This window comes from Argiope bruennichi, chromosome X1 (genome assembly GCF_947563725.1).
Source record: "Argiope bruennichi chromosome X1, qqArgBrue1.1, whole genome shotgun sequence".
Lineage (NCBI taxonomy): Eukaryota > Metazoa > Arthropoda > Arachnida > Araneae > Araneidae > Argiope > Argiope bruennichi.
Window position 1 is genome coordinate 56,818,151 of NC_079162.1, and position 72,089 is coordinate 56,890,239.

The 72,089-nt window shown below is 28.0% G+C and overlaps 3 protein-coding genes and 1 long non-coding RNA gene across 4 annotated transcripts in view; 2 read left to right on the top strand and 2 right to left on the bottom strand.

Moving 5' to 3' along the window:
* The window catches only part of LOC129959233 (uncharacterized), a 15,841-nt gene extending 14,466 nt beyond the window's left edge, over positions 1-1,375 (top strand). The window contains exon 2 of the mRNA XM_056072057.1: positions 424-1,375. Within this exon, the coding sequence (XP_055928032.1) occupies positions 428-1,375 (948 nt within the window). The 5' untranslated portion in view covers positions 424-427. The remainder of the gene's footprint in view (positions 1-423) is intronic.
* A 5,853-nt stretch (positions 1,376-7,228) lies between these two features.
* On the bottom strand, positions 7,229-14,303 carry LOC129959034 (jupiter microtubule associated homolog 1-like). The gene is made up of 5 exons (XM_056071808.1): positions 14,153-14,303; positions 13,852-13,931; positions 11,561-11,790; positions 9,697-9,816; positions 7,229-8,378 (listed from the first exon to the last, which is right to left on the bottom strand). The coding sequence occupies exons 2-5, from the start codon at positions 13,902-13,904 to the stop codon at positions 8,272-8,274; spliced, it is 510 nt and encodes a 169-aa protein (XP_055927783.1). The 5' UTR covers positions 13,905-13,931; positions 14,153-14,303; the 3' UTR covers positions 7,229-8,271.
* A 6,821-nt stretch (positions 14,304-21,124) lies between these two features.
* LOC129958870 (uncharacterized) lies at positions 21,125-36,051 on the top strand. Its single transcript, XM_056071592.1, has 2 exons — positions 21,125-21,378; positions 34,230-36,051. Exons 1-2 carry the CDS (start codon positions 21,334-21,336, stop codon positions 35,721-35,723), a joined length of 1,539 nt encoding a protein of 512 aa, XP_055927567.1. The 5' UTR covers positions 21,125-21,333; the 3' UTR covers positions 35,724-36,051.
* A 5,623-nt stretch (positions 36,052-41,674) lies between these two features.
* LOC129958978 (uncharacterized) lies at positions 41,675-59,070 on the bottom strand. The gene is made up of 2 exons (XR_008783362.1): positions 58,905-59,070; positions 41,675-41,934 (listed from the first exon to the last, which is right to left on the bottom strand). It is a non-coding gene; the product is annotated as an uncharacterized LOC129958978 (long non-coding RNA).
* Between the last annotated feature and the right edge of the window lie 13,019 nt (positions 59,071-72,089).

Here is a 72,089-nt window from a genome sequence, read left to right on the forward strand (position 1 = left end):
TCAATCATGCGAAAATTTTAATAATAATAACTGTAATTCTAAAGATACTTTGTTTTATATATTTTATAATTCATTTAAAAAGCTACGTCTGCAGTAATACATTCTACAATGTTATTTAAGTTTATATCTTAAATAGAATCGTAAAAAAATTATATATATATTCTTATTACTTTTCGCCATTTTCTGTTTTATGGAATTAAGCAACTTGACAAGTGAGTGACACATGAGATAATATATTTTTCTATGTATGATAATTCTAAAACTGTTTCTCTTTAATAATAATATAATATAATAAGTAACATATTAAGAGACATTAACATTAACTTTAGATAACAAGTAACATTCGACCTAGTTTTTATTAAGCAATTCCTTATGTATTCATAAAGCAAAGTTGTTTGATTTCTTTTTTTATACTTTTTGCAGTTGAATGCCGGAAGAAAAGATGGTAACTTTGAAGTTCCTGATGTTTTGTTTGGTCATAACCACTCTAAGCATTACCGTCTGTTGTGGTAATAATGCTTCTTTTCCACCTCGTCACATATCGGAATTTTCGGATCCAGTTTCGGGTTTCAATCCTTTTATAGATCTGATGGAAGGATTTATGAATGATTCACGACCTTCACAAATCTCTGAAGCTGACAGAATCGATCCGAGTTTCTCTGAAGCTGATAGAATCGATAGGAAAGCAATCGGAAATCGATGGATCAACGTACTATCTGCAATGTCTGTGACAGAATCAGAAAGAAAGTCAAATTCTTCCAATGAGCAATCTAAGATCACAAATACCAGAGTTTATGATTCAATCAACAAAACAGAGACTCTCATAAAGAAATTGATTTCAATAGATTCACAGCCAGCGATGATTCCAAGTGACAAGCATTTAAAAGTTAATGATTCAATCAACGAAACAGAGAGCATCAGAAAGAAGCTGATTGCTAAAGAATCACAGCAACAATTGATACCAAGTGAAACGCATTTAAATATTAATGATGCGGTTAACAACGAAGAGTCAGTCATCAATGAACTGATTCCTGAAAAATCACAAAATTTAAATCTCACTACTGTGAGCATTGAATCAGAAACTACAGAAAGTGTTTTCACAACTAAGAAGGTTTTAAACAAGAACGGAAATGATGATTTAGAAGGAATGAATTTTAGGCGTAAATGGAAGAAGATTAGAAACCCTAATAATAAAATTTTGGAAAACGAAAAATTAAATAAACAGTACAAAAGCTTTGAGGAAATTCATTTTCCAGCAGTAGTTAATCCGTACGCATATGCGATCTATGCCATAGCATGCTCGCTTGTAATTTTTGTAATTATCCTCTACATCGCAATAAGTATTAAAAGAAAATCATTGCTTTTAATAAAATGAACGATGCAATCTATAATACATGGATTGAATAAATTATCATTTATTTTAGCAAAGTAGCTTTTATTTCTCTTTTTATTCAAATTTTGTAATTTTTTTAATTTTATATTTGCATATATTTTTGTAAGTTCCCTTTTGCTCATTCCTTTTAGAGGGGTAAAAAAATCCCTGAATGTGTGATTTTATAAGTTTGTTTATTATATTCTTTTATTTTTTAATCTCTTTTATTTCACTTGGCTTGTATCATGTTCATAAAGAATTTTGTAACTGACTTTGTATTTACTTTTTGACTTGATTTTTCACTTTTCTTGAGTTAGAATTTTGAAATTTTTTACTCGAGTACATTTTTAATGACAATATTTTAATATTTTTAGTATTAACAATCAATCGATTGATTTAATTAAATCCGGATTGATAGGAGTTGCATCCCTTGGTAAGGATTTTTAAAAAATAGATTTTAAGAATCCAAATATTCATTATAACAAATTATAAATTAGAAACTAAAAAGTAAAAAATATTTAAGCTAAATTTCCACACTTTAAAGCACTGATAAAAGTATATTTTAAATTATTTTTATTAAATTCGTTATTACATATTGTACATAACATAGCTATATTTTATCAAGAGATTTTTTTAATTATTTTTTTTATGAAAAATAAAGTTAATATTGGACAACATTTTATATTAAAAAATATCATGATCATTTTACAAATTATCTAAAAAAAGTTTCGGTAAAATATTAGTATTTTAATAAGAGATTTTGCATACATACATAAATAGTTTAGACCAATTACGATTGCTTTCCACAGGTATTTATTTAAACAGAAAACTCCTTCTTTTGTGTTGTTTCTTGTAGAAAACAATTTATAAGTGCTTAAATTGATTTTCTTATGCTTATATTCTTTGTAATTTTTTTCATAATTCAACATATTTTTTCAAATCTTTCAAAAGAAAGCCAATATTTAAATTTCTTTTCAAAAATTCAAATCATTTTTTGATTGACATTGAACCTATCTTTTATGGCTAGAAGATGTGTCTAGATGGGATGTTATCCGTTTAAAAATATTTCAGATCTGATTGCCACATATTGACAAAAGTTATTGTGCAAAGTTAGAAGATGTGCTGTCTAGATGGGATGTTAATTTGTTACTGATATTTCAGATCTGATTGCCACAGATTGACAAAAGTTGTAGTAGAAATTTGACTTTTTTTTTTTTTTTTTTTTGGTACTGGAAGATGTGCTCGTCTAGATGGAATGTTAATAATATTTCAGATCTGATTGCCACAGATTGATAAAAGTTGTATTAGAAATTCTCAGGCAAATTGGCAGAGTGCCTAAGAAATAAATATATTTATTATTTGCAGTACACTTTAGATATAAATATATAATAACATTAGAAGTTTTGTTCTTGCAATGGGATCTTCACTATTCATAATGTTCGCAAACATTCAAATCAAAACTCACACAAATCACTAAAATCGGACTGAAACAAATAGCGATCCACAAACACGCAAAAAATACAATGCGATGTACAAGGGCAGGATCTAGGTCTTAGGACTGGAGTGTTTCAGATTAAAACCCGGTTAAGCACCGAAGATCAGTCATTATATCGGCTTGGTGCACATTAAACCTGATGTCGATGCTTAATAATTCTTCCACTGACAAGGTGCAGAACCGAGTTATAGATCTCGTTGTCTGATTACTATTCAAAATTGCAAGATTTGTCTTAAAACTGTCCTCGTATTTTTTTTTTTAATACGACTTAATGTTATTAAATTTAAATTGTGTTGACTCCATTTGAGAATGCGTAAATGGTCATAACCTTCTTCTTTTTTCAGTATTTCTCAGTAAAAATTAAAAAATATCTTCTTGATATGAAAAGTTTCATGAAATTAGACAGTGCATTTAATTATAAAATTATGTTTCTTCATTTAGTTGTCTTTTTCTTCCAGCTGGAATCAAAATGTTATATTTAACGTTCTTTAACCAAGAAAAACAGATGCTCTTACATAAGTCTTCAATAGCTTTTTGGATGTTTAAAAAAAGAAAAAAAACAACAGAATCCAGGTATTTTAGAGATCGGCACCCATCTAATAAAATTTAAAGCAATCTTTAGAAAAGAAAATTATTTTTCCAGAAATTAATTTCGGGTTTATTTAAACAATTTAATGTAAGAGTTTGATTTTCTCAATATTTACAACTCGGTCATTTCTTTAAAGTTTAAGAATACTAGTAAAGACTCTAAACATTTTAATGATTAAAAATCTTTAGACAGCGATGCATTAATGCAAGTATATTTGAAAGATATTTTTTTTTTTTATCATTTCAAGTAATAAACAACAGAAATTGAACGCAAATTATTAGTAGGAACGAAACAACTGAAAAGAAAATGTTAACTACCTGACAACCCTATGTTACGTTCGTTTTAAAATGGAAATGACATACGAAATTCTGATTTATTTTTAAATTTCAGTAAGAGTTTCCTTTTAATGCATGCAGGTCCCTTTCTTCGAAGTTTTAGGGCTTTTCTAGAGAAAGAAAATATATTAACACATTCGCTGCTGCTGGCGCGTCGCAGATAATATATAATTGTCCCAAGCCATCTATATTATTAGATGACACCTTCTCTGCTGCAGTTAAAAGATAGCAAAGAAGGGATCATCTAATTACACAGAAGGCCCGGATATCAGGCTTGAACCGTGGCAGTGAACGTGTTAACTCTTTGTAAACTGTGGTAAGGAAGCAACTCACAATTCAAATATCACCAATTGCAATCAAGAAATGATTCCCAAAAATTGACAATACTGATTTTTCAGAACTTTAAACTTGATATTTTCTTTGTTCAAATCATTGATTATTTTTAACAAAGAAAGAAAGAAAAGGACATGATTAAAGAAAGATCAAAAACTTCCACAATTTTTAGTACCTTAGAAACAAATACAGTTATCAGATTCATATACCAGCTACCCACTATAATGTCAAAATTTCACCTAAGTATGATAGCAGAAATTTTTTTTTTACATTGACTACTCACATTTTTATTACCGAGTTGAAAGAAATAATTTCTCTTTTGTAAAATAAAAATAACTGTTTAAAAAAACTGACGAAAAGGTAATAATTTAAATGTTCCTTAACAAAAAGGTAATAATTTAAATGTTACTTAACAGAAAGGTAATAATTTAAATGTTCCTTAACAAAAAGGTAAAAATTTAAATGATTTTAGTTTGAGAGTTGAACTGAGTCATCGATGTTAAAAATGAGAGCAAAATGCAAACAGAAGCCGCAAATAATAATTCAGGCGGAATATTAATAAATGTCCTTTAAAACTGGAATAATCAAGAACATGCAAAAATTCCTTTATCTACAGTATGGATACTTGTGGCGTATATTTCATAGGAAATGATATGAAATTGACGAGTATAGACATACAGATCACGAAAATAGTTTTGTTATTTATTATCCAGTTACTTAATTCTAATGAATATGCATTTTTTGATGTACAAATTATTCTTCCCCTCCCCCCCCCTTTTTTGTCTACATGAGGAATATTGAACAAAAAATCTGAATATACAGTATGTCCGAGAATGTTGGGGCATTTCAAAATTAAGTAAAACAAACAATTAGAAAGTAGAGAATTAAAATGTTTTTAATTACTTGCATTAGAACTACTAATAAAGTACATAAAGCTTGCAATATCCTTTGCCAAGCGAAACTCAATTTCATGCGATTCATTTGTAATTGTCGGAGGGGTTATGGATTGAATACCAGCTGTGACAAGCTAATCTAAATCATATGAATTAGGGCAAGGCATCAAAATAACAGTCTTTCTCATAACGCCACATGAACATATCGAAGAAAATTTGGAAATCGCATAGTATGACTACCAACTGAAATTTTCTGATATCATGAGTTCACATCTAGCGCCATCTATCGGATTCTGGAAAATTTGTGTTTCAAGGCAAAACTTTAGGAGCCTTACTAGTAAAAAATAACCTAAAACACGCACATCTCATTCTTAGTTGTTTTTTTACATAGTTTTGTAATATATCCAAGTTTCTCAAATACTCTGTTCTTTTCAAGTACTTTTTGAAAAACAGACCCAATCAAAGAGGGGCCTGATGCAAATTTGACTTGAAACAAACTTCATATTTAAAAAAAAAAAAGAATTTATAATATTTTGACATTTATGACATTGCACATATTACTCTAGTAAGGATTTAAGGAATACATGATAATAATAAAGAATTAAATTGTTATAAAATTAATATTTAGACACAAATAATTGTTAGTCAATCAAATAAAAATAATTGCATAATAAACTTATTAAATACAATTTGATGTGTCAATTTTTCAAAAGATGATTTCTGTTTCACGTTCTATAGCAAATCCGTTGATAGTGATTTAATTTTTGGGTTTATTCGAATCCGATAGATTTATTACTAGGATAGATCTTTATGCTGGTATGACGACAGTTGGCAAGACCAATGTAATTTTGAAATGGGAACAAAAACTTTACAGTTGCTTTAGTGTCACAAAAATAAAAATACTATTATCGACATTCAAAGAATATATAACCCTTGCATATCTATATACGGAAACAATCTCTCAATAGAAAATGCCAAATATCTCCTAATGTAATCATGGCACACCAACCTAAGTTTGTACTCTGAGTAATTTTCCCCATATAGAATCCATTCATAACTTCCAAAGAGGGTTTTGCTATAGAAAATTTCGAAGTATGAACAATTTTAAATGGGTACATTTCCTTGTGAATGCTTTAAGCATATCTTTTAGTATAAGTCACAAGCTTTAGAATGGCACTTTTAGTTTTCATATTAGATGATCAGCTGAGGATGGCCTTTTCTTCAGCCACTGTACAACTAGAATAATCTGTTACATACCCGCGCGCGCACACACGAATCCTCTAACGAATTAGGCAATATTTTTATACCCTATTCACATAACGAAATATTTAACAAAATCAATGATATGGCGAAAATTTGAGTCATTACTCCTCCTCAGGCAGACCATGACCTCTGTGGGGAGGATGGATTTTATCTTCATTCCCGTTTATAACCCATAACGGATTATACGTACTCGCCAAGCATAGTTAAAATTCTTAATTTTTAACGCTTATAGGAAGAACGAATATTTTTCGAGTCGCAGTAGTGGTACAGTCCATATTTCCACTTCAGAATAACCATTTCAGTATTTCAATGAATATATGGGGAAGCTAATTGTTTAAGAAACAGGCAGTGGAAAAAAAAAATTTAACATTATTTTAACATGTTGAAACCCATAGATCACAACTTCACGCTGGATTCCTTTCTCAAATCGTTCCCTTCTGTTGCCCTCCCCCAGATATAACCATAAAACAAAGCTTTATAACTATGCTTTTGATTTATCGAATTCAGTGTCTGGGGAAAACAAAACAATGATTTCTTTGCACTTCGGGAAGATAAAAAAATTTATAAGGCTTATATACTTTATAAGCCCCCCCCCCTACAAAATTAAACATTTTTATAAGGTGCTTAAATATGGTTTTTAAATTTAAACATCTTTAAAAATGCTAGACATTTCATTTGCCAAACAGAAAATCTCCCGGAATAGGGAAGAAAATTCCTGAGCACTTAAAAAGATTAACTCATAATCACAAAGAACTTACAAGACACTTCCAAATAGGCAATTTTCCAAATTCACATGAAAAACTACAGTCACTATCGTCTTACGAGAAAAGAATCATGATTAACCAATTGGTGATTTTTTTAAAGCATTTCTTACATAAAAATAAGTGTTTAACAATATAGAATAAAAGTAAATGCATAAATAGAAGCAAATGAGCTCAACAAAACAAGTCAATATCACAAGACATTTTATTCCATGAAAATAAAACAAAAAGCTATAAAAATAGATATCAAAATCACATAAATCAAAGACATGACAAGCTAATTACTTAGAATTTCATAAATAGGAAACATTTAAAGAATACTACAAGATAAATGCTTAATACCGACAAAATAATTTATGTTCTTATTGCATATTTGGCAAACAGGTACATGTTTGAGCAGTTCTTCAAAAATAAATTTTTAATAAAGTTGTTTCAAATTGTCCGCACATGAAATGGCGGTGCTGTTGAAAATAAGTTTTCAAGAACACCTAGCTTTAAATCAGATCCAAAAAGCATAAACAAAATGAAACAAATTCAGACTTTAATTTCACCAAATACACAGATTTAATAGTGTGTGCAAGACAAACAGATTAATAACCTATAGTAAATGAATAAACTGTACACATAAAATCACAGATATTTAATACACACTTTACGGGAAAATATTTAAAAAATGCTAAATGTTCAAACTACTGCATGACTTAACTGTCATAAATACTGATTGTACTGAATATCCAGATTTTTTTTTTGGTCGCATGTTTGAAAATACACAGACGACTAGTCTAAAGTTGGATTAAATTTAGTGCTGATGATTTTACATTCTTAAATCGTTAGTTTTGACAATTTTGTAAAAACATGAAAAATGATTAACATTGTCCAAACTTCTTAACAGTTGCAGGCATGCAATTTGTCAGTTGAGCAAGAAGCATTTTGCAGGTTTATTAAGTTTTCAAAAGTTAAATAAAGAAAATGCCATGAGAAATATTAAGCCAACATTAATCCTACTTCTGTACATGGAAAATTTTATAAAAGTTAAAAATTAGTTAGCTTGAAGGTTCTCAGCATATTTAGATTGAAAAATAACTTCAAATCTACAAGGTAGTTAAAGAAGCCTTTTGTTTGCTATATTAAATTTATAAATACAATTAAGTGCACATAAAATAGTCTAAACCCAAAAATACAAAATGACAACATCCATAAATACACAGAGAGTAGCATTTGCACAGCAAACTAAAATATTCCAGATGATTTCCCACCAGGTGGATTTCTCACACGAATACTTGTTGTAATGGGCTTAGCTGGTGGAGCTTCAGTTTTCTTTTCCTCCTCAGTTGTACCTATAGATGAAAATAAGCAGATTAAAATTTAATGCTAGTAATAAAAATTTCATTCAGACCTAAAAGAAAAATATGTTCAATAATTTTTCGAATTCCCCCCTGGATATGCACAGAATACTTCATTTATAGATAATAAAAAGTGTACCATTTCCAAATAAAGTCCAAGAAAACATACATAAATAAAAAAAATGAAGATAATACTTGTAAAGGCAATGTATATGAAATAGGATGAAAGACTTAATAAATGGTAGCATTCATCTTTATATATTGATCAAATACAATATCCTATACACTTGAATATTTAATTTGAAAGCAATAAATACAAAAATAAGAGCCAAACTAGGCCAAATAAATATAATTAACAGTTCTGCATTTTCCCAAGGGAAAGGGACTCAGTTCAAAATTAAAATCATATGAATTGCTTTTCACAAAAATAAATTTTTTTAAACCTCAATATTCCAACTTTAACTGGATATGTATCTATTTTAAGAAAATTAACCGCAGTAATTGTACAACTTTAATAACCAATACAGAATATAAGGGATTAAAAATGCTGACAACTTCAAAAACGCAAATTAATCTGTTTTAAAAACTCCCTAATATTTAGATGGTTTTTTCTCATATTCCCAGATAGTTTTTCAACTTCAATAATGTTTTGGATATTCTTTAGATCTAACAAATTTCTATCAAGACACTTTGACAACATTAAAAACATCACTTCATTTCTTAAATATAGCAAATAAAACAATATTCTAGTAAAAATGCAGTATTATTCATTCCAAGCAGCAAAATACAAGCATTCCATAAGAGCATTAAGACAATGCAAAAATAAAACTGAACATGTGTTCAGATGGCAGAAATGAAAATACCATGAAATAGTAAAGCTAAATAAGCATCAGCATATTGCAAATTAAACTTTCCCTTATAAAGTCTAGCAATAGAGGTATTAAACCAGAATCAAGCAAATATATGCAAAAATTCTTGTTGCCACCTCTTATTAAAAAGTAAAAATTTCACAATTCGACTTTTGAGCTCATTTTAGATTCGGAGGCATAACTTGCCATTTTGCTTTATTTTTCAAAAAAATTTATGGGACTTATTTAATTAACTTTAATTCCCCTTCATTGTTTATTTTCCTTCAACTTTAATTGTAATTAAAGTACATGCAAAACAGACATGGTTCAGATCTCTAATATAAACCTGCTCATTCAAATTACAAGATGGAATTACACTTGCATGCATAATAGCCAACACACACCAATTTATAAATTTCATAAACATCACTTGATGCATGATGTGATGCTACAATACAACTTACCACCATTTTGTTCAACATTATTTTCTTGTTCATCATCATTTTTTTCTTTCTCTCCATTTTCTTTCTTCTCATTTTCAGGATACATTTCATATTCTTCACCAGTTATAGGATTACGGCGAACTATTTAAGCATGAAAACCCATGCAAAAATGAAGAAAGATAACAAAAATAAAATATAGTCAACAAAAATAATGCATGCACTAAGAAGCATTCACCTAAAATAAACGAGGGATCTCACAAAATAAATACCAAAATGCAAATAAGACAAAATTTTAATAGGGGAAATAATTAACTTCAAAATGCTACAAAATCACTCAACATAATCAAAAACATTCAAAATTATTACAACTGATCTAACTTTTAAAAGCTAACCCTTTTCAGGTATATAAATATAAAATTGAAATATCAAACAATGCTAACATGCAAAAATTGCTAAATTTGAAATATGAATATAATTAACTTATAGAATATACACTAATATGATAATAGATAACTCATTTCATCTTATGCCATGCATTCCCTTTGCTATTAAGATTTTATCACTAATTAAAAAGTCAATTAAAGTGCTTCAATGCCTGTAAATTTGATATCAAATAGCTTTAGGCATCCATTTTATTATTTTTCTTAAACAGAAATAACATTTTATACCCTCCTCCATTCTCAAAATTTACACCATTCTAGTTTAAAATTCAGACAATAAGGACATTTTAATTTATCGTTACTAGATATAAAACAAAAACCACACAGGAAAATTCAGAATTAAAATTAATTCAGTGAAGTGAATTATCCTTTTACAATAAGTCAGAAGGTTTAAAGGAGTTTATATTTGTTTAATATAATTTCCCCCCCATTTATAGCAATAGTTTTAAATTCAGACATGCAAAAAAAAGCAAGGTAACATTTGCCTACTTGTTCGAACAGCAAAATGAAACATCCCAAGCAAATGCATAGCATCAGTACACCATAAAGAATGTTACTGTGCATATTATGGAGTTTACCAGAAAGAATTGTGGAACGATTTGCGCTGGTAGATTAGCAATACAAAATGTGAATCGACAAAATCTTGACTATTCAGAAATAGGTAATTTACCAATATATTTTTTAATACTGAAACTTAAAATAAACAAAAGACCCTTACTAATAAATAAAGAAAATATTTTTTTAAGTGCTTATATTACTTGACAAATCTATTATTTTTTTGACAAATGACAAATCAAGTTCCAAACAATTCAAAATATTTAATATAATTAAATGTAAAGTTTTCTTTTAGAAACATTACTTCCAGAGTATCAAGTATATTCTATTTTCAGAATCTTTCCCATATGTAATATTTTAAAACTTTATATTATATATATATATATATATATTGAAAAAATTTCTACAATACTAACAACTCGTGAATTAAATAAATTTTGTTGTACAAACTGACAACTACTTTAACCTATTAAAGTCGCATGAAAAATATGGTCCTTAAATCCATATATTATACAGATATGCATATAGTAGAAGCTTTATATAAATTAATCCAAAATGCACAATTTTGGTATACAAAGTTTTGAGCACAGAAGTAAATCAAACATGCAAATCCTTATATATCTTCTACCATTAATTTTTAAACTGCTGATTAATAAATTGTAAGGAAGCATTGACCATCTTCCAGTTTATCGCCTGAAAATTATTTTCACAACCAATAAGAAAAATTTAAACTAAAATGAAGGATAAGAAGTAAAACCGATATACTATTTTGAAAACTAGAACATAAGCAGTTTAAACAAAGCTTAACTTATATTTAAAAGAGTAATTTTGAATTAGGATAATGCATTCATAAATTAGGATTATAAAGAAAATATAACCAAAATGATTACCGTAAGGTTTTTTAAATGATTTAGCAGGCTGAGGAGGCTCGCTTGCAAAAATGTTTGAAGTATTATGCTTCTTGGCAGGAGTAGAGGTGCCATTCTCGGACGAACCAAATAATCTATTTTGTGTATTTCCAGAAGCAGCTTCTTTGTTTTTTTGACGCTCATTAGACGAGTACTGTGCAGCTCCAAGTCCAAAAATGTCACTGGAACCACCACCTGGAGGCTTTAAAACTCTAAAAAGGTAATTTTAAAAATTCAGGTTAAGATGAAAGATTAAAAAACAAAATCAACTAACAAAACATTTTTTTTTTTAACATGTTAACAATCTTTACTGTTTTCTTATGCAAGAAAAAAACACAGTGTATATAATAACTTTATTTTATTCTTCACACATCGGATGCAAAACAGAAAGATACATATTAAATAGTGTTAGGGATGAGCAACTAGATGGAAAAACAATGGCCCATGGACTATAAAATTGCTCAATTATTCAACAAATTATGTTTGAATTTTCTAAAATAGATGAAATCCTTTCTAATTGTCTTGAGAGGAGATTACCATCTTAAAAATTACACAGGCATTTTATTTAATAAGAATAAATGTATAAATTTTTAGATATTTAAACTATCATTTCTCCCTGGCATAATACAAACAATTTTTGAATTATCTATTAACTGAAACTAAATTTGAGAAAGGCATCACAAGCATTTCACAAATTTTGATTGGGAAGAGGAAAATCCAGAATTTATCTAGATCACCAACACCCTCAGCTTATATTAAAATAAGACTCCTTCAGAAGTAAAATATTATATTGAAATTTCAAAATAGGAAAGTTCAGACTAAGAGCATTATATAAAAAAATTGAAATTTTGATAGAATGTGAAAACAATGAAAAACTTTAAATATTTAAAAGAATCATAGATTTGGTAACTAAAAACACAATCCTGCAAATACTTTTTTAGACTGAAATTGTAAGAAAAGTTACAAGCAGAATTTAATTATTTAGCATAATTAAAAACATATATATACAGTTAATTTGACAATCCAAATAAAGCTCAAATAGATTTACATTTTTCCCAATACTTAAAAAAAAAAAAAAAAAAAAAAAAAGACTGAACCCTGGTAATAAAACAAAAGCAAAATAATACCGAAACTATACACATAAAATTATAGATTCATAACCAACATACTGAATTGCTAGATATAAACCATGCTATTCCTAGAACACAATCAGTAACATTTTAAATGCTTCATGCAGCTCGTATTTGTTTAATTATACAATTATAGTACTTAAATGCAATCAATATTATCAATTTTTATGGTAAATTCTGATACTTGAAATGATTAAGGAATCTTAATGTAAATATTTTTAAATCACTACAATTATGTATACGAAAAACGATCTTCATAAAATTTCATACTATAAATAAATGTTTTAAATAATTTTATAAATATTACTACAGAAAATTATGAGTATATTTAAAGTTTCAATAACAAAGTGCTAAGCTTCATCAAAATTTTGAAATTTATCATAGTATATATTTAACGCCAAATATAAGTATTCTTCCTTGAGAATTCAGTTAACCAATGCTTACCAAAAAACACTTCAAATCGCCGAAAACTACGAACATTTCCCGTTGTCATTAATGCAACTTTTTCTTGCACGTAACCGATATTTTTTTTAAATGTTCAATTAAAAACTTTTTATGATAAATCATTTCTATTATAAAGAAGACATTTATAGCAATTATATATATATTTTTTAAATATAATTATGAGAGCAAAAGTCTTTAACAATGTGGCCACACCTATAACGATCATCCTTTTTAGTTATTTTTTTAAAGAAGAAATATCATCAGAAATATCATAACAAATCAAATATACATTATATATACATAAGAAATACAGTAACATTAAAAGAAATGAATTGTCATCAATAATGCATTACGATCTTAAGAAAATTCTTTCCGTTAAAATTCAATAACTTTTATGAATAATCGAAAACTTTTTCTTTTTGACGACCTGAATACTAAACGATAAAAGAAAATGAAAGCTACTCAATAAAATAGCCGGCACTTTATAAGGAAACAACCTACTGTTTGTAACCTAGCAACCTCAAAACATTTTACAAATATTTTTTAACTTTTGCATTTCAAACACAATCAAGTTTATGTAATGTAGAATTTCAACAGTAAAATTACCGAAAAATTTAAATTAGCATTTAAAAAAGGTTCAACAGTTTTGACAGAAATAAAAAATAAAACTTCACACAAAGGAAAAGTAATTGCACTCACTTTGATGAGTTTCTTGAGCCATCCAAACCAATTGTAAATTCAGTGGAAGTCATTTTAATAGCAATTAGTTACAGAAGAATCTGCAAAATAAAAATGCAATTAAATAAAGAATAATAGCCAACAAGGAAAAATATATATTATGAGCCGACCGTTACACATCGTTGAATATGCATTTCAACCATCGTTGAATATGCATTTCAACGAACAATAGAAATTTAAATGAATCCATCGCACATTTTTGTCATTTAAAAGCTTATGAAGAGTTTAATCAACTTTAAATAATTAAAATCTTTCAACGAACCTACAATTTTCTTGCAACGTTTACAATACTCAATACACAGACCGCGCCGTTGAACGAAATACAAGTGCAACTCGTCCGCTATTGACAGTGAGTCACTTCAGCGCTCCAATCAGCAGTTTAATTCAAACAAATTCCGCGCTTTGAGTGCCCTCTACAGTAGCTCTGCCGACAGTAGCCTCAACCACACGCTTTTTGATTTGAATAATTTTCTGTTGTATTTCGTTATGAATTTTGAGAGGCAACAGAATCAGATTACAGTACCTGTAGAAACTTTCTTGCGAGTACTAATTTAATCATTAGAGATATTTTTATGACTTTTTAACCTGCAGATAACTTTGCGAGTAATGTCGCACTGTAATTTCATACAAATAAAGGGCTCAAAGAAAGTTTCAAGCAGAAAAAAAGAATGTTTCTTGGCATTCGATATGAATCCTTTCAAATATTATGAAGTATTATATACTTTAGTTCGTGAACTGATTATTATATTATCGCTCATTCAATATTTCAGCATTTTTACGTGTTTAATAGATAAGTGGTACAAAATAAGTCTTACATGCAAATGGCAACTGGGATATAGAACGATATTTTCCCAATTTAATATTTATTTTTTAATTACAAAATTAATGTGCTTAGATTTCATCTTCAAGATGACTACTTAATATTCACATTCGGGGTATAAAGAAATTAACACAAGGTACTGCACAATTTCTCCACAATATTGCCAGATATTCTGAGTGCAGTACAATATTATGAAAATCGCTTAACAATACTGTTGGGTATTTAGTGCAATTAATGCTTCATCTTTCCCTCTCCTTTTGAAACATCATTGGCCAGCAGATATATAAGCAAAGATATTATCAGTGGCGTGGGGATGGGAACAGAAGTCGGCCTACAGAAAATCAGTGCCCAAAGCAAAGCGAAGCAAGTACCGAAATCGCGCTCCGCCCCCTTTCACATTCTTTTTGAATGTGCTGTGCATATTTTAAAAACTTACAAGCTGAGGGTCTCAATTCATAGTTCATTAATTGAAACTCACATCCATTTTAAAATTTCTATTTATAATTGATTGATTCTATTTATAATTGATTGATTTATATATGATTAACTTTGAATATATGGAACAGGAAAACCTCTTTTATTAAGGAGAAATATTTCACCTTGTTATATAAATGTTTGAATATTCTGTTTACAAAATAGATATATATTGTTCATGATTTCATTTGGAAATAAGAGTAAACGAAAGCACTCGGTTAAAATATTTTGTTAATAGATCAGGCTTTTAAGATGCGTTTTATTCTGTGATTTCTTAAAAAAATACGAAAGCAGATTTAGAATTAGATGAATTTGCTCACCTTCTTCCGAATTGCTGCTGAGTCTTGGTATTGCATTCAACAGCGATATAGATTTTCTCAGATACATTAAATGCTTTTTAGACTCAATTTTTTTTAACTCTATTTGCACAATGTACTGTTCAATGTCTCTACGATGTTGTTCGACATATACATACTACAATATATTGCAGGAAAGTTGCTTTATAAAAGTCAAATTTCAGGACGTCAAAACGTTTCAGTTTCTCAAAATTAAAATTTTGTTGCATCTTCATTCTTTCTAAATAATATTTTTAATAATTATATTTATTTGCACCAAAATTATGAACCTATTTTCTTTGTGTAGAAAAAAAGATAGTCAAAAGTGGTGACATTCTATAAAAATGCATAATACTAGGTTTATTTTAAATCTAACAAATATGTGTTGAGTATTTTTTTTTCTCAGAATTTCACCAATATAGTAATTTATAATATTATAATCTATCATGAGACATAATATAATAACCAGTTTCTTGAAATAAAGCATATAACGCTTCATGATACTGGTTAGGATTCATATCGAGTGCTGACAAATATTCTTATTTTCTGCTTGAATCCTCCTTTGAGCCATTTATGTAATAATACTTTTCGATTATAAAAATTATAATGGTAACAGTTAGTTTTAATAATAGTTTAAAAAATTATTAAAAAAATAGTATCGAAAAAAAAGTTATAGCTTTCATTTATGTTATTATTATTATTATTATTATCTCAAATGTTTTTAGTTTTGCAGTTCGTTAACTAGACATCGAACATCTTTACAAATATTTGTAATACTATGCATGCGCAAGATAACAATAAATAATTTTGTAACTGCGTGATAAAATATTGATACAAAAATGGTAATAATGATTAAATATTAATACTTTTTATTTATTATAATTATTTAATTATTTCACTTTTCTAAAATACAAAGAATGCGGCATAGAAAATACCCTCATGACTAAGAGATAAGAGGTGAGTTTTCGAAACATTTCTTATTTCCTAAAAATAGACTTCAAAAGACAATTAAAACCTTGGGACATCGAATAATTTACATAAAATTTAAATTATTGTAAGGAAAAGCGGAATAACTTTTATTCGAACAACCTTATTAAAATAATTTATATAAATTTATGTCTCTTGACAAAATAATTTTGATTGGAATTTTCAACTGAGTGCCAAATTACAATCAGTAGCCAAAATTCATTGTAAAAAGAAATTTGAATAATTAATTAATAAATTTCACAAATCTCTTTTGTGTTACCAATAAATTCTGAGTTTAAAGCGACATTTTTGCATTAAAAGATTGTATCTTGCCTTATTTTGTTTTTCATTGCTCGATAATTTTCTTTTTGTCTTTTCTTTATGTCTTCATACTTCAACTTATGACAATACACTAAAACGATGCGTCTCATGGTTGAAAAGATATTTCTTAAACTCAGAGTAATATTTTACTGTCAATAAATTTTAAAAAAATACATAAAATTCTTCAGATAAATGAATTTCAATTGCTATTTTACATGGAACTAGCGCAAATCAAACTGATAGAAGTTTTAGCAATTATTATTTTCACAGTATTCTATTAACGGATTCTAGGCCTGGATAAAGCCTGCTTTTCACAAAGAAATAGTACACTATTTTTTCGAATTCCGTTTTTTTTTTAATGCATGGATAAGCGAGAACTTGATTGAAACTACTTTTATTAGCTTTCGTAAGAATTTTTGCTGATGAATACGCCAAGTCCAGCGTTTAAATCTAAATTTTATTTTGGTTTATGTGCAAAAAATGATCTGATTTCTTAAAAAGAACTACACAAAATATCATTTTTTCACCCTTTGGTAATGGCGTCTTTAGCACGTGTCTTGCCTGCTTCACTCCCCTGTTTCGTCAATAGATGGGATGGCATGGATCATACAGACGCCTCTGTTGCTTTATTTTGCTTCATGCGCTATAAGTAATCTGACTCTTTAAACATTAATTTCTCGAATTCTCATTTTTGTGTTCTGTGGTAATAGTGTCCATAGAATGTGTCTTGCTAATTCCAGTCTCGATATGGAATTGGCTCTAAGTGTGGGCTCCACTGGGCAGGAGAGAAAGCATTGCGTAAAAGCCCGACATAAATTTTTGGGACGCTATAAAGTTAAAGCGTTATTGCGTTTACGTCTCTTTTAAAATTCAAACATGATAAGAGAGAGAAAAATAATACTACGACCCAGGTAGTATTTACACCCGTTCAGTCATTGTTGCCAACTGGAAATGCAAAAAACCATATTATACTCCAAGTTTTCCGTATTCTCTCAACCCCCTGAGTATTATCGACATTCCTCGGAATCGGAAATCTTTTCATTTCGTTTTTAACTTTACTTTCATTACAAAAATTAGAGGAATAAGTAAGGAAAAGGTGGGTTTCCTTTTATTTGTTATAATTTGTCCTCATGTACATTCTTTATGAACCTAGGTATTTAATTAAAAATTAATATTATTTTCATCTGAAATTGGTTGTCACTCTTTTTATGTGTACCATAATAGCAGATGTAAATTTGATTACCATTTCAAATTGTACTTAGAAAATGTAAACAATTAGGCAAGGCTAGATCTTTTGAAAGATGTTTCTTAGACACATTATTTTGTTAAACATTATATTTTTGTTAAAACTACCATTAGTTAAACTTAGGTTAATGGGAAAAATAAGATAGGATTGCCAGACAGCAAGTTTATTCTTTATTCAAGCATGTGTTTAAGAAGTTATAAAATTATTCTTATCCTATAACATGCTTTGTAACAGTGCATTGATTATTCCTTTTTCCATAAAAAATTTGAACATATCTATATGAAAAATCTTCTCTATAGAACAATTCTAAACATTCATGAATTCAAAGACAAAAGTACCTCTAACTTTTTTCTCCGTATTGATTGTAAGTGAGTTTCTCCCCTTTCTTCTTGTAAGATTTCTCTTTCATAAAAGCAAAATCATTGGTCGGCCATTAGTCCAAAACCATATTATAGCAAGTATTTTCTAAGATGAAAATAGTTTCAAATACTGATTTTAAAATGTTTTAAAATATAGCAGGTAAATTCTAGTAAAATTCAGGCAGCTAAGCTACTCTGAATTTAGTCTTCAAATGATTAAATATTGATTTCTCAGCATCCCCCCCCAGTAGAATTAACATGAAATCAAAGCATAATAATGAGTTGACGATGAGATTCCTCCAAAAATTTTATTTGTACGCTAACATGCTATACTTTAAATCCGTCAAGGCTAAACCCTTCGCTTGTGTGGTGGGAAAGTCTGGAGAAGAATTTTGAACAAATATTGTCTTTGACATCGGACTACAGTTAAAAATTAAGAGGTTCTAGGGAAATAGTTACTCGTTTAGTTTACAAACGGAATATTAATGTAATGAAACCTAAATTAAAGAACTTGTTATAAGAGGATGCTAAGGTTTGTTAACACTAATTTTGTATGGTTCAAGATTTTGTTAAGCTGTTAAATTTTTAAAGCAATTTATGTTGTACATTATTATATTAAAAGGGTCTTCAATATAGTTATCGTGAGTCACTAGATTGATATGCTTGACATTAAGTGAAAACAAAAAAATAATTGCAATTTTCTGAACTGAAATGGTTTTTAGATCTTTGATGTGCCGTTTAAAGTAAAGTTATTAAATAAATTATTAATAAGAATAGAAGGGAATAGAATAGAATTAAAGCAATAGAATAATTACTTTCATTTTATAAACAGTTTATCATAAGATTCTATTCTTTCTGTGATAAGATTGCTATGGCTATTAAGAAGATAAATTATTTGAATGGAGTTTTATTTTAAAGAATAGCAAACATAATAATATCAATGTTACAGAGATTAATTTCTACAACACTTGATAAAAACAACAATCATATCTTATTAAAATTAATGATAAAAATTCTTAATAAAACATCAACAATCCATAATGATAGAATGCAATATTTAACAAAAAAAAAAAAAAAGAGTACTTAAATAGTGCTGTGCTCTACAGAGCTACGAATACTGTAATTGTCTACGAAATTTAATGATAAAGCTATTAATTTACTTCTTTTCTTACCGAATTAATCCTTGCAAATCACCAACAGCATAACAAAAAGTCCATAGTGATATAGTGCAAAAGTAACATACATCCTCTTAATAGATTGATTCCGCACAGACAAATAAACAAATATTAAAGAAAGAAAAAATTCTCTTGGCAGTTGTTGATATCAGTCACTGACTACCTTAATATGAACCAACATGTGGCTTATTTCATTCGCATGCAAAAAATATAATAGCCTGCATAATATCAGATATTTTCATTTGCGCTAAGCAAATGAGAAATGCATTAAACATTAATTTGGGATATTAAATAGGCTCCTGTCGTCTAACACTCAGCTTATGGCGTTTCTCTTTATAAACTTTTTCGGAAGCTTCGGAAAAATATATAATTAATGGCAAAACTGTTTTTAAAGCAAAATATTAGTATGTTGCATTGAACAACTGAAAGTGGAAGGAAAATTACCAAATTTTATATTAATAAGTTTTATTTATATTCTTTTTCTAGTTTGAGAAAAAAATACTAATTTTTCAGAAAAAATTGGATTTTTTATATTTAATTTTAAGTGCTTTTTTTATATTTAAAAACTGATTATTAGCTGATTAAACTGATTATTAGCAAATAAAATTAGTTATTGCTATCTCGATAAAGGTCTATCGAGATTATTTAAATAAAAAAAAATGTATTATATGTATTTCGAGCATAAGGCACATAAGCATCTAATGTTCCCGTAGCGACGCCAGTGGAACCTTAAGGGTTAAATTTAAATTTCCATATTTTAATTGGGTTATTTTAAAATCAATATTCTGAATATTTTTTTCGAAATAAATAAATAGAAACGGATAAAACACGAAATTTACGAATTTTTTTTTTTAATTACATTATATTTCAAATAGTTTTGAGTGGTAATAAGTTAAACAAACAAACAAACGAAAAAAGAAGTAACGTATAAAATAGGATTTAGAACATTTGAGCAAAATCTGGTAAAAATACAAAGAGTTATTTACACTGTAATAACGTGCCATGCTTCAACATTACGCGATGAATGGATAATAAACCATTGTAACCATCTGTTTTACAAATTTCTTTGATGGTGAAATCCGATAGCGTCTTTTTTATGTCAGTGACATTAACTTTGAAACAGAATCAAAGGACTTTGATGGAGAAAAAAATGTATTTGTCTGCAGAAATTGTAATTCCAATTTAAGATTCCATCATTCAGTTTTGAGATCGGATAGTTTAACAGACTATTTTATCTGATAGTCTGCATTTAAATAAACTTGTTTCAACAATAGGAAGGGATAAAGTCCTGTTGGTGAACCATAGAAAGATTACTTAATGATAGAAACTGGTATTATTCTATTCAAATACAAATTACCCAATGAAACAGTCCCATATTATACCATAAGGTTTCAAGAATAACATCAATAAACGAAGAAACAATTAGAATCTTTCGGAAACGATGTTCTCAAAACGTGGGATTTCGTCAACTTCCTGGAGACACAAATTTGAAAGTTTTTTGCTCTTGCGACACACGTTTGGCCGGAAAATCGCTCCTCTTGTGCAGAATGCGTGTGTCACGAATTCACTGGACCCGAAAGAGATGAAAACTAGCAAATTAAGTAAAGAATTGAAAGAATTATAAGTTTCATCACAAATCATTTCCCCTTGCTCAGTGTACCATATACTTCGGATATATAGGAATCATATTTGTATAATTTGTTTCATTTTAAAGTTGTAATCCTGCTGTTGTCATAACATTCACAAAATGCAGCATTGTGTGGGAGGAACGGCGAGTATTGTAAGATCACTGGTAAGAAATATTTTATTCAAGCTACAGCAACTATTTTATAAGCTTATTTTTACAGGTGTGATATACGGAAAATGATAATATTTATAATAATATAATTATCTAATAAAAATACATATTTGTAAGTATAAATTTATTTTTCAATCAATTTTTTTTTAAAAATTCTCCAAGGGAAATAAAGATGGAAAAAAAATTAAAAAGTAAGTTTATAGATTATTTCCATAAAAATTTTCTTTGGAATCTAAGAAAAAGTGAAAAAATGTAAGTATGCTTTAGAAAATTTGAATCGAATTTTTCATGATATTTTCTAAATAAATTAAGTAGTCATTATTTATTGAAGTAATGGGTAATGTTATAGGTTTTTTTTTCAACTTCTTCGAATGATCATAAGAATCTTAAAAATCATCAGAATATTTTCAGAATGGAATGTTGTCCTTAGAATTAAAAATGAATCGAAGCCAGAGTAGTAAAATACTGTTCATCTGCATAGAAATATTAATAATAGCGATGCTTTACTTGAATTTTTAATCTTTAAAGAAAAAAAATTACCAACGACTAGTTTTTAGACTAACAATTATGAAAAATTTACTTTGTTACTTTTAAATAATACTTCTGTCATCAATTAAATGGAATTCTTTGATTATGAAAGCTTTAAAAAAGATTACTTTGACGCAGTTTTTCTAAATGTTATGAGACCTGTCAAGACATCTGGAGAAAAAAGTTCTCGAAAAAAAGTTGCTGTTTTCAATATTATTCCAGGTATAAAGTAGACCAGAAAATATTTATTTTAGTGCAAGACATGAAACGATAACTAAATCTTTATTTGAAATATTTCTTAATTACAGATAGAGAATAAGATAAAGAAGCTATGCATTCAAATATGTATAGCTTAAAATTATATATTGTATCCAATTAATAAAAATGATTCATGAGTGCTTCCACAGCTCCAACAAAATAAGTTTAAAATTTTAAGTCTTGTAAGTCCCTCCCCCCTGTTTTTGTATTCGAAAAAAATGTTGGGCTTTGAGAATCCAATAATTTTGACTATATATCTCTTACCTTGGCTTTAATTTTATGCGATGATTATAATGTTTAAAAATTAATAACAGAAATTAAGAAAGAAGAAAGAAAGTTTAGAATGTTTGCAGACGTTTATCATAAGCAATTTTAAACTTTTTAATCTGATTAGTTTTTATTTTCGGGAGGTGGGGGTGATTTTCCATCTGAAAAAAAATATCGTGTTTTGTGACTCCAATAATTTGACCATATATCTCTTACTTTGGCTATAATTTTATACAGCAATTATAAATTTTAATGATGAATAACAGAAATTATTAAAATAAGAAAGTTTTTGAGTACTTCCACAGCTCTAAAATTAATAATTGTATCCGGTTTAATTTTTTAGCTCTGATTTTTTATCCAAAAAAACCCTCATGCTTTGTGACTCTTTGATTCTGACTATATAGCTCTAGCCATGGCTCTAATTTTGTACGTCTGTTTTATTTTTCAATAATTCATACGAGAAATTATTAAACGTTGCTATTTTAAGACAGAGCTATTCTATATGTTTCTTCACTTTTATAGAGAAATAATTCCGTTAAAAAGCCTCTTCATCGCACTAAATATATTTATATGATGAAAAATAACTAGTAAATTCTTCATAAGGATGTAATTGTTTAGTATTGAAAGTGAGTTTTAGACCATTTTCTTTTTATAAATATGCTGAAATTTACGAAACGGCACAATAAATCTCGCTGACTCAAGTACAATTTTTTTATCAGTGTTTTGGATTTATACAAGACTATTTTCAGAACTTTTTTGTGAGCAAAATCGAATGCTCAATTCTTTTCTTTTCTTTTTCTTTTTTTTTTTTAAATATTTTCTTCATACAATGCACAAAAAGGTATTTCACTCATTGAAAAATTCGATTTTAAGATATTACTGAATCTCGATATTTTCCTAGAAATCTTTAAAACAATTTTGGAATTGTATATCTACTGATCGATATATCTGTGAACAAAATTACTCAAAAACAGAAAGAAAAAAAAAACAAGAGAAATTAATTTTGTTATTCGGCTTTAACCGCAGAATTGTATTTAAGCATAATATTTTGGACGAAATACATTATAAAGAAGTCTGCCTGTCCATATACTTGTGAATGCGTAACTCAAATTCACTCTAGATTGATGAAATTTGATATGATTTTATACCTGATTTTATACCTGATTTGATATGATTTAATTCTTTAATTATGAAAACTTTAAAAAAGATTACTTGAACGCAGTTTTTCTAAATGTTATGAGACCTGTCAAGATATCTAGAGAAAACAGTTCTAGAAAAAAAGCGGCTGTTTTCAATATTATTCCTGGTATGAAATAGATCAGGAAATATTTATTTAGTGCAAGACATGAAACGATAACTAAATCTTTATTTGAGATATTTCTTAATTACAGATAGAGAACAAAATAAAGGAGCTATGCATTCAAATATGTATAGCCTAAAATTATATATTGTATTCAATTAATAAAAATGATTCATGAGTGTTTCTACAGCTCTAACAAAATAAGTTTAAAATTTGTAGATCTGTATTAGATTTTGAACCAAATCCATTAATGTATCATTTGGCTGTTGATCTGTCTGTGTGTGCGTCAATGCAATAACACTTAGAGCAATGTTTCATCGAGCTAGATGAAGTATGATTTCATGATCTTCAATCCACAGCAGTGGATACCAGTCCCATTTCAGATCAATCTACTCAATGGGAAAAGGCACTGGTCCAAATTTCATACTCAATTTTCTTCGCTTTACGAAAAAAGTAAGCTCCAAACGGGCTATTTTGAAGGAATGCTGTCTATTTCGAGATAAGGAAGCCCATCAAGCTTTTGCGCATGCATCAATCAGTTTTGATTTCACCAAACTGGAGGTGGGATGACAAACGGAAAGGGGAATGCTTATTTTTTTAAAATAAGCAATGTATAGAAACATTACACAGTTTAGAATTTAAAAAAATGATACAATTCGAAAAGAAAACGAAAATCAACACCGAAAATGAATAATAAAAAAAGAAAATCATACTTAAAATGAAATTTGGAAAATTTTCTGACCTAACGAGTACCACCTCACCAAGGAATAAAATTGTCTAAAAGTGGTAGGCATAATATTCTAAAAGGGACAGTATATAGAAAAAACGAACAGTATACTCCTGCTATTTTCGTTTGATCTTCCATGAAAAATGGTTTTTGTGATTCATGTCCTTGGTAATTTAATCAGTTTTTGTGATAAAACTAAGAGTCCATTTCTTTTTCTTATACATCGAAAAATAAAGTAACAATTATGAAACATTAATTAATAAAAATTTAGTCGAACTACTAGTACGATAAATTTTAATACAACTTTTCAAATTAGAGAAAAACTTAATAGCATATCTTCATTCACAAAAATCGAATAAAATCTGACGAAAGTATGCATTGCTATAATTTCGCACTGAATTCGAATCGATTCATGATAAAAACCCTGTCTAGGTTTGTGTCACACACATTGGGAAATTCCTATATATCTATAGAAACTGGTACTTAACTTCATGCTTTCAGCTCGAAAAGTAGTTTTACTGAAATATTTATTTATTAATGAGAGTCTCAAATATTTCTTTATTCTCCTAAATAGAGCAAGTTTTCGTTTGTTTTATGAACACGATTAGTTTTCCTTGTGGAAAACCCTGCTGTATTCTGTCATTTTCAAAAGAAAGTACTTTGATATTTAGCATATATTGATTTTCAAATTAACTGTCTGCTTGTGGTTTTTACCCTTGACATTTTGATAGTTAACCGCAAAATTAACTATTGGGCACTTTTATAGTACATATCGACGCATTCTTGCATATTAGTAACATACCTAAAAAGAAAGCTTATTTTTAAAAGACTAAAATTATTATTATTGAAATGAAAAATATGAATTTGATTGCTCTCTAAATAAAAAAAAATACATATATCTATCATTCAAAATTCAGTTACTCCTTTTATTAGAAAAATGTTATACATAAAATAAAAAATTAAATTTCAGTATTTAAATTCCGAAAATGATTTACGTTGTGTGAAAATAGTTTAAGGAGAAAATTAACTTTTACTTTTTATTTCTAACACTTATTTTTTAGTAGGTTTCATACATAAGTATAAGCTAAAAATATTCTTATTTCGATTTATACACACACACACACACACACACACACACACGCACGCACGCACACACACACACACACAGACACACACACACACACATACACACACACACACACAGACACACACATACACACACACACAGACACACACACACACATATAAACTTTTTTAGTATTTGAGCAGGAGAAGAGTTAATTTGAAATCATAGCTTTATTCTTCTTCATGAATAAGAAGAAAATTCATTTTTTAGCAGCTTTTAAATTTTCTTTGTTAAATCCTGAACAGGGAACAAAACAACAAAGCAATGAAGAAATCAGAAAAAAGGGCATCAGAACACCTCCAGAGTGTAAATAGCTTTAAAAAAGGGATTTTCCCTGAAATCTAGCTGAGCAAGCCTTTATTCCCCCCCCCCGTGACTTTCGAGTGATACAGTTCCGTATTTAATGTTTAATGTTATAGATATTAGACCCCGAGAAGAATGAAAAATCCAGAATCCGCTCAAATAAGAAGATTGCTTTAAGATTGAGCTTTAAGATTGTTGCTTTAAGATTGAGTTTAAGTGATTAGAAAATAATTTATTTTAAGAAAGCAAATAATTTGAATTTATTATTTAAATCTTTAGGTCAGTTGGAAATATTACTAAAAGAGTAATATTGTTCCGCTTTTTACAAAATAATCGCAAATAATAAAAAAATCCAGTTATGAGTTCGTTTTAATTTATTAAAAACAAATTCTTATCAATATTATGAGAATTTCACTTTCAATCCTGAGTATAATCTTTCATACTTTTCTCAGCTTATTTAAATGATCATAATCTTTTATTTTTTAAATGCTCATTTGCTTCCTGAAAGTAAAATAATTCGATAAAATATTATTAAATGGAGTATTCAATTTCCCGGATTAAATTTGTTTAATATGGCATGAATGTTAAACCTTATTAGATATCAATCTCTAACCCTGAATATTTATTAAATGTATCAGATTGAATGAAAGCTGAAATCTTGACGCGTTGAAAGTAAAATGGATTAGAATCATGCCTTTCTTTTTAATATATTGTCAGAATGAATCCGCAAGTGAATTCTAGATGATAAATGGCAGGAGAAATAGAAAACGTCGATTAATATTTCCAGGGAGAAACGACAGAAAGTCTCTAACAGACGTTTAAGCCTTAGCAACGAATACTATTTATCAACAAACTTCATTATTTTCATGCGTCAGTCTATCTTATCTTCCTTTCTTTGCGCTCACATGAAAGGAAAAAATGCTTGCCATTTGTTAGTGAAGAAAATAAATTTTAATTTGATAGTTGAACTTCCTTGTAGTCGAAAGAACAGCTAATATAGATAAGATGTTAAGATAAATTGCTTCAATTTACAACGGTTTTATCTAAATTATTGTATTTCAGTCCTGTTATTTATCTTAAATTCTATTGCTGAATAATCTTTTAAGAATACAGCAATTTTTAATGTCATCAATTGGAATCCATATTATTTTCATTTAATTCTTGAAATCTGATTCCAAGAATTTTTGTCAATATAAAAAAAAGCTTAGAGAAAAATATTAAGATAATAGTTAAGGAAATTATTCATAAATTGCATACTGTATTAAGTTTCCATTCTTCTATATAGAAGATCTTGAACCCAAGAAACAAATTTCTTTCCAAGAATAGTTAGCTTTTATGTATTACAAGAAATGGAATTTATTATGTAACGGGTTTTCAAATTGGACATTACGTTATTTTTTAATGAGCTGTAACTGGTGTTACGTCGCAACTGGCATATCTAATTACATCAATCTTACGAAAGGACATTCAGATTAAATTATACTTTAGCTCATTACTTACAGTTAAACAGCGTTTTATAATTTTAACAAATCTTTTCAGATTTATAAGCATTTATTTAAAAGAAACCTTCTAATCTTAAGAGTAAACAAAGATTAATATAATTTTTGTATTATCTACATTCTTTTTTTATAGATCATTACGCGAGTTGTTGAATAATTTGTGCAAAATTCTTTTAACATAATAAATAAGATTTTAGGAGTCTTATATATTCATTCTTGATACTTGAAAATATCGAAGCATTCAGTTGCATGGGAACAGGATCTTGAAACCAAGAAACAAATTTTCTTCCTAGAATAATTAACTTTATGTATTACAAGAAATGGAATTTATTACGTAACGGTTTTTCAAATTGGACATTATGTTATTTTTTAATGAGCTGTAACTGGTGTTACGCCGCAACTGATATATCTAATTACATCAATCTCACGAAAGGACATTCGGATTAAATTCTATTTTAGCTCATTATTTACAGTTAAACAATCTTTTATAATTTTAGCAAATCCTTCCTTTCAGATTTATAAGCATTCACTTAAGAGAAACCTTCTAATTTTAAGAGTAAACAAAGATTAACATATTTTTTTGTATTATCAACCATCTTTTTTTATAGATCATTATGCGAGTTGCTGAAGAATTTAAGCAATATTCTTTTAAAAGAATAAATTTGATTTCAGTAATCTTAGAGCTTAAAATCCTATGCAGCTGAATGCTTTGAAAATATCGAAGCATTCAGCTGCATAGGATTTTAAGCTTTAATTTTTCATACAGTTGATGAGAATATTCGTATTAATCATTCCTTTTTCCAGTTTACTCCAATTAAATGCCTACATAAATTTCTTCATGCGTCTATAAACGCATATGTATAAGTGCAATGATATTTTTAAATCTAATTTAAATCTTAATTAATTTCTTAATTTTTATCTTAAATGGCTACATGGGCTACATGTTCATTCTAAAATGTTTTATTATTTTCTGATACATTTCCCATTTTTTATTTAATTATTTCTAACATGAGCTTAACAAATTGCTGACTCATGAAAATTCATTAATACTTGCACATACCTTTCAAAGATACTGAAGATTCCCTTTCCTAAATCTACACGTGGCAAAGAAATCCCTGCAGAATCTCATGGTAAAATCACTGAAGGGAAAAATTTCGGGCACTTTGCTCTTATGTTTCGATGTAAACAGACATAATTGTATCATCGCTCCTCTCCTGTATATAGTATGACTCCCGTGGTGAAATAAATAGATGCTAACATTTCAAAAGTTTCTTCTTTCCGTCCACGCATTTGCAAAATGATGTATAATATTTGAGAGGAAGATGGATTCATATCCTGGAATCATTATTATTGGGATTAATTATTTTAAATATTATGAAATTTTGCAATTAATTGTTTTCTAAGTGACTACACGAACATGGAATCAAAATTTATTTAAATGTAACACATCAAGTACGTCGTGTCTCCTTAATTTTGAAATCCTTTGAGCTTTTTCCTAGAGTAAAAAAAAAGAAAAAAGAATACGACAGTGTAAGACAACGCGCCTTTATATGCTTGATAACACTCACAATTATATTTATCATGTGTTTGTGGCATCACGTGAAATATCTCCCATAAAAAAGTATATGAACTATTGATAATATTACATTTTGGGTAAAAATGATGTTAGTTGAATTCGTTCAAGATATTATGAATTATTTGCAACATATAAAGTGTGCATATTTTTAAAACAGATAGAATAAGATAAAATCAAAGACAGAATTATATTATTTATTTATTTTTAATCTCTGTAACAAAAAAAATATTTACTGCAATTAATTGAAACAGAACATATTTCTAAACTAGTGGAATTATGGTTTGTTTTGTGGCTGGCTACTGAAATTACGAAGTCGGTAATTTCAGTCACAACTGAGCGATTCTTACATTAATATTTTCTAGTTTGGGTTGAAGATTTGAAACTATTTAGACCTGCATGGTCTTTAGTTTGTTTCGATAATTCTCTAAAATTTATCAAAGACGTGACTAAAATAAAAATTTAAAGTTTCGAAATATGGTCCTCATTTTACGAATCATTGACTCCGCAATTATTGACATATGTTAAGTTTTATAACTCTGTATAATGTTTTATCTATTTCCAATTACCTAATTTAATTTTTTTTAGCATTTCTTGCTTTATTTTACTTTTTTGGATTTATTTACTCCTGTTGTATCTATAAACAAACTTGTAATCTGGATCAGTTGTTGTAATATTTAAAAATCAATTATTCATATTTATATACAAATTTTTCTTTATTCTTATTTAACCTGTTAACCGAGCATGACGAAAAATTTCATAGCAGGACAATTTGAATATAAGTTAATTATCAGGTTAACAGGTTAAAATTTTAATATTTCATGAGGTAATAAGAAATCTGAAGAGGTGAGTTGAAATTTTCTGAATAGTGATACTAAAGATGATTGATACTAAAAATAAAACTGATATAAAAATATAACTTTCATTTGATGCCTTTATATTTTATTTTGTAGAAAATATAAATTTCTAAGCTTTATAAATAAGCTTTGAAATTTCAGTGAAATAGGGGATTAAATACTATGATATATTTTCCAAGAAATATTTGCAGCAAAAAAATGTTAAAAATTTCTCGTCTTCCCGTAACGCGGTTGCTTTTTGATGTAACGCCGTTCAAGAGATAATGCATTCTCCATCTAAGCATCCATTTTCTGGCACCGCAACTGGAGAATGTCACTGCGTCATCTTGACGTTATATTGGGAAGCATGGAAGTGTCGCTTATTCTTCTAGCTACATAGTTATCGGGAATATGTTTTTTTTTTTCTTTTTTTTACTTGGCTGTTGAAAGAAATAAGAAAAAATTATACAAATTCATCAAGCTGTTGATAAAATATGTTAAAATTTAGGGTGAATACATCATAACCCGTTAACGCCCAGGTTCTTTCTTTTCTTTTCTTTTTTTAGCATAGTTGTATTACACTCCTATAGCTAAACCAAGCGCATTCCATTGCTTTCTTTTCTATTTCGTCTCGCATATCAATACACATTCCTGAACTCCTTATTTATTTTTAACAGGCATTTACTAACTAGCATTTGCCACCCATCAGCTAGATTTTAAAGTACAAGTGTCGTCATGCTGAAACTTTTTGATTCTTTCTTTGATTTATTATCGAAATAATGCAATCAATTTGGAATTATAATTAATTTTTTTATATGTTGCTACATGTTAAAAATCATTTAATGAATGCCTGAAAAATGTCTTTTAAATAATTTTATCAGAACTTTTTGATAATTTTTCTTTAAAAAAAAGTTTCTGTAATTTAATTTCACGTCACAATTTTCTTAATCTTAATACTTTTAATATAATTAAAAAGATATTTACTAAAAATATTTTATTTGAATTATATTGGGAGTTACCGATATAATTAGTTTCAAGTAATGTTTTTTAAATGACTTAAGATAGTAGATAACAAGACAAATTTAAGATTTTCTTATACCATCAACCAATTTAAGATGCATATACCAACTTAAATGCATCATTATAGCTGTACTTGCTTCATACAATGACTTTTTTCTATGTTAAGTGCCTTTTGTATTAAACTATTTGTATTTGTTTTTACTCAGTAGCGGATTTTCATCTACGCAATCGTTAAGCTAAAAGGCGGCCGTAAGAAGGTCAATTAAAAATTTGATTTCCCTACTGGTCAAATAAATGAGATTGTAAAAACTGCAAATTCTATGAATAATAAAATATTAAGATAATATTAACTCTTTATCAAGTATAATTAGACTGATTCCTTTCTGTTTCATTACGTTAATTTATTTATAAGAACACTTATAAAAATCGAACTTGCTTCAATGATATTGTATATAAGCGTGCATATCGTGCAGTCTGGAATTATAATAGAAAAATAAAGACAAATATATATTCATAGAGTTAATTAAAAATTATTAACGTAAAACAAATCATTAACAAGTTAAAAATGTGCCAAAATGTGAAGCCTATAGGGTCATCTTTATTAAAAAAGGGGACTTCATAATGTGTACTTCTTAGAGCCGCAAAATAGCCCTCAGCATTAATAATAATAAATCAGTTAAAGTGAAAAGCTATAAATTTTGTAAATAGTTTCATTCATTTATTACTAGTCGCCTTTGGAGACCAGAGTTAGTTATATTTCATTTTAGATAAATAGTTTAGATATAACTTCATATACACGTTCCATCAAATGCCGCATATTTGAATTAATGCCGCATATTTGAATTGCTCTTACGCATGTTCTGTTTATTGTGTACATGAACCTTTCTAGTGGAAACCAGTCCCATAGCAATCTAACGCTATAAAAAGCGTAAATATCCAGTTCGTCTATCTTCTAAATTTCGCGGTATAGCAATTTCACGTTTTTATTTGTCTTACAAACTATACAGATATTAAACGGAATCCTTCTTTTTTAGCTTTCAACAATGGAAGAAAATCACGATTTTAAATCAAACAATGAAAATAATTTGAATTTTAAGATAATCTATTAAACGATTAAAAAGTATAATTAAAAAGAAAAATTTTTTAAACTTGTAAATGATGTAAAATTTATCTTTTATGCAATAATATCTTCGGAAGTTATTGTGGAAAATGCCAGAATTCAATTTAATTTTTAATTAAATAAAATTGTAATTAAAACTTCAATAAAATTCTTTCCGAGGTGTGCATTCCCGCCTATCTATATATGTGCAAAACTTGGTAGCTGCATGCCGAATGATCTGGCCTGTAGAACGCCAACACGCACACGCGCGAGCGAAACACGGAAACGTTTGTTTTTAATAATTTTTAATATTATTTAATATTTTAATCACGCGATTATTCTTTCGAAAAACTGAGAGGGCAGCGGAGGTCTCCTCAAAATTTTCTTGCATACTTTCTTATTAAAATGTTATCCCCCTCCCTATACATAAAATTGTGTACTTCGGGTAGGCCATGAATGCCTTGCATGCTATTGGTGAAGAATAGTTACGAAATATTGATCTTTGGCGTGAATTTAGTATTTTTACTGAATTTATCGCGTGTTTCTGACTGATATATTTGACAATTAATTCGTGGCTTGCTCAAATACCTGGAAATCGAATATGCATTTCGGACGCCTTTTTAAAAAATTAAAATCGAATTAAATTTGAATTGAATTAAATTTAAATTTGAATTGAATTGAATTGAAATTAAAATTTGACACAGAACTACTACAGAGTCACAAAATCCGTTGCCAGTTTTCATATATTTAAGCTATTATGTTTTTGAGTTATCGCTTTTACATGCTTCGAAAAATAGAGATCGGCAGACGGTCAACCCTTCGCCGTTTCCAAATTTCATAGTCATCTGTACTTTAGATAAATCTGGGTGTCAAATTTTACCCATCTAGCTCGTTTCTTGTTAAATAATATTCGGACAGCCGCACTGACAGATTTCCTCGGACTGGATTTTATTCAAAATTTGATAGAAATATACAGATTTGTGTAAATGCCAAAGACCAAAAATTTGGTATAAGAACAAATGCCAAATGTCATCCATCTAGCTCAAAACGTTTTAGTGTCATCGTGGTCACAGACAGACGGATATATTTCCAGAAATGTGTTTTTCCAGTCTAAATTGGTTAAAATATCGAGTTTAATTTTTTTAAAGATTACAATATTTTCTCTATACTTCGCATACGAGAAAGTAAAAAAAAAACGTAAACGGGAAAAAAAATTTGGTAAATTTCTTTTTATTAAATAGAATTTTTAAAAAATGTTTCAGAGGAATGCAATTTCAGCAGCGGACGTAATTTGTCTAGCACAGCTCGGACACAACCAAATCGGTTTTTATTAATATTTAATGATATACTTTATAGAAACCATTAATAATAACAATTAATATATCAGATCCAGTTTAATCACCTCCTTGATAACTGCGGAAGGCGAAAAAGTTCATTTTTTTCTTTAATGCTTGTTCTTTATAAATGGGGAGTCTTTTCTGTAGAAATGAAGTTTCATCTTTTAATTTCGCTGTCTCAGTATATATATTTTTTCAAAAATTTGCTTTAAATTGATCTCTTTATGAGTTATATATTAAATATTACTGCTCTTTTCTTTTCTTTTTCTATTTCTTTCTTTTTTGTTACCTTTCAGCGATACCCTTTTCCCACACAAAACACGTGCATCTGCGTGTTAATTTATACATTTCCCCCTTCATTCGTGTTTTATTTTTTAAATATTTAATTAAAGTAGATGATATATTAAAGCAGTGAAGGAATACTAATGATTCTTTCTTCAACCAACACTCGCCAACTTGAAATGAATTCTATGAATAAAAAAAAAGTAAACCACGCCTGTATCCATAGCAACGAAAAGAGAGAAAACTTAATTCGTGACTGATGGCAATAAGTGCCTAAATATGACGTAAATGAAACTTGTATGATTTATACGTTAGGTTAATGTGTGTATGCACTTGACGGAGTGTTTCAAAAATAACTATCACACAATTTTTTCTTATGTGGAAACGCGATATAGACGAAGACACGGTTTTCTTTATATTTTGAATAAAAATAAATGGCCAAAGCTTTATAAAAATAAATTTCCTTTAAATATTTGGCTATCGAAAAGAAACAAAATAGTTGCGCTTCAACTGCAAATTAAATTTAAAGTCCTGAATTATAATTAAAGGAAACTTCTTTTTGAAAAAGGTATTATAAAAGGTGTATTTAGTACCGATTAATAAGAAAAATATTTAAAAGCTATTCATGATTAAAATAGCATTTATTTTAATTATTTTTCATTTTTTTAAAGTTATTCCTTTTTCATACAGGTATGCATAGGATGTCTCCTACTTGTTCAGAAAACACATGCTTACCGAGGTGATTCGTACTCCAATGATGAGTCATTTTCTTTTACTAAGAATGAAAACTTGGATGAAAAGAAACCGAAACTTTACTCCATTCATAAAGACAACAAAGACAGAGTTGATAGTGAATCGGCGGAGGATGATAAAGTTTCGAACTACGATTTTTATAAACCTCTGAATCAAAGAAAAAAAGAAAGAAAATATTATGTGGAAGGCGATGAGATAGTACACAAGGAACATGCTGAGCCAACCGATGATTTATCACCTTATTTGATATACAAGAATCAAAGACAGAAATGGCTGAAAGAGAAAGATTCCAATGTCGAATCTACTGATAAAGAGAGTTATGGGTATGGCAATGACGAGGATGTGAAAGAGCAACCAAGATATGGCTTCCATCCAGATGAATCATACGAGGTAACAAAACCAAAGAATCCAAGTCATGATTCTTCATGGAATGATGGTACCAGTGCACGTTATAAAGAATTAACAAACGAAAAGTATCCGTTAAAAAGTTGGAAACAGCCTTATGAAAAATCACCTTACAAACACAGCGAGGATGAATATGAATTGAAGACTTCGTATCCAAAAGTTTACAAAGCCATTGATGAATATTCTACCGATATTAAGGATTCGAATCCTAAAGCATGGAATTCGCACGAGGGTTCACCACCATTGAATGATTATAAAATTAAAACTGAATATAAAAAAGAAGGATTGCTCAGAGATGTTAATAAATATGAAAGCGTCAATAATAAAGAATTGCATGGAATTCAAAATGAATACAAACATCCATACTCTGAGCACCAATATGCAACCAAGGAAAATTATTATAGCAAGCCGGAGTTAATTAATGAAGACAAAAAGGGATACAGTCAAAATTATTATAGTAAGCCACAGTTAATTAATGAAGACAAAAAGGAATACAATCAAAATTATTATAGTAAGCCACAGTTAATTAATGAAGACAAAAAGGAATACAAACATGAGTATTTGCATCCATCTAAAGAAGAGAAACAACCGGCAGTTGCTGGATTGCTCCATGATAAATTAGGAGATGAAGACGATTTCGGGAAATATTTGAAATCAGAATATCTTAAAATCCGCCCATTTACAACTTCAAAATTTAATCATGGAGGTCATATTTATGGATGGTCATATAAACCATATGAATATCTGCATCAGAAATATCTAGCCGACCTCGATATTAAGAAAAAATTCCTGCAGGAACACGAAAAGAAATTTGCTGAGATGCAAAAGAAACACATGGAATCCTTCAAAAAGTTTATGAATAAGGAATTCTTAGGCGCAAAACACAAATATCCAGAATTCAGAATCCCAGCGATTGATGCAATGCACAGCAAACCAAATCATCAAACAGATTCTCATAAGCATTATGACAGTGAGCCGTTAAAACATGACGTATCTTCCGAAACCCATCATTACAACCACCCTTAAACCAAACTGTTATTAAAGCTGCATAGGACATGGGCACTTTTTTCTACTTTGCTTCATCATAAGGTCATTTCAAATGGGTAGTATTAGAAGTAGGTTAATTGAGGGGCGAAAAACTGGGAACTGAATGGTTGTGATATTGTTGCTATACATAGATTCATAAACTTTTCCTATGTCATTACAGTGAACTCCTATTTCCAACGGAATTAGATAACTTAGCAATTCCATGGATAATCTGCAAAGTACTGAAAAACAATTCCTTGGATAATCAACAAAATAACCGAAAAAGAACACAAATAAACACGAAAATTTTTATTTATAGTAAGAGATAATCGCCTACAATTATGATTTAATTTTAATTAGTTTGAGATTTTTATTTTCACAAGATTATTGATTTATTTTTTTTAAGAAACTAACTGTTATTGGATTTTGATTTTTTGCATTAAAACGCATCTTTTATTTATTTACTATTACACTCTTATTTTCAACAACAATTTGGAATTAATACTCATAGATAATCGAGAGTTTACTGTATATTGATTTTCATCTTTCTAAATGAATATGTATTGAAAAGTGTCAAGAATGTTAAAAATAAATAAATTGGTTATCAATTATGTTTATTATTATAGTTGCTGTTCCCAATATTTTAATGCCAGTGTTTATTTTGTTATTTCAAATGCATTTTGTAATTTCATTGTGTTCTAGCTCATACTAGCAACCGTATTAACATGCTTATAAATTCATCTAACATCAAGCTATCATATAAGATTATTAATTGGAATGTTTTAAATAAGCCTGTCATTTGTATAAATTGCATAAAGTGTTTTTCACAATAAAGTTCTCTCTACGCAAAATATTTTTTGTTTAGTTTTTTCAGTTTGAAGAAATATGTGAAACCATTTATTCTTTGTGAATACACTTAAACTAATTCCCTGAAAATAAATTGTACAATTTACTATCTCTCCACAATAATTAATATTTGATCTTGAATTTTTGTTAAATAACAACTATGTAACAAAACTTTTCACTCAAATGTTGGTATTTTTATCGAAATGCGGATAAACAATTAATGAAAATTAATAAATTGTATTGTTAAAATTGCTATACTTGCTCGTTTTTAGCTATTTAAATTCTTGAAATATTTTTAATGAGTCGAATAATTAAAAAAGAAGGTTTCAAAATATTGAAATACAGTGTTATTTTGAAAATTGTGTAGTTACCACTTTGCATTTTCATGAAATATTAATCCTCTTCTCATGCTTTAGTGGTTATAAACAAATAACACCAGAAATAAACCATAATCCTTTTCCCTAATTGTCAATTCAAAGCAATAAGATTAAATGTAACACAAGCTTTAATGAGTACTTTACGTATTAAGAGTGAATGTGTATTAATTAATAAATTATTATTCAATGAAGCGGATGAAGTGTTATTAGTGTTATTTATCTTTCAAAATCATTGTTCCTGAAATATCCTTTGTAGAATTTCCGTTTACAGCTATAATCAGTTTCATAATATTTCATTTTCTCTGACTCACTCATTCGCTGATGTGAATGACACGAGTCATTTCAATTACAGTGTTTGAAAAGATGAAAGCATACAACTACCAATTTAGTCTGATGAGCAGCTGGTGAAACTCGCAGCAGCGTCGAATGTAAAATGCATTCATTATTCAACAAGAATAATAGAACTTAACTTTTAGTCATAGCAATTGAAACGGTAATTCATATAATAATAATAAATAACAGAAATTAATTTTTTCTGACATTATGATTGCTTTTGATATTTGTTAAAATATATGACGTGGTATTTTTTTATATATCAATATTTATATTTCTTTTTCGCTAATGCTATATGAAGTGATAAAGGAGAATTTATAAAGAAAATATTACTTATCTCTTTGGTAACAAAAAGTTACATTAAATGCAAGAACATTTCAGCTACGTAGATTTAAACGTTTTTAATAGTAAAAAAATATTGAAAATTTAGAATTATCAGCTAAATATTTGAACTTTTTTTCTTCAAATTTTTGTACCCTATATAGCATTAAACGTCTGCTCAGAAAATTCGAGGTAAGCCATTATAGCTAAAGACCTTCAGTTTTATGAAAAATATCTAAGATAATAATATTTGCTTCTCCTATTTATATAAAACCCTAAAAATACCTATAACACTACATTTAAAATCAAAGACATAAAACTGTGCTAGATATTGCCAATCAAGCCTAGAATTTTTAAATGTGTATTTCTATGAGAGTAGGTAATATAGAGTATTCGATTGTGTTCGAAGACTTTTTTTTTAAGCGACTTGTATGTTTTCTTTAATGTTAACTGCATATGTTTCTTAACTATGGAAAGAATGTAAAATCAAGCTTTAAAAATATTATTTTTTAAAAAAATTGAGGCATTTGACGAAAAATAGTTAAAAAATTAGTCTTAAGCTAACAGCCATAGATAATATTATATTTTAAATATACATAAATATCTTAGATGAGTCCATTCTTATGACGGTTATCTGTGTTATTTTCTAAAATATATTCTTGTAATTCAAAATAATTTTGTGATATAGTTGAACAAAGTTATTAAACTGGTAATTTTTCATAAGAAAATGCTTTTTACTTACACTCAAACACTTAAAAATTCAGTATTGACCTTGGTTTTTAGAGGAAAACATAAAACAAACTTTAGTGATTAATCTGAGAAGATTTCATATTAATGCTTGAATAACTTTTTGAAAAATCATTGTTACGGTCGAGCGTTTTTTTTTTTTTTTTCTTTATCTCAAAAATATCGTTTCACAGAAAAAGTATTAAAAGTTTTAAAACAATACAAAATAATACTTATAACTTGGTAATAAAACAGCTGTGACTTCATTTGTAATTCACATTCAGTGATAAATAGGACAGTTTTAAACAGTTTATAAAACAGACTATAACATTAAATTTAAAAATTCGATAATTTCATCAAAAACGATGGTTTTAAACCAGTCATATGACTGAAAATTCTGTTCAGTTGCTGCATTTATCGATGTCTGGATTTTTAAAATTGTATCGGTTTCAAATAATTTATTTTTTTTAAAACATGAAAAGTCAAAATATATCAAATTACCAATTAAAATTTACTGTATAAATTATATCTATACCTTAATTACTTCTTGACAACGCAGTATAGTTACAGTAGTATTAAAATTAGTTAATATATTTAACAACAAATTAAAAAATAGAAATTCTTTTGGATATAATTGTTGATTAAGATTCACCAGATGCTATTAAAATTCACAGTCGTTATCAGAAGAAAATTGTAAATCTTATATTTCTGCATTTTTACTATATTTCAAATGTTATACATATATGAAGTCTTGATAAATCGATACACAAATACATATATTTATTTGCTTATACGTATTTAAGAATTCTTCTTCCGAAAATTAGTTATAAAGTATTGAAAATGCAATTAAAATGAATAAAATAAATTTATATCATTACTAAATTATTTAATAAACTGCCACGTACTTCATACAACCGTGTTCTTGGTCTCCATAATATGAATTTCGAAATATCGAGGATTAAAACTAAGTGAAGATATTTGACAAAGTTTTAGTTATTTTCTATTGCCATTTGGAAATAAATAAAAGATTTTATTGCAAATTAACATGTGTTTATTCAAAAATATTTTGTATATTTAGTATATTATATATTTTATGTAAATTTTAATGCTGAATATTTGAATATTAATTGTCAATGAAATGATGTAATATTATTTGCCTTATACAATTTTTATAATAAATACTTGATAATATAATTACATTAATTAATTAATCAATATAACTACATTAATTAATTAATATAATTACACTGATTTATATTTCAAGAAAAATTTACATGCTCATCTTTTTTTAATTATTGAACTTAGTCAATATCTGGTGTGATTAAATATTGACTTTGAAATAGGGTAATTAAAGAAAAACAGTTTAGAAAAGATCAACAAAATAAACTCTCTTACATTAAAATTTTTTTTCTTTTTTTTTAATTATTCACAGCCTAGATGTTATTGATTATTACTAAAATTAATTATTACTATTGGTTATTATAATTAGTCTTTTGTGCATTGGTTTAATTTTGTATTAAAGAGTAGAAAAGTAGAGAGTGCTTAAGTAGAACTTAAGTAGTACTTAAGTTATGACAAATAGTACTTAAGTAGAAAATAATGAACTCAAATTTCACAAAATAATTGTTGGTTCCTGAATGGATTATTTCATCCAATAATGAAGTGAGATTATAATTTGAAAATTCATTGTTAAGAATAGCAATTAAGATATTAAATATTAAAAGTAATAATTATGACCAATTATAATCAATTACAATTGGGAGATTCAAGGCTAAGAATAACAGTTGGGAGATTCAGTATTAAGAATAACAATTAGAAAATTCAGTACTGCTAATAATAATTAGGAGAATCGATACTGGGATACTGGATACTCATATACCTTTCATAGACCTTTCTCAAGTGAAATCTAATATTGCATGGTAGAGATAATACATAAATATAAAATTAATTGGCATATATATTTACTAGTAAGTATATATATTTACTGGTATTCTAGAAACATATTTACTAGTATGCAATACATTCATACAAGGATTTTTTAAATTTTATGAATGAAATATAATACTTTGATACACAATTTTACTGGACAAATACACATTTTTAAATACTGTATCTTAGTATTCTTTTTAGAAAATAGTTCTTATTATTTTTTACATGCCGATCCGTTGCTTTTAGCAGATTTCAATCTTTCTTTTACACTTTTTTTTCACAAAAGATTTTATTTCTTTTTCTTTTGATACTTACTGAAAAGTTTATAAATTTTATGCCTTCTTTGAAAAGTGAAAATTTTAGCTATCTTAAATATAAAGAATTTTTTTTTATGTTTATAAAAAAATTCAACTTGTACTCATTAGAATTTTTTCGTAAAACGCATGCTTCATTAATAGTTTGAAAAGTTTGTAATATTTTTTAATAACATAATTCTTCAAAAAAATAACTTATCTCGAAAACAACGTATATCAACTTTCAAAAATATTTTCCAATACATATTCATAATTTTCTAAGAGTACATATCAACATAGGTGTTTAATATAAAATCAGAACTAAATATCTAAAAAGTGTACCCTTTCAAAAAAAGGACAGGTTTCATTTTTTTAAGTAATTTGAGAGATAACAATCTGTATTTTAATATGAGATTAAAATCATGCAGCGAATTTTTTTTATAATAACTATACGTATAAGTCGCCACATTCACTTCTTATAAATCTGGAGTCCAAAATAAAGTATTTGAATATTTATAATTTATTATATAGAGCTAATGTAAAAGATTTACTCATTTTCAAAATGCTATATATTCAAAAGTATTACACGTACCAATATGAATGATCTGTGAAAATAGCAGCAAACTCACCGACTTTTCCATACACTATAAAAATGTTTAATATGCACTCAATAGGTCTCATAACACACTCACAGGCGGGAGTTGAATTTGTTCCACACATTTTGTAATGTCATCTTTTCAATGTTATCACTGCAGCATTGATCCGTTCACTGAATTCTTTCAATGTTTTTGGTAATGGCAATCCCTCATAATTGTACTTGAAATACTTTTGAATATATAGCGTTTGGAAAATGTATCAGTCTTCTGTATTAGCTTGTATTATGACCAGACGATATTATTAGATAGAGACTATTAGAAATGCATACGACAAATAACATGGCAGTTAATATATTAGATGTATATTGATAATTTGTTAATTTCTAAGCAGAAGCAGAAGATACATGATATCATTAAAATCATCGCAATTCATTTTACCCTCAGATCTATTTATTCTTATTCAATCAAATGCTTATAAAAAATTTTAGAAAATGAAAAGAAAGAAAATGAAGACACAAAATTATACAGTGTGAATTCCAAATATGCAAAAAGCTTTTAATGAAGAACAGACAATATTTTAAAATTTTGACAATGCATTGCAATTAAAATTTTCTTCACAAAATTTTGATCCTGTGACAGTTGATTATAGGTAATCAAAGCATTCTGTGCATCTCTTGGTGTCTTTCAAAGCAGCCTGTTGTTTACCTTGTGTCAGATTACTTATGTAATTGTGTGAACCCCAACACCTGGAAATTTCATTCCTCTAGGGCATTTGCAAAAGTACCCCATACTAGAAAAAATAAAACAAAAATATTAATCAAAGAAAAATATTGAAATATAAATCATAACTAACTAATCAAAGAAATAAGACATTACTTTCTCTAAGAAAGAAACAAATTTTAAATTCAAAAAAAAAAAAATTATAAGAACTCTGAGACTTTGAAGCATATTTAAATATTTCTACCAACATTTCTTATTCAAATTTTTTGAAAGAGCACTTTTATTTAACAATTTAAACAAAAAAAAATTAAAAGGATGATACATAATAAAGATTATTGTCAAAGAAAACGTGTAATACATGATGGCCACAAAATAACATATTCTTTTGGAGTTAAAATTAATGAGCGAAATAAAAACATTATATTCGTACACAAACCTCGGGAGACATGAGGAGATGGAATCTGCAAAAGCAGAAGTATCAACAGAAGCCCATAAGAGAAATTTGGAAGGTGTTGAATAGAAAATGGGTCAATAATTACACTGAATAAATGGAAAATTGCAAAATTTCATTGATGCTGAAGTAATAAAAAATGCGCGTACGACAATAGATGATGTAGTTTATGTACCTCACAGTACGCAATCTCTTATTAATCGACATTAGAATCCTTTGGACCACGTATATTTTTGATGTTCTCAGTGTACAAAATGTTCTATCTGGTGTATATCGTTCTCTGTTGCTGGTTCCAAACTGCACTTTATATGTTTGTAGCAATTTCTGTTATTGTATTATTCGATATTGCTCTTCGTCCCCTGCCGGTTCTTATTTCTTAGTGAAGCATTTTCCAAAATTTTTTAATCACAAAACATAATTTTTTATGCAAATTTATGAAAATTTCTAAATTCTATATGAATCTCTGCAGGATCTCACTTCCCACTGTAAAACAACTTTATGTGCCAAGTATAATAGGACACATATTAAGCACAAAGCAACATCAAATCCAACAACTGCAACCCGTTCCGAAAGAAATGAATGGAGCTACACTAGAGCACAGAAAATTTGTATTATCTACTTAGATTGTGCCATTTTTTTCGTTTCTTTCTACATAGATTGTGGCATTTTTCTTCCGTTTCTTTCTACATAGATTGTGCTATTTTTCCGTTTCCCATTTTTTGTTATCTATATAGATTGAGCCAGATATGTGGCAGTAGTTCCATAATCTCTCCAACCGGCAAGTTTTGATACTATTTTTTTTCTCTCCAGGTCTTCCACAGACTGCATGGAATGTGATTTCATTCATTTGATTAACTTTAACTGTAGATGCCTCCAATCAGGGTAATTTATTTTATGATCATCCTATATATTAATTAACATAAAACTGAAAAAGTCTGAGAAAAGACTACATTTATTTATTAACTCAGAGGAATTGAGCCTTATTATTTCACGTATAGAACTGGAATGTAATATTCAGATAATAATTTACATATTCAGATCTTTCAAAATAATAATGCACACATGTTGGAATGCTATCTGCAAATTTCATTATATGAAGACATGATTGAAAACGACATAATCGTGCACAAGATCATGTTCACACATAAATCACGTAAGATATCCTAAAGGAAACATCGCTGGACCTAGAGCTGCCAGTTTGAGAGATAGCTCCTTCTGGTATTAAGTCCTCACTAAGGACAGGTTTTTTGAAATCGTAATACATTTCTTAATTAAAAATCAATCAAAGTTGTAACATCCTCTCTCAAAATTTCTAAACACAATATCACACAAAAACTATTTTTGTACCACATTAAAATTCATAAAATTAGCTTTTATTACGTACAGCGTTTTTTCTAATTTTAATAAATTTTACAAAATATTTACTATGCATATTTTACAGCAATACTTTTCAATATTTTAGTAACTGTATTTATACATACACGCATCGCAACGATATTAAATAAAGTTTTATGAATTATACTACCTTCCTATGATTTAGAAAATATTTTTGAAAATGATATAAATTTGACAAATCAATCCTAAAAGGTTATCGTGTTATTATGTTTCGGATAAAGGCTTAATTTTTTTTTTTTTTTTTTTTTTTTTACAACTTTCCGTTAAAAGAAAAAAAAATCCATTTTCCCACATATTCGGAACTAGTGCCACTCATTTAATAAGCACCAGTTACTATCTTAACAGTATTTTTGTTTTTGGAAAAATAAATTATTCCATGTTACTTTACAGGTAATTAATACTGTATTCTTATTAATCTATAATACGGTTTCCCTGCCATGTGTTCTGTTTATGATAGGAAAGAGAGATTTGCCGAGATAATTAGTAATGGTAAATCAATGATTTTGAGAACAAGCTTGATGACTTGAAGACAAATTTCGCAACTTTGGTGACAAAAATGAAAGCTCTGAAAAATATAACTTTTATGGTTCTATCTGTAATAGGAACCGAAATTTGGAGATTCTTACGGAAAAATTCACGTGTAGTCAGTCATCTCCAATCGAAACTATAAAAGCCTGAGGAGCTTAAACCACAATATATATCTCTCTGAAGATGTTCTTGTAGTGGGCAAGCTGTGAACGCTGAACGCTGATACTATTATTTAATTAGTAATTTTCTATCTGCTTGTTTTGTTAGTTTCCGTAAGTGCTGTTCTTTGTATACAACTTAGTTATGTTTTTATTACTTGCAGTTTATGTTTTTAGAAATATTCGTGGAATAAAACTTATATTTCTATTATGCAACTTATTGAACTACATTCATCGTACACTTACAGGATGATTTCCGTATCAGTATTACTGTTTATTTATACTTTTTAAGAGAGTTGAGCTATATTTGTGTAAATAGGAATAAAGTGGAAATTGCGAGAAGCCATTTCTGTAAGTAAAACATGCATAAGAAATCTGAGGGGACCAACAAAATGTGTTGCAAATGAAAAACGTTAATGAAGGGAATGTAACGGATGCGTACATAGACGAATATTTAATTTTGTATATTTATATTTTCCTGCATTTCTTGCTCTGATCTACAGGATTAATCCAGCAGGTTGCTGAAAAAAAAAAAAAAGGAAACGGTGAAGTGTAGAATTAAAGCCGTTGGAAAAAAAAAGGAAGCAGTTAAGAAGTTGAGGAAATGTCACCGAAGATAAAAAAGAAATCATTAGCACTCCAAACTGGATGCTTGCCATCTAAGCAAGCTTAACGAGAAGGTGAAGGTGCCTTCGTTTCACTAGTTATATTTAAGTTTGAAATCATTAGTATATTTAATTCACCGTTGCGTTAGAAACACGCTAGCGAGTACACTTTTGATATTTTTGCTTTTTAAAACAACTATTAAATGTAGATTTCCATTTTGGGTTTAAATCATAACTTCACGTGCTGCTGAAATAAATTAATCTACGAAATTGAATAAAACAAATGTAAAAAATATTTTCGAGTTTTAGAAATGAGATGGTTAAAATTAAAAAAAGCAGTAAAAAGATAAATCTTCCCGATAATATCTTAAAGGCTATAAATATATTGGAAGAAAGGATATTAAATTCGATATTTTATGTACTTATATAATGCGATGTTTATCATAATTTATGTTCGCTTTCAATGAGTCCTTTAATAGTATATTACTCTTTGTCTTTTTTAAAACGTAGTGATAAGTATTTGATTATTGGAATTATTTTTCTATTGAATTTCGTATTCGAAGAAAAAAAATTGCAGAGTGAAGTTTTTCTAAGTGTCTAGTTTATGTTTCTACTGTTTAATTTGATTAAAAATTGAATTCAAAATTAAATTTTGAAACTATTTTTACTATATATATATTCATTCATATGAATCTAAACAGATATTTCTAAAAAATAAAAAATAATCATGCAGTTAATCAAGAAACAGCGACTAAGAAATGAAAATCAGATGAAAAAAAAAATTGCATTTAAATGCAAGATTTTTTTTTTCCTTTTGCCTGAAAAAGTATTTTTAATTAATTTAAACAATGTAGGTTCCAAAAAGAATACTAAAAAAGTATTTTAGTTTTTTTGTAAAATTTTATTTTTAATATCATAAATGGCGAGATGATGAAAGTAATCTTACATCTTTGGAAAAATGGATACGACAAAAAAAAAATGAACATTTGATGGAGAAAAAAAAGATGTTTTGAAAATTATAAACTACAATACTTTATTTAAAGGTCAGGAACCATGTAAAGAAAGGAATTTGATTATTTAAATTTAATAGTGAAATCATTTGCAAGAATATGAATAAAAATGAATTCAGTTATTAGAAATGAAGAAATACTCTCGAATTGTGCAATGATTAGTCAAAAAAAATTTTTTTTTTGAGCTTTCCTTTAATAAATTGAAAAAAATGTCGAATTTAAAAAAATGTTTAAAATAAAATGCATTATTTTTTAAATTTATCCTTCAATAAATTAAAATACTCTTTTACTGAGCTTTATTGCGCATAGTTCATTAAGAAATGCTCATATTTATAACAGAATTTATTTCCTTTTACTATTAAGTTTCCAGATATGAGTACATATTTATTTCTCATATGCATTTCACCCTATGTAAATAATAATTAATTAGATGCTATTTATTTTTCAAAAAATGCGTTTAAATTATCTCTCAAAATAATTGTACAAATACATAGGCAACATAAAGTTGTTTTCGATTAAAGCGCAACCATGCTCTTAAAGAATTTAACGGAAAATATCCACCCGGTGAAGAGAACCCAACAGGCCCTGCGACTAGTAACCATGTTTTATTTTACACGAATGCATGAATGCATAGGAACAAAACGCAACTGAAGCGCACAAAAGAATAGCACTTTCAGAAATCAACAATATACAGCTGCAAATCATATCACACAAAAGCAACAACATAAAGCACTCAGAAAGAATCTGTAGATCAACACTTCAAAGAAGAACTATGCTCAACTACTCGCTTGAGCTCAACTTGACTCCCTTGGGCTCCTGAACTCAACTTTTTACAGCCCCAAGAAATGTCATTATTTCGTACTAAAGTTAAACCTCATATCTCAATCAAAATGTTTTGACCTAGGTTGGAATAGTTAATCAATAAAAAATTTCATAATTAACGATAAAAAATGCTAAATAATTATTTTTTATGTTATATTGATAGCTGCTATAAATTTATTAATACTTCATCAAAGGCGCCTCGATCTATACTTTATCCACTAGATTTTTAGGTTTTGTTGTTATCGTGTTCACATAGTCACGGAGATGCAAATAGAGACTTTCCTGTGATGGGTTTTGAACGAAATTGAATTGAAATCGACAAATTTGATATAATGACTATATACAGAATTTCAGTTTAAAGCGTTTTTGCGCTATCAAGTTCACAGATAGCCAAATATAATTTAATTTTTTTTATCATTATTGTAATTTTTGTTTTAGATTTACGGACGTCTATGGAATTTTTTGACGATTATAATGCTTTTTTATTATTCTTTGCTTTTGAGAAAGTGACAAAATAGGATGTTATGAATCTGAATATTGTACAATAAACTCATTTTGAACTGACTGAAATTTCTTTTAATATTTTTAAAAAAAGTTATACATATATCAATTCTTAAGTTTTAAATTTTTACAAAATGTTTTAGATAAACGTTCAGAATAATTAAAAACTTATTAAGTTAATTAATGCGAAGTTAATAAACTTAATACCATTGCAATTTATTGTTACCTTTCCAAACGAGAGGCCTCCATCAGTTTGCGCACGATGGCATATAGTATAGTTGTCTTCTTAATTTTTCGCCTATATACCAGAGTCTAGAAAAAAATTATACGAAAATTTACATAACAAAAGAGTTTATATAATATGAATTGGGCATTCAATTTATGATATTCACGAGCGGTGGCATAAATTCATGTTTCCGTAATTTTTCAGCTATGTACCAAAATCTAGAAAAGATTGATGCAAAAATTTACAAAACAGAAGAGTTTATATTATAAATTTAACATTCAATTTGTGATGCTCACGACCGGTGGCATAAATTTATGCCTTAGCAGTTATTTAGCTACATAGCAAAATCTAGAAAATAATTATACGAAAATTATCATAAACGAGATTTAATTTTATAAATCTGATGTTCAGTTTCTAATATTTTTAATCCACTCATTGCATCTATGACTATGATGATTATTCTTTTTAACGATGACTATACAAATCCCGAAACTATTATGAATAAGGAGCGTAATTAATTTAACATGCCTCATGTTTAGTAAGGGATGAATTTTGAAGTCGATTTTTTAAATTTCTAACCCATAATGTGCCATAGTTTTGAAATGTTGCGTAAATGTGTGTTCTCGTTGACACTGCAATATTTTGATATTTATCAGGCATTAGATTTTTTAATTAATTTAAATTTTCGATTTGAACTGATTTGTTATGCATTTCAAAAAGCAAGTGTAAATTGCAATAATAAAGCAATATAAAAAAATTCGTCAAACGCAATATATTTCAAGTGTTCGTAGCAATTCATATTTTTTAGATAAGAAATCAAAAATCTTATAAGAAAGTGCAAAATAGAAAGGAAATGTAAGAATACTTATTCTTAGAAATTAAGAATAAGAAATAATTGAAGAATTGTTAAATAATAATTACATGTTTCCATGTGAATTATGAAGCATATTGACGGCAAAAAAATTAGAAAATAATAAAAATAAAATTTTAAAAAAATCCTTAATAAACATGCTTTTAACAGTATGCTATATGGTAGAAAATAATTTTTAATCAAAAATTTAGAGGTCAAAAGAAATGTGAAACTCTAAATAATTCGACGAAGAAAATAAGTCAAATGGAATATACTATGTAAGAAAATTTCTAAAAATTAATTAAAAATTAAAAATGTGTTATAAATATTATTAAAATTCCAGTTTACTAATAGCAGTTCTATGAACGTGTCACGCTTTTGCGATTCGGGTTCGACTTTCAAGTTTTTGAAGAAAAAAACTATTTTCTACTTTATTATCTAAATACTAAATATTGCTTGACCTTTTGACCTTTTCTAAATGAGCTAAGACGACATCGAAAATGGAATGATTGTAAAATTGCGTGTTCCTAAGCAAACATTTTATAAAGCGACTCGAAAAACGAACGAGAAACGTTTGTCGATCGTTGTGCTTTAAAAAAAACGAGCGTCATTGCGATTACGTTACTAAAAATAACTAGAAACCAGCGGAAATGTGCTCTCCTAAACTTTTTCGCATACTATGAAACAATGGTTTTATTCCCTTTTTTTCGCATAAAATTGTGGACCTTGGTTAATACGGAAAATAACTTGCATGGCATTGGTGAACGATAATTACGAAATATAGATCTCTGGCGTGATTCTAGCATTTTTACTGAATCAATAGTAATTTGGACGCTCTTTTGCCGGCTGACTGACAACAAAATTGAACACAAATTTGCAGTTGTAATCACAAGATAGCATACCAAAATCCATTGATTTAATTCATGGCGTTTATGAGTTTTGCGTTCACATGAACACGAAAGTACTGACTAAATGGTCAACTGTTTGACAGTTTTAGTTCAAAATTTGATATTTATCTATATTTTAGATGCTAAACCTGAGGTTTAAATTTTATCTACTTAGCTGTTTACATATTTGAGGTATCCACTTCACTTGTCATCGAACAGCCTGCCAGACAAATTTCCTTTGAACTGATTTTATACGTAATTTGATAGACATCTATAAGATTGGTCGTTATTCCGTATACCAAATTTCAGTCATCTAGCTCAAAGAGTTTTTGAGTTGTCATGCTCACAGTCAGACAGACATAATGTCTTTATTTGACACAGGGAAGTCTGAAAAGTGGAGATACATCAAAATCTCTTCTAATTTTTTTATAATTACAATACTTTCTCTGTACATCGAGTACGAGAAAGTAAAACTAGTAGAGAAGATTTGCATTCTTTAATTAAATCCGTTATTTAATATATTTTTTAAATGATGATGTCGTATCCGCGTTACCACGGAAAGGGAGTACAGTAGCTTCTGAGGGTAAAGACCCCTGAGCACCCGAGGGTAGAAGTCTGACTTCTAGCTCATATGAAGATGAAACTCACACATTCGCTTGCACAACCCCTTTATAGAGGGGGGGGGGCACATTCACACACCTCACAGATAGAACACAGATGAAGAACAACCATGTCCGAACCGGGATTCGAACCCAGATCACCAGGAAGATGCGCTACCCCTATGCAAGGACGCCGGCTATTTTTCTTCTTAAATAGAAATGAATGAATTAAAATGAATTTTTCAAATTAATTCTTGTCCAACTCTACTCGAAAGATGAAGTTACTAAACTTACTGGAGGACAAGTTAAGAAGCCATTAGCATTATAAATATTATGCGTAAGCTGTAAAATGTAACTGCTGTGTAAGCTAGTCGGCAGAAATGATGATGTTAAACAATAAAAATATTCATTAGAGGCATGTGTATTAATTACACTTTATAACACGTTAATTATAAAAGAATATGCAATAAATATGCATTTTTAAAATACACTTTTATTAGTGACCTTAATTAAGTGCAGAAAACTTTTATTGTAATTATTTTAAACTTTTTCTTCCATTTATAATTTATTATTGCTTTAATTATGTAAATAATCCTTAAATATTTTAAAAATAAATAACAAAAAGTATTTTTACTGGCAAAAACTTTTATTTAAGTTGTTAGTGCTTCAATTATGATTAGTTGAAAAACCAATGCAAAATATGCGTGCTAAATAATTCCTTTAACTTATTTTTTATTGATTTTCTTATCGGTTAAAGCAGTGCGTAGTTTAGCTGTATTTGTGACAACAAAAAGCGGAAACCCTCGAGGACTATAGCATTTCCGTTTAACTTAAGAAATAATATGAAATGAACTGCTACAGTTGGCTGAAGAATTCTCAACGAAAAAATTATTTTATTTAAAAAAATAAGAGAGGGAAAAAGAAAAAAGAAAGGGATATTTAATATAGAGATTTATATCAATCCCACAATATTTGAAAGATTGATATAAATCTACAATCTCAGTCAATTGAGATCAATATTTCTCTACAATTATACAATATCAATCAATATTTCTCTGCAATTATACAATCTCAACCAATATTTGAGATTTATATAAACAACATAACTATTTTAATGTTATTTACATATTAGGATTTAATTTAATTGGTTCGTTCGAAGGCTGCGTTTATCATGATTGAAGAATACATAAATTTGAAATAATTTAAAATTGTTCCTTGTGAATATCTTATTTCGCAAGGAATATTACTAAGATAATATAACCTATAAGGATTTTTTTAGTTATAACTAATGCCAATACCTTTAAGTAATACTTATACCGTATACAATGTAAAATCGCGAATGAATCTCTTGAATTTACTACAATATTTGCTTCGTGGATTGCTTGTACTATCTAGTTTAAGAGACTAGAATTCAAGTATTGATTTCTAAAGGGAAAATACAATAAAAAAAGCAGTTTTCCTTTAGCTCAAATATGAAGGATTTCGCCCAAGTTTCCAAATTTTAGAAATTGGAAGCTTTTTTCATCGATCCTTCTTATTATTATTCTTTACGTGATCTATCTGAAAAGCAATTAAAAGTTCTACCTGTAAAAAGTGTGACGGGGCATTTTAGTAGCCGGATTTAACCCTATATTTCCGGTCTAAATTCTTTTCTCAATTTCTAAGAATAGAAAGGCTTCATATCTTCCAAAGGTCAACTTTTATTCGGAACTAGGTTAACGCATCAAAATGGGTGATTTTTAGCCCCAGAAACAATTAGTTACATGAAAAAAAAATAGGCGTGTTCTTTCTTCGAATTTCTAGTATACTTCCTCCTAAGAAAGTTACTTAACACTTGGGGTCAAAAATAATTGCGCCCAGGTGCTGTGCAACAAAATTTCCTGGTTGACCTAAATAAAAATACTCTCAGGTGTCTTAAAATTGTATTTTATTTCACTTTTTTATCAAGATTTTTTTTTATTTACTTACCTCGAATTTTCGGATTGTCATAAAATTCCTTTTTATGACACTTAAAAAACTATACACTCAAAAAATATCTATTTAATTTCTCATACTTTCTTTTTACCGCTGATTTGTAAAATTTATTTTTCACTTTATACAAGATATATTAGTTACAAATAGATGCCTTAAGTATTTTTATAAGCAAATATTATATATTTTTTTATAATATAAAAATATAATGAATTGTATTGTAATTGCATGTGATTTTGTATGATTTATATGAATTTATTTACAAATGACATCGTACTTGTAAATAAATTCAGTAAATAAGAATTAATACAACATTTTCCTGGGACAAGATAGGCAACGCTATCGTAAGTTATATTCAGATAATTATTTATTTCAACATTCAAAATAATTTTTTATGCTTAATTTTTTTAACGTAGAATCAACGGAAAGCTTTTAAATCTGCCTCTAAAAGGATACACACTGGGCAGATGAAATTTAGATGAAAACAAAATGTTCATTTAATAGTCATTTTATAGAATTTTCTGCATAGGTAAAGGTTAATTTTTAGTTTAAAGGAAAAAAAAAGTAATAATTTGTTACAAATACGTTGGGAAGCCGTTAAATATGTTACAAAAAGGATATGAACATCACTGGGCAAATCAAATACTAATGGAAGCTAAATCTAATTTTATGTAACAGCTTGAAGGAGAATTTTCAATATAAGTGGTAGTAAAAAGTAATTGTTTAAAAGGAAAAACGGTTCAATTGTCACAAATACTTTTTAAAAGAACCATTGAATCTGTCACAAATATGATACATACTTCACTAAATAGATTAAACATAAACGGAAAATAAATTTGATTTTACATATTTATATGGATAAAAATGTGCGGAATAAATGAAAATATAAAGTTATTGTTTGAAATGAGGCAGCATTTAAAATTCAATTTAATCTTTTTTTTCCAATCTTTTAGTTTTACTCTGATTAGCTATCTCTTTCGAACGAAATTTACACGAAACTGAAATTTAAAGGATGAATTTGATGTCACAAAGACATTGTAACGTATATTGCCTTTATTTTGCTGTATACAAAATACAAGAGAGAGAAAGCACTGTAATAAAAATAAGCGATTTCCAGAATTTTTATGAACCTCCGTGTTCTGGACATTCGCAGATCAGAAAAATATATTTATGAAATCATATAATCTGTCTGCAAACATGCTATTTCAAAAACACAACACTAGGGTAAAATTCGGTATGCTAACGTAAGGCAAACCTTTTACATTTTTCTCAAATTCATGAAAGGAAAATCTGTTTGTCTGTGCATCTAAAGGCATATGAGCTGAATAATTCAAGACCGAAAGGAAATAAATCTATGGAATTCAACATATAATTTTATCATCAAAATTGTAAATGCATATTAAATTTTTAGATAAAATCCATCATTAGGATTAATGTCTATTAGAAGTGTTGTTAGTTGGCAAAACGGGTCGAATGAAAGATGATCTGCTGGAAAATGCATTTGTTGATTTCTTTGTAATAAAAGGATATTATGAGAAACTCGCAATATTGTGGAAATACACAGGATAATCCATGGGGGCCTATTTACAGTTTTTGCTAGTTTTCTTGAAGATATGTATATAATAAGTATATATATATTTTGTCCAGTAATAATATTAATAAGTAGATATAATAACCCTGGGTGGAGTTTGAAAGTCTCGCCGACAATGGGAAAAATCTCAACTTTTGTTTTAAAGTCTAGCAACTCCGCCAAGGTTTTATTTTTTTTTTTTTTTTGTATGCCAATAGAACTAACTATGATTAAAAATTAGTTATGTGAGTGTAACCTTTACGTTTTATTTACATTTTTTATGTTGGATTGTAGGAAAGGTCATTAAATAGAGATCTGATCTGAAATTTTTGTTATATATTAAAATTTACTCTGACCTGCAAAGCAATAGGAAATGCTATTTTTATTATACTGATTTATTATATTCTCCCTTCAAATGACAGTTGGAAGCTATTTCTATTATTTTGTTTCAGAATTTTTTTTATTTTGTATTTAGCATTGTATTTTTTTTTTCTGTTAGTGAATCACTATTTGTTTCGATCAATTTTTACTGTTTGGTTTTGATTTAAATGTTCAAAAAATTTTTCATTCATAGAATTCCGGATCTTTATTGTTTACTTTTGATGTTATTGTATATTTATGCCTAAATTATACTGCAAATTATTATTTTTTTATTTTTAAGCACTCTTCCAATGTGTATGATCTATTTTACTACAACATTTATTAGTTAATCTGTGATAATCGGATCTAAGATATTGAGAACAAGATAACAGTCTATGTATAGGACGCATCTTCTAGTAAATTTAATAATAATGTTTTTTAATTATCTTTCTTGGAGATATACGTATGATAAATTTAGTACTTAATACATAATTTCCATTTCATCAAAACGAGTTTATCATTTTTAATTATGTATCTTCGTAAGTGATTATAAAAAAGACCTTAAAAAATTATTTTTACCGTTTTTGAAAATCTCATATTCTGCATTGCAGTAATTTTTTTACAATCTTGCTTTAGTACTAGTTTAACTTGAGTGCTTGTAACTCTATAAAAAATTCGTAAATCAAGATGCTTTGAATTCTGCATACTTGTTAATAAACCAAATTATCCGAGTAATTATTTTGAAAACATTTTAAATGACAGCATGCTCTAGTCTTGAATTACGAATGATTTAATAAAACAAGGTTAACTTTGATAATATCTAAAAACTCGACATGAATCGTGCCGATTTTGAAATAAAAATTCGGAAAACACTGGAATTTTTAGTGTATTCAAGATGTAAATAATGGCACTATTTCTTTTGACGTTTTCAGTTTCTAAAAATCCTAGGTTTGTCCGTCAATTCTTCTTTCCGGGCTTTTTTCATTATCTATCTCAGGTGTTACAGAAAGCTCTGTTTGAAAAAAGTGTGAATGGGGGACAATTTGATAACAGATTTAACGCTGAATTTTAATCTAAGCTCTTTCAAAGTCTCCAAAAATATAGATATTTATTTTCTTTCATGGAAATATTTAAAAAATTAGTTTGGGCAGCTTTTGAAATATTTTCTATAATCTAACAAAAGATACTTTTCTAACAAAACAACTTTCCATCATAACGGTCTTCGTATTAACCTGCTGTAGCTGTTTTTTCCCATTAAATATCCGAATTTGATATATAACTTTATTCACTAATTTCTTCAAGATGAACTATGAAATCGTAGTTTCCAATTAAGGGGCCGGTGAGGGTGATCGCACATTGACTCAGCAGGGGTGAGTCAATGTACATCTTCATGCTAGTGAAAACTTTCACAACCAGACTTTGTTAGGTTTCATGAGGGTGTTGAAGTCAGATGGGGGTCTGCGATCTGCCGGGCTTCTCTTTTGCGCTGCGGGGGGGGGTGGAGATAATTCGCGTCGACTCATCGTTTGTCCGTATGGTTTTAGCTAGGGCGGACTTTGTTTTTCTGCTATATACACCCTTACTGACCTTCTGATGGTATTGATTTTTTACAATGTAACAGAGAGGCAGTTTAGAATCCAAGGCATTTTATGACCCTAGCATTTACCAGTAAACTGAATTATTCGTGAACCGGTATTAAATGATTGTAATCGGAGTTAGGCTGTAATTCTTACTTGCAAATGTTTCAGCTTTTGATCAAGGGATACAGATTTATCCTTTAATCAAATATCAGTTTTTATTTATTTCTGCGCCTTTCAAGGCTTTTGTTTTTATTATCTATAATTCCTCAAATTTTTTATTTGGTTTGTAAAGGACATTTTTAAAAGTTGCGAAAAAAATTTTTTAAAGCATTTAATCATACTTTTTCTTTTTTTCAAAACTTTTTTTGCGAAACAACTACAAATTCATAATTTTTAGAAAGAGAAAAAAAAAATATTATTTTATTAGTTAATATTATTTTTATCTACTTTACTATAAAAATATTTAAATCTTTATTACTTCATGGTAATATTCTGCTACAAATTTGATGTGTTCAGAATCGCTGAGTCATAAAGTAATAAAAAGGTTTAGTACGGTCTAGGTTTAAAGATTTATAATTTTTATGGATAAAGATGTTGGGAGAAAATAATAGAAACTCATCGAGTTAGATTGCAAACAATGAATGAAAAAAATTAACTTTAAAAAATGAATGTTACCAATTAATTAAAAACAATATGAGAACGAAAACCATCAAATTCTTTGTAAACTATTAACTGGTATCTGAGATTTAAATCTGTTGTAACAAAAATGGAAAATATTTTAAATTTTCTGTTATAGATTGCACTTAAATTGCCTATTTATATTAGATTATACATAAACTTCCTAAAAGGTGGATATGAAAGCTGTAAATCTTCAAAAAAGTTGCTGAAACAAAAATAAAAAATATTTTTGTGAAAAGAAATTTTTTCTGAATTTTCTGTTAAAGATAACCCTAAAATTTCCAATTTGTTTTTTTTAATTCGCTTAAATTGCATGCAGTTAAATTGCCTAAATGCGGATGTGAAAACTGTAACCCCGATCGAGAATACTGCTGAAGCAAAAAATGAAATTATTTTAGATAAAAAAAAAAATCTAAATTTTCTGCTAAATATTGTATTTAAACTACTTGTATTTATGAATATGAAATTAAGTTGCTAGAATAAGAAAGGAAGATAACAAAAGGCAGAGAAATGCCGAAAACTGCAATGAAAAATGGTTCACAAATTTCCTCTTTTTGTTATGGCGCAACATAGCAAAATTTGATTTCATGTTATTAAAAAGGATAAACATTTCCTCTTGTATGATAAAATACCACAAAAATAATCAAACAGTTTTAGCATTGTGAGAAGTTTGGAGAAATTAATGGGATGGTAGCATGTCTAAAAAAATTAGAATAGCGGGAAAATTAATATTTTCTGTACATTTGTCTCCAATCAAGTTTAACTTCGGTGAAAGCTGCAACAGACATAAAATCGAAAAAAACAAACAAACAAACAAAACAAACAAACAAACAAAACAACAACAAAAAAGCAGGCGAAATTTCTGCAGAATAAAAGTAAAACTCAGTTATATACAAACAATAACGAATCTAAGAAACATGCTGGCTTAATTTGATTTCAAAAACAATTCTTTGCAAAATTCAATAAATTTTGAAACGCAGGATTCAAATATTTCCCGAAAATAATGTGATTTGGAAAAATAAATGTAAAAAAACTTTCCCATTTGAAAGAAAAAAAAAAAAAAAAAAAAAAAAAAAAAAAAAAATATTCTTCTAGAATGGTACTTTACTTCAAATTTTTATTCAAAGTTCTCTGTAACAAGATTCAAAAGAGAAAATTCATTTACAAATAAATTTTCAAGCAAAAAAAAAAAAAAAAAAATCCCTCGAAAAAAAAAAAATCTCGCTCAGTACAATTTAGAAAAGAGCAAATATAAAATTAAATAATTTTAAAAGGCAAAGTATGTTTAAGAAGATCAAACTAATAAGAGAAAAAAAACAATATATTAAAAAGAAACAACACCACCAAAACTCAAAGAAGAATTTACACCTAACGAAAATATGATCTAAATTGGAGGAAGGCAGTCACAAAAAGAAGGGATTTTATTTAACTCAGAATATAAGCAAGCTTATTATATAAAGGCATGTGTCAGTTAAAAATTAACAAACAAAAATATCATGACATTATTATAAAGTCTGAAATGAAAATTAAAAAAAATATGGATTACATTCAGAAAGAAGAATGAAAAAAGAATAAAATACTATTTGCAAGTGCTAACAGGAAAAGGAAATGTGAAATAAAAGCATCATAATTTATAAACTCACAAAAAATAAAGGAATAATGTATAAATAAATTTAGGAAAATAATAACAGAAAACAAAAAAAAATCACATTAAAACAGATTTTGCTTGTGTTATGATACAGACAGAATTAGCTATTAAAAACTCGATAAAAAATTAAATGCTACTAAAAATAAAATAAAGAATTTTTAAATTACTTAAATCTTAAAAGAAACTTGAAGGAATAATCTGGAAATAAATAAATACAATCAAAACTTTGAAAAAATGGGTTCAAAATAAGGAATCTCTATGCAGATTTCTATCCTAAAATAGAGACATATACTTTACAAAAACAAATAGTGTTTTAATTGAATCATATGATCACATATCGAATAATCACTAAGATTTACGCCAGCATTCCTATTTAATTGCAGGTAAAAGCGAAGAATATCATAATTGTTAAATCTTAAAACTCTTTCCTTAATAGGACTGTATTTACACAAAAAGTATAGAGAATATACAAGGAGTTTATATATATTTTAATACATTAGTATGGGTAAACAGAAAATTGAAACAAAAAGAAAAGCATTTTACTGCAGAGTATTATAATTTAATTTGTTTACCATTTGTATCACGAGAGAATATAATAACGTGAACTGTCAAGTAGGTAAGATTCTATTGTTCTCTTTCAAACTGTTGAGAATGATATAAATTACATCGAAAACATTGAAAAAATATCTCATTTTTCGAAATCATAGCCCCAATTATGCATCTAAAGTAATCCGATAGACTCTAATAAATAAATACTCAAATAATTAATTTTAAATAATTAGTTTATATCTGATTTCTCGAATCACAATGTCAACTCAATGTAAAAATAACCAATAAAAAAATACTGTGTAAGTAAGCTTTAAAATGCTTATTTTTTGCGAGAAGTCGGGAACAAATAAATAGAGTAACTAATAAAAGTAACCTTGAAAATGCTGAAAACTATCGGACTTCTCGAATCATAAAGCCAAATAACATAATCCAACAGAATCCATTAAAAAAAAAGTTGAATTATCCGCTTTAAAATGCTTATTTTTTTTTTACTGAAAGACCAACTACATTTAAGTTAACTAAGAAAAACTAAGAAAAATGCTCATAGCACCAGAAGTATATATTAAAATATCCATTTTTTTCCATCCTAAAAATTGAAATCTATATATTTTTTGCATATTACTTATTCAATATTAATTTGAAAAGAACTTACATCAGAATGAGTAGGATTAGAACAACGAAGAGTATGACGAGCATGATTGGACTTTGCTGCTGGTTATGCAGTTTCAAGCTGTCCTGTCAATACAGTTGAAAATAATGCTGTCAATATCTTAGTGCTATTTTCAAGACTAAACGACAAATTGCTTGTAAAAACTTTAGGGATGGGTTTACTTTATAAATATTGAGAATCTGGGTCAAACACAATTTGTAGATGACCTCTTTTAACGCTCTCTAACAAATCTTTTTACTTTTTACTTTTTTACTTCCTATCGAGCACTCCCTTGGGGCCCATGGTGATTTTGACCTCTTAAACCGACTGTCGCCGAAATCGTATTTTTTTTTATTTTATTTATTTTTTACTTTTTTTGTCTATGAAGTACATCAAGAAAAAATATTGCAATAACCGATAAATCCGATATTGAGATTTCATGAAACTCCAAGTTTTAAATTTCCAAGCCCCCCCCCCTCAAAAAAAACCAATTTTGGTGTAATGTCTTTCTATTCTGTCTATCTGCACACATATGAACACAAAAACTTGAAAAACGAAAATTTGAAATTAAGCATTTGCATCACAGTTGTAGATCTATAACTTTGGGATTTGTAATTGGGAATCTGTAATTTTGGGCCAAACCCATCAAAGCACAGATTATATGTTTGTTTGTTCTTTCGTTTACAAGTGAATGCGATGACAAAAACTAAACGAAATTAATAAGCTTTGCCATGTGCTTTTTACATCAAATTGTTGACGTGCATCAAATTTTACATCAAATTCCAAAGATATTATCAGTTTTGACAATATATTGTAAATTATTTTCTTTTGTGACAGAATGTTGGTAGGTAGTAAGAATTGCAATCCCGTTTTATTTCTCAGTTATATTATAGTTATTTATCGAATGTAGTTTTATTTGTTTAAGAAGTATCTGCTTAAGCAAACCTTTTGGTATTGAATAATGAATAGGACACAATTTACGATTGTCATTAGCATGTCTAAATCTGCTTCTTCATTTACTCAGACATTTATGTGATAAATTGTTAGTTCAAGCCTGCATTGCATCATAATAGGTTAAAAAATTAATAATCAGTGTATATAATCGTCCCCTGCCCTCTGTAATGCTGAGCTGCGTCTAAAAATATCCTTGTCTTGTTGGTTAGCGTCTTTACCAGATGCGCAAATTCCAATTTCTGTTTTAACATCAAACAACTGAGGTTATTTTTTTATGCTTCAAGTGACTAATTTACCATGTATGTGCATAAAGATAAGTATGGATAAAAATCAATTAACTCCACGTTTTATTTTCATTATTTTGTACAGGGTTGTAGCAAAGGTTAATAAGCTGAAGTCTGCAATACGTCTTGTTTTAAATTTATACTGAATAATTATATTCTTTCCTCGAGCATCAGTTGGAGTTGCTAATATTTTCTTTCAGTATTTTTTATTTTTTATTTGGCATTTTTTCAGTTAGTGGAGTACTATTTGTTTCAATTTATTTTTTAAAATTAGTTTTGATTTGAGTGTTTTCGAAGTTTTTCATTCTTTATTGTTTACTTCTAATGTTATTATATATTTACATTTAAAGTGCGCTACAAATTGTAACTTTTTCTTTTTTCTGAATGACTCTTTCGAAAATATTTTCAAACATCATATTATGATTGACATTAGAACCGAACGATTTTAATAGCTTACACTTTTCTGCTTATAGCATAAATTAATCTTACTAATTGAGTTAAAGCTGATGACTACATAGATTCATGGCATCTTTTAAATGCAGTCATGTTTCTCATACTACAACTATATACTATCTTATTCTTCATATAAGCTGCCTAAATAATAAATGGAATCTTTCTTTCGATTTGAACAATAAAAGAAATCGTACCATTAAATTTTTGATGAAACAATGGAAACGATTTAAATTTCATTGCAACATTGAAATTTATTTTTGAAAATTCATACAAAAATTACTTTTACAAAAAGTCCTAAAATTTTGGAAAAAATCTACCCGTCAAATGAATTGGAATTATTAAAAAGCTAATATTTTGGATTTCAAAAAGATGTAAAAATCGTATTAGTGCGATAATATTTTTCGAATTTAACGGGGAGAAAGTGCCAAAATGTCGATTTTAATTAATGAAAACAAGAAATTTTAATAAACTAACGAAATATTAGCAATGATTACAAAAAACCCGCACTAAAATGCACAGTTTTGGATATTTTCAAAAGCATAAATGTCCAAAGCTTGTCAGTTGTACGTTTAGAACTGATGTGTAAAGCACAAAAATGTATACACCTTTTTTATTCAAAAAGATATAAAAATCGTGTTAGTGCGATAATATTTTTCGAATTTAACGGGAGAAAATGCCAAAATCTCGATTTTAATTAATGAAAACAAGAAATTTTAATAAACTAACGAAATATTAGAAATGATTACAAAAAAACCGCACTAAAATGCACAGTTTTGGAGATTTTCAAAAGCATAAATGTCCAAAGCTTGTCAGTTGTACGTTTAGAACTGATGTGTAAAGCACAAAAATGTATACACCTTTTTTATTCAAAAAGATATAAAAATCGTGTTAGTGCGATAATATTTTTCGAATTTAACGGGAGAAAATGCCAAAATCTCGATTTTAATTAATGAAAACAAGAAATTTTAATAAACTAACGAAATATTAGAAATGATTACAAAAAACCCGCACTAAAATGCACAGTTTTGGAGATTTTCAAAAGCATAAATGTCCAAAGCTTGTCAGTTGTACGTTTAGAACTGATGTGTAAAGCACAAAAATGTATACACCTTTTTTATTCAAAAAGATATAAAAATCGTGTTAGTGCGATAATATTTTTCGAATTTAACGGGAGAAAATGCCAAAATCTCGATTTTAATTAATGAAAACAAGAAATTTTAATAAACTAACGAAATATTAGAAATGATTACAAAAAAACCGCACTAAAATGCACAGTTTTGGAGATTTTCAAAAGCATAAATGTCCAAAGCTTGTCAGTTGTACGTTTAGAACTGATGTGTAAAGCACAAAAATGTATACACCTCTTTTATTAGTATTGAAACAAATCCATGTAAATTTATATTTAAGAAAAATTAGAACAACATTTAGAAAAACGAAAGCTACGAGAATGATGACAAATAACTTCAAATGTCTCTGTATTTACAAGAATAACGCCGGATTTACATAGTGAGCTTAAAAACGCTTTCTAAGATACATATAAACACCTCTCAGCAAACTTCATGAAAGTGGACCATCCTTCCAAAAAACTTTGTTGGTCTACTTGTCGTTTTCATCTTATGCTTCTACTCATCATCATCTTTTCCAATTCATGATTCCTTATTTACACATCATTATGAGGGATGCATTTATCTCATGGACAAACATTTCGGATTCAAATTTTTATTTCAAAACACTGTTACTTTGATACTGGTCGCATTTGCTACTAGCGGGAAAATTTGTTATGCTTGGTTTATAAGTCCCCTATGCATAACTTGATATTCACAATTTTTAAGCATCAAATTGCGAAGGGTATTAATGCCATATCATTTTGTACTTTATACATGTTCTGTTAATTCTGTACATGAACCTTCCTAATAGAGTCAAATCCCATTCTATAATAATGCCATTAAAAAGAAACAATCCAGGTAATCTATCTTCTAATTTCACATTTTACTTTTCTGTACTGAAACATCAACTGCTTGCCCTTCATGTAAATTACGTAGATAATAAACAGAATCTTACCTCCTTAGCTTTCAACAATGAAAAAATATTACTCGAAATATTTGATAAGAAAATGGAAAGTTTAAATTTTGTTACTACAATTAAAATTATTTTTCACAAATTCACAAATTTATTTTTAAAAATTTCAAAAAAAATCATGAAAAAATTACAGGAAAACTAAACTGATTAAAAAGAGAATGTCTTGATTTTTTAAATACTAAAAAAATCAATTTTCTGCATTCATATTTAAGGAAACTATCGTTGAAAAATGCAAAAATCTACTATGTTTTTTAATTAATTAAATTTTAAAATTAGCTAAGAGGACCACATTTTTACCCTCAAAAATATGTGCACCAAATTTAGTATTCTAAGTCAAAGGTTATGGCTTGTGGAGTGTCAATACAAACGGGCATGTTCTCATTTATTATTGGTAGAGATTGTGGATTAATTACGTGCCAGATACGAGAGAAAGTTGAGGTGTCCGTTTTATTAAAAAATTGAATACTAATTTAACTTGTTTAGAATGTGCTTCCTGAATGAAAGTATTCATCATTTGAATATACACTAATAATAATGATTTGTAGATATATTAAAGTCTTGTTTAGGGAAATTTTGTTTTCTATACTTAACAGCAAAATAATGCTGAAAACTTTTCAGAAACTAAATAAGAATTCAAATTGACTAAACTTTGTGCAGCAGCTCCTTGCATATTACATTTCTAACTTGTTTTGCTCTAATTTGAGTTGTTGAGAAATTGAAATTAGGAAATAATAGAAGGCACAAAAAATATAAAACAAAACTAGAACATGCTGACGTAGGGTTAAATTTAAACTAATGATTTTTACACCAAAATCATTAAAAAAAATTAAGTGCTCCCATATCTGATGTCAATTCTGTCCACAAGGAAGTCACTCGTATATTTGGGTCACTTGATATATGTTTCTAAACTTATGGATTCGGCTCGCTATCGATAATTGTACAGTAAGAAAGTAGGACATCTATTGCAGAACCTGGATGATGAAATTCTGTCATTCGTTAATGCCTGTCACATAGTGTCATTTATTAGCCCCTCTTTCTAGGTGACGTGCATCTGGTTTTCACAAGTAAGTCAGTTTTTTTTATCCCTTTTAGTCAAAAGATGTCCATGCACCTTTCTAACATAATACAATAAAGTCTAAAGAACTAGATCAGAACTTTCAAATTAATGTGCACACATGTAGAGATATGGAATTATGGTAAATATAAAACACAATTTGATGTGCCATCTAGATTCGATTAAAAATATCTCTTGTATCATTGTCACAAATGTACAAACTAAAATTGTAATAAAAATATCGTGCACATAGACAAGGTGTTCAAGAAATAAAAAAAGTATTATTTGTAGTACTCTTTAGATGTTTGTAGTACTCTTTAGATTAAGTTTCCTACACTAGAATCTCCTCTATTCCTGCTCATAAACACTCAGATTAAAACTAATTACCAAAATGGATTTCAAGGCAATAGTAATCCACTAACAGAAGGAAATTAGACGCAACACAATTCGGAACAAAGAAATTGAACTTCTTAAAATAAGAATTTCTGCCAAACATAAAAACTGGGAAGAAAGAAATGATAAATAAATAGCAAAATAAAAAAATTTATGCAAAAAGTGTTTGAGATATTAAAAATATATTGTAGAATTCGTATAAAAAATGAAAATTAATAACTTAAGAACAGTAAAATAAGTTTCCTTACAATGGAATTTCTTTTATCTATGTTCATGAACATTCAAATCAAAACTAATTACCAAAATAGACTTGAAGTAAATAGTAATCCATTAACAGAAAGAAATCATATGTGGCGCAGGCTTAAAACAAACAAAAAAATTAACTGTATAAAGTAATGATTTCTGATAAATACAAACGCTGAGAAGCAAGATATGATAAATTAATAGCAAAATGAAGAAATTTATGCAAATCGTGCTTGAGACATTAAAAGTACATTGTAGAATTATAAAGTAAAAGAAAAAAAATAATCGATCTCACGAATGGTAAATATTAAGTTTCCTTACAACGGAAACCTCTCTACTCATGTTCATGAACATTCAAATCAAAAATAATTATCAAAATATACTTGAAGTAAATAGCAGTCCACTAACGGAAGGAAATTAGACGTGGCACAGGTATGGAACAACAAAAAAATTGAGCTTCATAAAGTAATGATTTCGGTCAACTTAAACGATGAGAAATAAATAGTAAAATGAGTAAATATATACAAAAAATGCTTGGGGTATTAAAAATATATTGTAGAATTATTACATAAAAGAAAAAACTAATCGATCTCACCAATGGCAAATATTAAGTTTTCTTACAATAGACTTTCTTGTACCTATTTCATGAACACTCAAATTAAAACTAATTACCAAAATAGATTTCAAGCCAATAGTAATCCACTAACAAAAGAAAATTAGACGCAGCACGATTTGGAAAAAAAAAATGAACTTTATAAAATAATGATTTTTTCCAAACATAAAAACTGGGAAGTAAAATATGATAAATAAATAGCAAAATGAATACTTTTTTCCGAAAAGTCCTTGAGATATTAAAAATGATGAGATAAAAAAGTTATGAAATCTTGGCCTCCGCGGTAATGCAATACCAAATATAAGATAAAAATAATGCTGAAAGAAAATATTACCAATAGCTTACAAATGAAGTGAGGATATCACTAATTAACAGACCTTGCGTTATTAATTTTACTACAATCCAGTATAAAAAAACTATAAGTAAAATGTGAAATTTAAAATCACATGACTACATAAATGCTCACGAATACTCGAATGAAAACTAATCATTAAAATCGGATAGAAACAGTTATCTACTAACCGAGAAAAAAAATGCATTGTCAAATTCAAATTTTAAAAAAACGCTGATTAGAAAAAAAGAAATTATTAAAAATATGCGCTTTAACTAAACGAATCAAACTAATTTTTATGATGTCCGTATTCATTATTCGCAAGTATAAAAAACGGAAAAACAGAAGCTATCTGGATATCAAAAGAGAGTAGGGATATTTCTAGACTATTATTATATAGAGAGACATTATGATTTTTCTATTTCAGATACTATGCTAGATATTGGTTAAAGATATCAGCTTGTATAACAGACATTACACTAACCATTTCAAAAAAAGATAACTTATTTAATTTTTGATTAAAATGCTGAGATGAAAGTAAATACATTTCTGACAACAAATTAAAATACTTTATGATTTTTAACATATCATATCTTTACAAAACTCGATTTTTAAACTGGTTAGACAGTTGTACCACTAATTTGTCCGTTATCACTAATCACTAACTTTTAAGTTATTGGTTTTAAACCTTACAACAAACTGACATGTCTTATAATAAGATTTAAAAATTTTCTGTTGATCATTTATTCATATGATACATCTAGGTTAAATTGCTCAGGTTGTAAACGGAAATGCAATAGCAAACTTTGTCTATAAATCATATATAAATACTCAAACAGAAAAAATAGTTAATTGAGAGGAAATGGAGCTGAATTGTGAAGGGTTATATTTATTACATACTTATAAGAAGGAATGTTTATCCTACTAAACGTTACTATATCCATTGATATGACTTGTTCTATTCAGGTCCTGGGTTCTCTGTTATTTTGTTTAAAGATGTTAGACTCAAAATGAACTTTCAAAACATTTAACATTTATATTTGTTACTGATACTTTGGGGTGACACTTATATTTGTTACTGATACTAAGGGGTAATATTAGTTATCAAATAAGTTTGATAACTAATATTACCCCTTAGCAACCATAAAAGTTCTGTGTATATTACACTTTTAAGAGGTTGCCTGTTTTGTTAGATTAATAAGTGACATGTGGATGCTCACAAAATTTAGATACTGTTTTAGCAACATTTCTTAGCAAGCATAAAAAGTCAATGTATACTGCACCCTGCAAAATATAACCAACTTCACTCAAAAGATAAAGTGCCCTCTCTATAAAATTGAAGAGACTATTCTTTACCTTCTTAGAAGATGCTGTGTCAACAGTTTTTACAACTATTTTAGAAAGGGAGTCTTAGCTTTGACATTTTGGGAAGATTAAATAGAAAATAAGCATAGTTGCATGAAAATAGGAAAATAAAAAGAAACGTGCATTTATGCGCATTTAAGGTGACATAATACCTTCGAAATATTATTTCTTATCTTTAATATTCAGAATAAGATTTTAACTGTAGTTTATATGAGCTATTAATATATAATTACCTCACAAGAAATTTTGGGTTTATAGTAAAATGTTTCGAAAATCAATTTTTTCATTTTTTAAATTTTTAAATAATTTTAAAGTTTTTTTTATAGTGTATTAATATTTTTACAACTTTCTTCGGAGTATTTCATAATGTACTACATGAAAATGAATATGAGTTCCTGACTGCAGCTGATATTTCATTTTTGGAATTTTTTTTGTTGTTAGGCACACAAAAAATTCTCAAAAATGCATTAATTTTTGACTGCGAAATATTTTGAAGCAAATTGAAAGTTAATTTACACATTTTAGATCTAATTTCATATATAGTACGTATTTCATAATATTTAAAGGAAATTCACACCCCTATCTCAATTTTTAAACAAATTTCAAGGTTTCGAAAAATAAAATATGAGAAAAAATCAAATATGGAGTAATATCATTCTAATGTTTTCATCCCTTCAATAGCTTGATACAAAATGCATCGAAGAGTCTGCAACTTTTACAAAATGTTGATTGACTTAATTTTTAAACTGTTTACCATAATAAATTGAAAGAATTTGGGGCGATAAAATTTTATATTTGTGCAATGAAAAAAAGCAAAAATTTATATTTTATAAATTTTAATCAGAACAGTTATAGAAAATAAAAGCTTGTCATGGAGCTAATTCCAGGCCCCATTGAGCTACTGACATAAATTCACAATATACAACAAATATTTTCTCTTTTATTTCCATTATTTTAAAAATCTTAAATTGCACACATTCAAAACACAAAAAACGCCCTTATTCAAAATGTTCACTCTTATAAAGAAAAACATTTTACTCCTGAAATATGTCAAAATTGAAGAACAGCATCCATAACTCTATTGAAATAAATACCTTTAAAATTTAATACTAATTGTATCTCGAGATTCAAGATTTGGCAGACTCTTTTCTAGCAGACGATCTGAAAACTCGGTGCACTGCATCGTTTACTCTCTTGTCAAGCATCAATAATTTTAAAATTATTTAATTAAAAATATAGATGCTGATATAGAATTTTATGGATATATTTAGAATGATTCGAATTCTTTATATTTTTTTATTCTTGAGAGCAAGAACGTCTTTTTCTCTCTCTAATTTCACTAAGCCAATAATTTACGGATAAGACATTTTGACTTCACTAAGCCAATAATCAGCAGATATCATTTCATTCTTAAGTTGTCTTATTCCTTAATATGCCTGTTGAAATGAAATACTAGACAATAGATGATGCAAATGCATTGTTGCAATTTGAAAGAGCTTTTTTTTTTTATGGGATTACCCCTGAAACATAATAACTTTCACCTAACTATGCTTGAGTGAGTGAAAAAGACATTCAGCTTTAAATAATCATCTATCAAACAAAGACGTATTAGCTCATATTACAACAAGGAGAGAAAATTTACTTTGCCGTTCGCATTTTGAGGCCTATAGATACGAAAGAAATGTTTCTTGAAGTTGAAAAATGAAAAGTTTCACTCTGAATCTTAATCCTTAATGAAGGTCTCTCTCGCGCGTGAGTTTGCATATTTTTTAAAAACACTAGCTTATTTTAACAGTTCAAGGGGGGGGGGGGTTGCGGTGGAGTCGTAAAAGGATCCTTCTTCCGATTTTATGACAACAAGGGTTCGAACCTCTATTTTACCAAAATTTACGGCATGCACGTGGATTTACTTAAATTGGTGTAGTGAATGCTTGAACGTGACAGTACTGACCTAGATGTCCTTTTCGCCATCTGATTACTAACCAGAATTCTGATGTATTTCAGAAAATAGCCCTGATGTTAATCTAATGAAATTAAATTCTATGAATCAGGAAATCTATTTACTTAATATGGTTGGCAAAAAAAAAAAAAAAAAAAAAAAAAAAAGACCCCCTATTCCAACATTGATTAATTTCGCAAATTTTTAATCTGTAAGAAAGCTCAGGGTCCATGAATATGTCATCAGTGGTCCTCAATGCTCTGCCGGTTTTTAATTTTTAGAAAAATCTTAAAATCCCTAGTTTATTGTGAATCTCTTGCTAAAAAAAGATCTTGACAGTTACAATTGCAGGATCAATTTCAAATTTTTATTTAATGAAAGCTCAGGACCACTAGAAATGTTATAAATGGTAGCTGTTCTCCATCGTCCTCTATTTTTCAAGTAAACTTCAACTTAAAGCTTTGACAGAGACCTAACTTCAACAACTGGATCAATTTGACGCATTTTATTCTACACTTGACAAGTATAACTAATGAAAAACAATTTTCTAAGTTTATTACGAAAGTACAATTTAAAATAATATTTTATTTCGTTGTGATAAGATGTAATTCATCAAAATTGATTATCATCATCAAATTAATGTCATTGATATGGTGAACGAATTACCACAGGTGACTAGTGTTAATGAAAATGATACGGAATGTTTTCATAAAATGATACTTCTAGCTGAAAAAAAACACACATTGAAAATCATCATGGTTTGTGCATTTTCACAATATTACTATTTTATTATAGTAGTGTAATAATTTTAAAAATACGAGATTTCAATTTCAAGAAGTGACTTTTAAGGTCCAGTACATGATTATTGTAGAAAAAGAGGTAAGAAAAATGAGTGCATATTCTAGCATAATTACAGTGACCAGATTTTCTTTGCAGTCTGGCAAGAGGCAGGGTTATGGGAAATTGATACAACCCAAAGTACATGATAAATTGTGTTTATTTATTGCACATTCAAAGTAAATAAAATAAAAAATATATTGAAATTCATAGAAACGATGAAGTATCTTTTTGAAGAATTATTATAAAAACAAAAATGAGAAAGTAAATAAATAACATTTTGTTCGGCCTTTCAAGCTGATTGATGCATATTGGTCAAAATAGGATGGATATATTGTTGAGAAGGTGAATTCCTAAGACGATGATGTTAAAAAATAAAATTTAGTTCATTTTTTGATTGGGAAATATGCATTATGAAGCGAAAAACTGTGCATCCCAGGACATTTAGTTTAAATTCAGGATTTTTCTTCACTCAGGGCAAGGAGTCGAAAATCAAGACTGTCTCGATAACGGATCGTCTTTATAAAAGTAAATAAATTAAAAGATGGAAATTTTAAACGAATTTTCTTATTTACGCCTTTTAAAATTCGATCTAAGCAATATTAACTTTTAGTATTGACTAGATAGAATTTTAATTGTATTACTCAATTTATAAATAGTTGCTTATTTATAAATTGAGTTTAGAATAATGCAGGATATTTAGTTGAAGTTTGGGATAAATCAGAGATGTTCTGCATTCTAACAATCAAAATTCGAGATTAATCCATAAAGTTTGATTACATTAGTATAAGCCAAATGTAAAAACGAGGCGGAGAGAGAGATTAGTGGTAGCTAAATTATAATGAAAATGAAATGGAAAATCCACGTTTAATGAAAGAATAATTAATTTAATTGGTTAATTCAATGTTTCAAGGGCGCTTGGGATGAACAGACGATTGAATATCCATAACAGAAAGAGCGAATATTTAAATCATTGGTGAGCTATGATTAATCCTAATTAGTTGTAATCATCGATTAGACTTAAAATTACAGTACGGTCTCAGCGAGAAGCTCACCAACGATTAAATTATTTGCCAACCTTGCCATCTTATGCAGCCTTTGGCGAGTCTCTAGAGTCATCTTATTATTAACAAACACAGTATTTACGGTCTCAGTGCAAAGTTTTTATCTTATGCGAACGTTGGCGAGTTTCTAGAGTTATCTTATTAACAACAAATACAGTATTAATGTACGGTCTCAACATTAACTTACCAACGATTAAATTATTCGCCAAACGTTGCAATCTTGTGCGGTCTTTGGCGATTTTTAAAAGCTATCTTATAATCAACAAACATGGGTCTTTATTTAACCTTTTCTAGGACCGTGGGAAGTATGCTTCCCACCAAATTTATCAATCTTTGTATGAATTTATGTAGGTTAGCATAAGTTCTGACAAATTTTTTTAGAAAGACAGAAGCTTAGATGCTTTAGTTCTTTATTTTACACAAAATGATGTGTCTTGATTTGATACTTAATTATTAATTAACCAAATTAATTAATTAATCAAATTAAATTTATCTAATGAGCTAAATTAATCCCTTTTCTTATTCTAATTTCAAGCCTAAAAATATTTTAACATAATATGACTAGAAAAAAATGGCCTTTTAAAAGGTTAAATAAACTTTTTAAAAGTTGATTCGAATTCTTTTCTCAAAAACTATCAGCCTAATACCACAACAAAGTTTTATTGCAAGAATTTTTCATTCGTTTTATTTTTAAATGAAAATTATAAAAAAAAGTGCAATCTATAATACGTATTAAACAAAACTTTTGATCTTGATTTATGCTGTATTTTTATAACCATCGAATAATTTAAATCATTTGCTTATAATTAGTTTCATATGCATTGAAAAACTCTTGGTAGAATTGAAACGATTAAACTGTGTTCGTATAATCATGCAGAATTTCTTGAATGGAATAAAAAGAAATTCAATGAAAAAGTTTCAAAGTATCATTTCAACTCATAAGCAATTCGGTTAGAATCTTCAGACTGAAATGATGAAATCTAAGCTTTGTTTTTTAAAATTATTATTTTAGTCAAATGTGCACAGATTTGTTATAAAAGAATCATAAACTTTTGAGATGGAATATGCTACATATTTAATTTAAATCCAATGATGGCGGTTTGAATGTGTCCGAGCGATATAGTGTATATCATTTAACATCTAGGAAAGCATTTCGTTTAAAATGGAGTAATAATATATATTGATACACAGAAGTTTTTAAATCAATTTAACCAGTATATTAATTAAAAGAAGATATTCAACTTTGACACAGAAAACCGCATTGGAATTTTTTGGATCAAAATTTGGTAAGAAAAGAAGCTTCTTAAAATCTTTTTCTTATTTTATCTCTCCTTTTGTGAATATTTAACGAAATTTAAAAATACTATGAAACTCAATTTATTTAACTTAACCTGTGTTTAATAAGTAGCAATTAAATTTTATATGATCAGTCATCAGATTTCAATGAATTATTCTAAAGAGGATTAACATATTTTCTATATTGTTGTACGCTATTAAAATAAAGGAAAAAACAGTGTATTAAAAAATCTTATATATTCGATAAAATGTAATATTTACTTGAAGATATTTTCTTTCTTAC

Bases quoted from the DNA above. Each gene is read 5' to 3' on its own strand.
- LOC129959034 (XM_056071808.1), bottom strand. From the start codon at position 13,904: ATGACTTCCACTGAATTTACAATTGGTTTGGATGGCTCAAGAAACTCA. The intron at 9,817-11,560 runs GTAATCATTTTG...ATGCTTAAATAG, and splicing joins ATCATTTAAAAAACCTTACG to TTCGCCGTAATCCTATAACT. The intron at 8,379-9,696 runs GTAAGTTGTATT...TTTCATCTATAG, and splicing joins TAATGTTGAACAAAATGGTG to GTACAACTGAGGAGGAAAAG.
- LOC129958870 (XM_056071592.1), top strand. From the start codon at position 21,334: ATGCAGCATTGTGTGGGAGGAACGGCGAGTATTGTAAGATCACTG. The intron at 21,379-34,229 runs GTAAGAAATATT...TTTTTCATACAG, and splicing joins CGAGTATTGTAAGATCACTG to GTATGCATAGGATGTCTCCT.